Consider the following 72,089-nt stretch of genomic DNA (forward strand, 5'->3'; position numbering starts at 1 on the left):
TGGAGGACTCCCCCACCTCCACCCCTACCCAGCCAGGGTTCACCCTCCCTGGGCTCAGCCCCAACCCCAGCCCCCTGGACCTCCAGGAAGAGGATTCTAATCTGAGCCGGTTTCGTATCACCGCCCCCTTCCCCGAGCCCAGGGTCCCACAGCGCAGCTCGGTTACTCTGCCAGACAGACTGAGCCCCAGGGTGGAGCTCGTCCTGGGGCCTCCCGTGGCCGGATACATGAGAGAAGGCGGGGGAGGAGGTGGCGGGAGCTCCAAACGACGAGACCGCACGGCAGACTGGGTGGAGATGGTGGAGAGGACTGGGTTAGGAGGGATGGGAGGAGGAGGCGTTCCCTCCAACTCGTACCAGAAAAACCCAAACTGTAGACGGACATCCAGCTTTCACGTCACCAAGCCCCCACCTCCCCCAGCAGCCCCATGTCGCCCCCACAGGGAGAGGAGTCAGACCCAGGTAATAACCAATAATACCCGGGGAGGTAATAACCAATAACAACCGGGGAGGTTATAACCAATAACAACCGGGGAGGTTATAACCAATAACAACCGGGGAGGTTATAACCAATAACAACCGGGGAGGTTATAACCAATAACAACCGGGGAGGTTATAACCAATAACAACCGGGGAGGTTATAACCAATAACAACCGGGGAGGTTATAACCAATAACAACCGGGGAGGTTATAACCAATAACAACCGGGGAGGTTATAACCAATAACACCCGGGGAGGTTATAACCAATAACACCCGGGGAGGTTATAACCAATAACACCCGGGGAGGTAATAACCAATAACACCCGGGGAGGTAATAACCTGGACCACAATGGAAATAAGTCAGTAGGCTTTGTGTTTTTACTCCTTGATAATATTTAATGTATGTATTGTTGTACTCAAATGACAGTGTACATATGCACAATTAATGATTAATTCAGCCATTCATTAATTCAGGTGGGTCCCCGCACCAGGACCCTCCCCGAGGGCAGCTGTAGGATCCGAGGAACCTTGGAGACCAAGAACCCGGCCTACCCCCCCTATCCCATCCCAGAGCAGAGCACCCCTGACTGGGCCAGGCCCAAACCGCGACCCCTTTGGCCTGGGGACGACAGGAGAAGACCCTGGGTGGAGACTGGATGTCCTCCGTGTTTCAGTAACAAACCCAAACACGCTGAAAACAACACCACCTACTTGATCTCTGACCCTGAACACACAGAGACCAACACTACAACGGCGGCCATGTTAGGATCTGAGCTGCTTAGCAACCCTGAACTCACCCTGGAGAGGGAGAGGCGGAGGATTGGTGATAGAAGAGAAGGAGGTGAAGATAGAGGAGAGAGAGGTGGGACTTCAGGTATAGGTGGACCAGGATTAGGACCAGGGGTGGGGTCTCGTGGCTGCACTGCTTACCTCACCCCGGACCGGGCGGAGCGGGCAGAACATAACTGGAACCGTCGAGGCCCTTCCCCGATTCAGAGAAATATCCTGGCCAGGAAGCTGAGAGAAGCTCAGTCCTGCAACACCGCCTCCGACCAGCAGGGGCGCCATAACCCACAGCAGCAGAGGCAGCGCAGCTCCACATTTAGCGTGTCTGCCAGTGAACAAAGGAAGGGGAGGTGCAGGTCTCTTCCTCTGTCTGGAGACTCCCCCTATGGACTGACTGAGGCAGAGCAATGCATGCTGGATCTAGATATGACCTCGCTATACCTGGGAGAGGATGAGTTCTGACCTGTACACACCTAGAGGAGAGGAGAGGATGAGTTCTGACCTGTACACACCTAGAGGAGAGGATGAGTTCTGACCTGTACACACCTAGAGGAGAGGAGAGGATGAGTTCTGACCTGTACACACCTAGAGGAGAGGAGAGGATGAGTTCTGACCTTTACACACCTAGAGGAGAGGATGAGTTCTGACCTTTACACACCTAGAGGAGAGGATGAGTTCTGACCTGTACACACCTAGAGGAGAGGATGAGTTCTGACCTTTACACACCTAGAGGAGAGGATGAGTTCTGACCTGTACACACCTAGAGGAGAGGAGAGGATGAGTTCTGACCTTTACACACCTAGAGGAGAGGATGAGTTCTGACCTTTACACACCTAGAGAGGAGAGGATGAGTTCTGAACTTTACACACCTAGAGAAGAGGATGAGTTCTGACCTTTACACACCTAGAGGAGAGGATGAGTTCTGACCTTTACACACCTAGAGGAGAGGATGAGTTCTGACCTGTACACACCTAGAGGAGAGGATGAGTTCTGACCTGTACACACCTAGAGGAGAGGATGAGTTCTGACCTGTACACACCTAGAGGAGAGGATGAGTTCTGACCTGTACACACCTAGAGAGGAGAGGATGAGTTCTGACCTTTACACACCTGGAGAGGATGAGTTCTGACCTTTACACACCTAGAGGGGAGGAAGAAGTCTTGTTGCCTAGAAGGTGCCCAGAGGAGAGGAGAACCTGTCTTGTTGCCTGGAAGGTGCCCAGTGGAGGAGGAGGAGAAGAGGAAGAGAGGAGAGGAGGACCTGTCTTGTTGCCTGGAAGGTGCCCAGTGGAGGAGGAGGAGGAAGAGAGGAAGAGGAGAAAGTTGTAAAGACATGACTGAAAACCCTTTGGGTAAAGCTTGACACCAGCATCATAACGTTATGACACAGTTATAACCATGTCACAATATGTCATAACAGCTGACATAAGTTATAACCTATCATAATATGGTCATAAGTGGCATCAAATCAAATTGTATTAGTCACATGACCTTACCGTGAGATGCTTACTTACAAGCCCTTAGCCAACAATGCAGTTAGAAGAAAAGAGTTAAGGAAATATTTACTAAATAAAGTAAAAGAATAATACTTTTGTAAAAAGTAACAATCAAATAACAATGTGGAGGCTATATACAGGGTGTTACGGTACCGAGTCAATGTGGAGGCTATATACAGGGGGTACCAGTACAGAGTCAATGTGGAGGCTATATACAGGGGGTACCGAGAGTCAATGTGGAGGCTATATACAGGGGGTACCGGTATCGAGTTAATGTGGAGGCTATATACAGGGGGTACCGGTATCGAGTTAATGTGGAGGCTATATACAGGGTGTTACGGTACCGAGTCAATGTGGAGGCTATATACAGGGGGTACCAGTACAGAGTCAATGTGGAGGCTATATACAGGGGGTACCGGTACAGAGTCAATGTGGAGGCTATATACAAGGGGTACAGAGTCAATGTGGAGGCTATATACAGGGGGTACCGGTACAGCGTCAATGTGGAGGCTATATACAGGGGGTACCGGTATCGAGTTAATGTGGAGGCTATATACAGGGTGTACCGGTACAGAGTTAATGTGGAGGCTATATACAGGGGGTACCGGTACAGAGTCAGTGTGGAGGCTATATACAGGGGGTACCGGTACAGAGTCAATGTGGAGGCTATATACAGGGGGTACCGGTATCGAGTTAATGTGGAGGCTATATACAGGGGGTACCGGTACAGAGTCAATGTGGAGGCTATATACAGGGGGTACCGGTATCGAGTTAATGTGGAGGCTATATACAGGGGGTACCGGTATCGAGTTAATGTGGAGGCTATATACAGGGGGTACCGGTATCGAGTTAATGTGGAGGCTATATACAGGGGGTACCGGTATCGAGTTAATGTGGAGGCTATATACAGGGGGTACCGGTATCGAGTTAATGTGGAGGCTATATACAGGGGGTACCGGTATCGAGTTAATGTGGAGGCTATATACAGGGGGTACCGGTACAGAGTCAATGTGGAGGATATATACAGGGGGTACCGGTACAGAGTCAATGTGGAGGCTATATACAGGGGGTACCGGTACAGAGTCAATGTGGAGGCTATATACAGGGGGTACCGGTATCGAGTTAATGTGGAGGCTATATACAGGGGGTACCGGTACAGCGTCAATGTGGAGGCTATATACAGGGGGTACCGGTATCGAGTTAATGTGGAGGCTATATACAGGGTGTACCGGTACAGAGTCAATGTGGAGGCTATATACAGGGGGTACCGGTACAGAGTCAGTGTGGAGGCTATATACAGGGGGTACCGGTACAGAGTCAATGTGGAGGCTATATACAGGGGGTACCGGTACAGCGTCAATGTGGAGGCTATATACAGGGGGTACCGGTATCGAGTTAATGTGGAGGCTATATACAGGGTGTACCGGTACAGAGTCAATGTGGAGGCTATATACAGGGGGTACCGGTACAGAGTCAGTGTGGAGGCTATATACAGGGGGTACCGGTACAGAGTCAATGTGGAGGCTATATACAGGGGGTACCGGTACAGAGTCAATGTGGAGGCTATATACAGGGGGTACCGGTATCGAGTTAATGTGCGGGGGTACAGGTTAGTCGAGGTACTTTAAAGTACTACTTAAGTAGTTTTTTGGGGTATCTGTACTTTTACTTTTGAAATTTTTGACAAGTATTACTTTGACTTCACTACATTCCTAAAAAATAAATAGTACTTTTTATATCCAAAAAGTACTCGTTACATTTTGAATGCTTAGCAGGACAGGAAAATGGTCCAATTCACGCACTTATCAAGAGAACACGTGGTCATCCCTACATCCCTACTGGTGGACTCACTAAACACAAATACATCTTTCGTAAATGATGTCAGAGTGTCAGAGTGTCAGAGTGTCAGAGTGTCTGAGTGTCTGAGTGTCTGAGTGTCTGAGTGTCTGAGTGTCGTGGTGTCTGAGTGTGCCCCTGGCTATCTGTGAATTTAAAAAAAGACAAAATGGTGCCATCTGCTTTCCTTAATATAAGGAATTTTAAAATATTTTTACTTTTGCATACTTAAGTAAAATTGAGCAATTACATTTACTTTTGATACTTACTGCAAGTATATTTACAACCAAATACTTTTAGACTTTTACTCAAGTAGTATTTTACTGGGTGACTTTCAATTTTACTTGAGTAACTTTCTATTAAGGTATGTATGACAATTGGTTACTTTTTCCACCAATGTGTACATGTAGGTAAAGTGACTATGCATAGATAATAAACAGCGAGTAGCAGCAGTGTAAAAAAAGAGGGGTTAATGCAAATAGTCTGGGTAGCCATTTTGATTAGATGTTCAGGAGTCTAATGGCTTGGGGGTAGAAGCTGTTTAGAAGCCTTTTGGTCCTAGACTTGGTGCTCCGGTACCACTTGCCGTGCGGTAGCAGAGAGAACAGTCTATGACTAAGGTGGCTGGAGTCTTTGGCAATTTTTAGGGCCTTCCTCTGACACCGCCTGGTATAGAGGTCTTGCAAGGCTGGAAGCTTGGCCCCAGTGATGTACTGGGCCGTACGCACTACCCTCTGTAGTGCCTTGCGATCAGAGGTTGAGCAGTTGTCGTGAATGTTTCATGTGTTTCTATTTGTCCCCAAATTAATATAGTTGGTTCAGAGTTTGTGTTGATATTTCAACTTGAGTGTCCTGATCGCGTCTGGTGCGGATGGACAAAATCAACATGCATGTGATGGCGCACACGGTGATGCAACCAGTCAGGATGCTCTCGATGGTGCAGCTGTGGAACCTCTTGAGAATCTGAGGACCCATGACAAATCTTTTCAGTCTCCTGAGGAGGAATAGTTTTTGAAATGCCCTCTTAAAGACTGTCTTGATGTGTTTGGACCATGCTAGTTTGTTGGTGATGTGGACGCCAAGGAACTTGAAGCTCTCAACCTGCTCCACTACAGCCCCGTCGATGAGAATGGGGGCGTTCTCAGACCTCCTTTTCCTGTAGTCCACGATCATCTCCTTTTGTCTTGATCATGTTGAGGGAGAGGTTTTTGTCCTGGTACCACACTGGCCAGGTCTCTGACCTCCTCCCTATAGGCTGTCTCATCGTTGTCGGTGATCAGGCCTACCACCGTTGTGTCGTCAGCAAACTTAATGATGGTGTTGGAGTCGTGCTTGGCCACACAGTCGTGGGGGAACAGGGAGTACAGGAGGGGACTAAGCACGCACCCCTGAGGGGCCTCCATGTTGAGGATCAGCGAGGCAGATGTGTTGTTACCCACCCTTACCACCTGGGGGCGGCCCGTCAGGAAGTCCAGGATCCAGTTGCAGATGGAGGGGTTTAACCCCAGGGTCCTTAGCTTAGTGATGAGCTTTTAGGGTACTATGATGTTGAACGCTGAGCTGTAGTCAATGAATAGCATTCTCATGTAGGTGTTCCTTTTGTACATGTGGGAAAGGGCAGTGTAGAGCGCAATAGAGATTGTGTCATCTGTGGATCTGTTTGGGCGGTATGCAAATTGGAGTGGGTCTAGGGTTGCTGGGATGATGGGATGATGGTGTTGATGTGAGCCATGACCAGCCTTTCAAAGCACTTCATGGCTTCAGGACTGAGTGCTACGGGTTGGTAGACATTTAGGCAGGTTACCTTGGTGTTCTTGGGCACAGGGACTATGGTGGTCTGCTTTAAACATGTAGGTATTACAGACTCAGTTGGTCAGCACATGCTCTGAGTACACGTCCTGGTAATGTTGACCTGTTTAAAGGTCTTAAATCACATCGGCTACGGAGAGCGTGATCACACAGTTGCCTGGAACAGCTGATGCTCTCATGCATGCTTCAGTGTCGCTTGCCTTGAAGCGCGCACAAGTCATTTAGCTCATCGGGTAGCCTCGTGTCACTGGGCAGCTCGCGGCTGGGCTTCCATTTGTAGTCCGTAATAGTTTGCAAGCGTTGCCACATCCAACGAGTGTCAGAGCCGGTGTAGAAGGATTCAGTCTTAGTCCTGTATTGATTTTTCCCTGTTTGATGGTTTGTCGTAGGGCAAAGCAGGATTTCTTATAAGCGCCCAGTCCCGCTCCTTGAAAGCAGCAGCTCTACCCTTTATCTTAGTGTGGGTGTTGCCTGTAATCCATGGCTTCTGGTTGGGGTATGTACGTACGGTCACTATGGGTTGGTAGGATAGTCTCGAACGGAGCTCATCCAGTTTATTCTTCAATGATTCCACGTTGGTTGGTTACCCACTCGCCAACAAATTCTCACAAGGCTCCCGGATCTGCGTCCCCTGTATCGGCGAAGGACGGGGATTTGGGCCTGGTCCGGTATCGGCAGTAAATCCTTTCGTCACACCTGTTATTTTATGGCTGGTTATAACACCTCCTACATAAGTGTCAAAACCTACATTTATTCAAATTAGTTTTGTTTGAAAGTTTGTTTCTTAAAATCCTTTGTTGTTGCAATGAATAATTGTTTTATCATATTTTAAATAACTTGCAGAAAATACAATTTATGACGAACCAATCCTGTTTTCACTTTGCTAAGAAAATACACTTTCTACAACGGGTTGGTCAAAACAAGCATTTTTATTGGTTGAGACGCGTTCTAAGCCATACCTGTTTAGCCAATGACGCAAAAATGGGCATCTTGTTTTCTGTTCCATCTGACAAATCCCTGTGCATCCATCAGCCCAGCCAGCCAATTCATGAAATTGTTTTCCTCTGTAAAAAGCTTCTAGACTATATCTCCCCTTGCTTCTAGCCTACATTTGGTTTATAACAACGGGGGTTTGTAAAAACGTTGCTGTCTGTCTCTAGACAATAAAATAAAAAAGATCTATATTGAAATTCGATCTCCACTGTCCGTGACCACAGCCATGCTAACAGTGTCTCCGTCTCGTACCCATGACCACAACCATGCTAACAGTGTCTCCGTCTCGTACCCATGACCACAACCATGCTAACAGTGTCTCCGTCTCGTACCCATGACCGCAGCACAGCGTCTCCGTCTCGTACCTATGACCACAGCACAGCGACTCCGTCTCATACCCATGACCACAGCACAGCGTCTCCGTCTCGTACCCATGACCACAGCCATGCTAACAGTGTCTCCGTCTCGTACCCATGACCACAGCACAGCGTCTCCGTCTCGTACCCATGACCACAGCCATGCTAACAGTGTCTCCGTCTCGTACCCATGACCACAGCCATGCTAACAGCGTCTCCGTCTCGTACCTATGACCGCAGCACAGCGTCTCCGTCTCGTACCTATGACCGCAGCACAGCGTCTCCGTCTCGTACCCATGACGGCAGCACAGCGGCTCCGTCTCGTACCTATGACCGCAGCGTCTCCGTCTCGTACCCATGACCGCAGCACAGTGGCTCCGTCTCGTACCCATGACGGCAGCACAGCGGCTCCGTCTCGTACCCATGACGGCAGCACAGCGGCTCCGTCTCGTACCCATGACCGCAGCACAGCGTCTCCGTCTCGTACCCATGACGGCAGCACAGCGGCTCCGTCTCGTACCCATGACGGCAGCACAGCGGCTCCGTCTCGTACCCATGACGGCAGCACAGCGTCTCCGTCTCGTACCTATGACCACAGCGTCTCCGTCTCGTACCTATGACCGCAGCACAGCCATGCTAAAAAAACGACTTACAACACCGTACAATTGCTTTGTTATGACCATCATAATCATATAAGCCAGAGAGGCCTATCACGTACTTGTCCTTATATCAGTCATCAGTCACATAGAGGGTGTCTGGTCCTGCTCCTGCTCTCTGCTCCTACATTCATCCCAGTCATCAGTTACATAGAGGGTGTCTGGTCCTGCTCCTACATTCATCCCAGTCATCAGTCACATAGAGGGTGTCTGGTCCTGCTCCTACATTCATCCCTGTCATCAGTCACATAGAGGGTGTCTAGTCCTGCTCCTACATTCATCCCAGTCATCAGTCACATAGAGGGTGTCTGGTCCTGCTCCTACATTCATCCCAGTCATCAGTCACATAGAGGGTGTCTGGTCCTGCTCCTACATTCATCCCAGTCATCAGTCACATAGAGGGTGTCTGGTCCTGCTCCTACATTCATCCCAGTCATCAGTCACATAGAGGGTGTCTGGTCCTGCTCCTACATTCATCCCAGTCATCAGCAACAGAGCACTGGGGCAGGTGCATGTCTGACATCAATGTGTGAGCAAATATACAATGATCATTTTAATATGGTTAATTTCAGAAAATGTTATATAACATCAACATACTGTTGACACACAGGCCATGGTGTAATGGAATGTTTTGCCTCGTGTGGTAGGTTTTGTGGCCTTTGACACTTTCGTAGGTGTTATAACCAGCCATGAAACAACTACTGTTGTGGCCTTTGACACTTATGTAGGTGTTATAACCAGCCATGAAATAATGCAATGTGTGTCACAACAGGTCTAAAATGTGTGTCGTGACAAGTTATGAGAGCGGTAGGTTGGGCCAGTAACCGAAAGGTTGCTAGATGGAATCCCCCGAGCTGACAAGGTGAAAATCTGTCGTTCTGCTTCTGAGAACAAGGCAGTTAACCCACTGTTCCCCCAATAAGCCGTCATTGTAAATAATAATTTGTTCTTAACTGACTTGCCTGGGTAAATAAATGTAATATTTTATGACATACGTATTATGATGCTGGGAGTCAAATGGCACCATTTGGATATTAGAGCGATGATGTTAGTCACACCAGATTGTCTTTGTAACACGGAGCTTCTCAAAGACATTCATTCCTACAGGACTGCTACAATTTTGTACAAATAATGTTACCGTTCCTGCCAAAAAGGAACTGTCTGTCCATCCTTCTGTGTGTGAGCTTCTCAGATAGATGCAATTTTTGGTTTTAAATGACAAGAACTGTTACCACATGACATGATGGACACATGTTAGAATGTTACTAAAACACTGTTACATGTTCTGCCAAAGGTCAATCAAAGCTGTTCTCTTTTCAGCCCCTACTGTCTGTTTCAAGGGATGCCAACGTATATCACTACTGTCCTACACTGTGTCCTGTCTACTGAGGCCATATGTCACTATTAGATGTGTTTATTGCTCATTAGCGTTATGATTGATGTGAATGTGTTGTTCATTAGTGTTATGAGAGATGTGTGTTTGTATTGCTCATTAGTGTTATGAGAGATGTGTGTTTGTATTGCTCATTAGTGTTATGAGAGATGTGTGTTTGTATTGCTCATTAGTGTTATGAGAGATGTGTTTGTGTTGCTCATTAGTGTTATGAGAGATGTGTGTTTGTATTGCTCATTAGTGTTATGAGAGATGTGTGTATTCTAAGCTTTTACCCAAAGAACTTTCACTTCACACCTTTTTACAAGCTGGAGGCTTGCATTTTCATATTTTATATGCACTGCTTCATTGCTTTTGTATACAACACAGACTGTACTACTATGTATAATACTGTTTCTACTACAGTATTAGTGATTTATTACAATTTCAGGATCATCTATGAACATCAGGGAGCTGTGTTTAGTTTATAATACTGGTTTATTATTGTAAAATACATTTGAGTTGGTGTGATAAACGTCTGAACTACCATTCCTCTGCTGTGAGCTTCATGTGTCAACTACACCATCAAACTGGAAAGAGTTTAACTTTCAATATATTTACAAAGAACTGGACAAAAGATGGGAAAACAACCAGTAGATTGTAACTTTACGTAAAGTCAAGTTGAGGGGCTCTTAAATGTTGCTCTTGTGGTCGTGGAAGAAGGGTTCTGATTTTAGATTTGAATGGCAGAAGAAGGAAAAGTTGTGGAAGAGTTTCATACTCTTCAGTGTTTGTCTAATTGGGAAAGTGGTCAAAATGGCCGTTTCAAAAAAGTCTGGAAGAAAAAGCAGTTGGTTCGGTAACTCAAAACGGGTGTCATTCTTGATCGGTAAAAGTTATTCTTGTTCTGATTTAGAGATTTTCAGTAGCAGAGAAGGAGAGGAGGATTTCATACCCTCTAACACGTTGGGAAAGTGGACCAAGCTGATGTGTCAAAAGCCACAATAGCCTGAAAAGTCGACACTCAACCTGACACTTGGACTGACAGTTGACACAGCCTGACACTCGTTTTAAATAAAAGGTGAAATACATACATTTTGTAACAGTTGACGATAGCCACAGAAAGAGTGGAGTCCCTCTCAATATTAGGCTGCATTACATTGAATGGAATACCAAAATAAACTAATATTTGTATATAACATAAAGCTTATTTAAACAAAAGAGATGGATATAGCAGCCTACCTTAATTTCGCCCGTGTTTCGTCCGTTGTGAGTCGAGGAAGGTCTGTGGTCTGGGTGCAGTGTATGTCCGATATCATGCCTGTTTTATCAGTGTGATCCAGTCAACCCGGCTCAGCATCGTTCCCTGAAATCCCAAATCCCAGATCAGTTTGTGTTTTCTCCCCCCCTGGTGGTCAAGTTAAGGAATTGGTATGGATAAGCTGATCCTGGATCTGTGCCTCTGATCCATCAGTTTGTCTTGTTCCCCCCCTGGTGGTCAAGGTAGGGAATTAGTATGGATAAGCTGATCCTGGATCTGTACCTATGATCCAACCCCAGTGGATAGATGTGTGACCGTTGTCCCAAATGGCAGCCTATTCCCAATGCAGTGCACTACATTTGACCAAGGCCCATAGTGCACTACACAGGGAACAGGGTGCCATTTGGAACCCTTCTGTGTTTGATGCTCCATTCTTTGCCTACCCCGCTCTTCTTGCTGGTCCTGGGGGGAAAACATCTGCAACATTGTACATCGTCTGATTCCTACATCTGAAATAGCATGTATTCTTTTTAGATAACGGTCATCGGGTACGTTTTAGGATTCACTTAAAGTCTAATTTGTTCCTCATGAAGAGCTGGTGGCAGTGCAATTAATTCCCGTTGATTCCAGATGTTTCTCAGAAGCTTTACCTTTTGCAACAGGACATTTTTGTGAAAGATTGGTGCACAAAATTATTGGCATATTCATTGTATTAAAGTGAATATAAGTTTGTACATGAAGTGGAATAAAACAAGGTCATTGATTGACTGACCAGCAGACAGTGCAGTGAGGGGCATAGCCACTAGAATACATGTCTGATAATACAGGACTATTAAATGGCCCAGTGCGCTACTTTTCAGAGTGTACCTCAGCACGCCAACTTGTTATGGCAAAGGGGGGACTACAGCAGGAGAGAGGAGCATTGCAGACTGAACTCGGTTCACTCAAAAGCGCTGTAGAATTAAATGTTTAATCCACGTTTCTCCAAACGTCAAATTTTGAAGTAAATAGTTAGGGTTACAGTTTTTTGCGATCGCTTACACTTCTTGTTGTGGAATTTGGCTCGTGTCAACGTAACACACAAGACAACACTCGGGGATAAATATCTCACTTCTGTCAAAATGAAACTCTGCAATCAAAACTTAACAATCCTTTTCCAAAAATGTCCCATTTGAATTCCTCTTTCAAAGCAGTAACACACGGACGTACTTTATACAGAATACTGACGTCTTTAGTACATTGTATACCTTTTTAATTGTGTTATACAAGCTTCTGTGAAAGATTTCTCCCGTACATCTACTCACACCGGGGCGGCAGGTTTCCTAGTGGTTAGAGCGTTGGACTAGTAACCGGAAGATCGAATCCCCCAGCTGACAAGGTAAACATCTGTCGTTCTGCCCCTGAACAAGGCAGTTAACCCACTGTTCCCCAGTAGGCTGTCATTGAAAATAAGAATTTGTTCTTAACTGATTTGCCTAGTTAAAATAAGATCAAATTAATAAACACAAAAGTAGAAAGGCTTCAGAAAAAAAATATACAGCTTAAGTTTTTACAACAAAAACAAAGTAATTACAGTACTCAATACGTTACTGTAAACTCACAGAAACAAAAGTAATTACAGTGCAATGGTAAACAAAACAAAAATATTGTAAGGGAAGGGGTGGATGGTTTATGGATCCCGCCTTCTGTTAGGGTCTGGCCACATCACAAGCCATGTCATCCCTGGCTAGGCAACGGGGAAAATGTCGCCTTGCCACAAGCCATGTCATCCCTGGCTAGGCAACGGTGAAAATTTCGCCTTGCGTGCCGTATCCAACCCTGGACTGATCCCCACCTCAACGTCTCCGCATGCCTCTTCCATTGTTTGCAGAAGAGGCAGGCGGGCATGTGATTGGCGGTCATATACACTTTCCAATGGCAAGCTGAAAAATAATTCCTCAATCGGATTGGGGAGTAACGGGGGGCAAGTATACAACTGTGACGTTATTGTGGTTGGTGAACCGGTCCCTGACCAGAGCAGCCCGGTGGGAACTAACATTATCCCAGATGACAACAAACCTGGGCTGCTCTGGTCCGTCCTGTAGAACTACATTATGTAGTGCATCCAGAAATATAACTATGTGTTGCAGTATTGTATGGACCCAGGGTGGCGTGGTGATGGAGAACTCCTTGCAGACTAATGGCGGCATATAAGGGGATATTCCCCCCGCCGGCGCTACCCAGGGACATTCACAACGGCTCTTTGTCCTATAACATTTTCTTCCCTCTACGCCTGGTTTTTAGATTGAATCCAGATTCATCAATGAAAATGAACTCATGAGGCTGTGCAGTTGCATCAAAGTCCAGGACTGTCTGTAACAGAACATACATGCACACTGTACCATGAATACGGTGTAACTCCAAAACACAGGACTACAATGTCTACATTTACACACAAGGGCTGGGGGCTGGGTTGGGTCAGACACATTCAGTCAAAACTACAAGCTACAGGCAAGGCAGGTGCCCCCACAGTTGTGTAGCGACTCAGGTTGGACTGGACTCTCTGCCTCCCTCATCACCAGGCCATGATTTATGACACGGTCCACCAAAGTGGCCCTAATGGCATCAGAAATATGTCCCCTTTTTTTGTTCTTGTAGTTCTCCTCCTCTCTTCCTCTCACCGCCTCCATGTTTGCAAAGTTCTCACCAAAGAGGTGATCTTACCTGAGGTCTATTTGTAGTGCTGAGGCTCTGACTAATTGGTGTTCAATTACTGTATAAGTGTTTTCATGTGTGTGTGTGGGTGTTGCCAATTTCAGGTATGTTTTGCTTTTTGAATAGAAGTGATTGCAAGAGATTTCATTCTTGAACGAAGTGTCTGATGTAAGAAACAGTGTGTCGTGTTTTACAGAATTGCAAACAAAGTGCAAAGCAGAAAATGTGTTTGTACTGTTGGTGCCTTTGTTTAAAGGCCCGGTTACAAAAGTTAAGGTTTTGATGATTTTGTCTAAGTATTCACTTAAGCAATCGGCAAAAACTGTAAAACATTAAGTTTAGGCATTCAGTCCGAATGGTTAAGGTAAGGGTTTGGGTTAAAACATACAAAATGTGTGTCCAGCACTGGGATTGAACAAGTGACCTTCTGATCCAGAGTAATGGGATTACACCCATCCGCCACACCATTGCAAAACGCAAGCTTTCTTGACGATAATAGCGCCGATTTTTGCCCTAGTGTCTGGTTTTTGAAGGCATTTCTCGACGTCCTCAGAATATGGTTAGACGTCCAATTTCGAAGTCACTCTTGAGCGATCTGCCTGTCAGGAAGTTGAAAACCGCTACGTTTGCAGAGTGGTGCAGGAATAGGAGGGATGGAAGGAAAAAATACCTCCGTGAACCTTTGAACCGTCTTCTCGAACTAGTCACAAGACTCTCTTCGTCTTATTGAACTAGTCACAAGACTCGTATACTTCCTAATCGGAATTGACTATCACACATACCGATGCAGACGACCCGGTTCACTATGGGATCGCGATAAAGTGATTCGTTTTGATTAAGAAAATAAAACGAACGGAAAACAAGGGAAGGGGAGAGAGGAGCACCACAGCACTCTTCTATGCTGCTAAAAGAGAGTCGTTTAGGTTTGTATCATTGTAGCCACAACTTTCCAGATCATGTGTGGTTAACCTTTAATCCATTCTTCCGAAAATACAGCAACAAGTCAATATGCTCAAGTGCAGACTTTGTTTTTGGAATGTTTGTTTCGGTCGGGCGACACGTTCTGCAGAGCTCGTGTTTATTGTGTGCAGTGCTTTCCGCCGGACCGTGTGCGGGTGTCGGTTACAGTGGATGGTTTCCCAGAAGCATCGTAATACGGCTCTGTTCATCCACGGAACCTTCGCAGGAGGTCGTCGTTTAAATCTCCCGAGCTGTTTCCCCAAAAAACGTCTTAACGAGCGTTGTCAAGTACAACTTCAGTAATTTTACCGACTGCTTCAGACCACACGGAGAACGGTGCGTCGTAGGATACGTTTGTTTCCCCTTATACCGCGTCAAATTATACACAGAAGATCTAGGCTAAACATAGAATCAATATGTTTATCTGTCTTTCTGTGACCGCTGATAACTTAGTTGTGAAGTTGACTACAAATAGTTACTACGTCTTTACAATTGTTACAAACAAGCGAACGATTAAAAAAAATGTTTCAAATGAAAACCGAGAGGACTGCATTACAAGATAAATAGCCGATACTGTGTAATTCAAAAATATATGTCAATTTCATGTTAATTAAATTGAGCTTTATTTTGTTAATTATAGGCCACAGTCAACATGTGCGCAATGATGTGACTAGACTTGATTTAGTACATTTATTATAGGGTAAGAATTAAGCCGTATATCAATATTTGCATCCATAGGTGGTAATCTCTTGCTAGAAGTTGATCCGTTGTCAGTATTGTGGAATAATTGTAATGTTAAAAGTAAGAGTTGAATGGAGAAAGCTGAACCAGAGAGCAGCTCTACCTTTTTCCGATCCTATCAGTATCGACACATGCCTCAGCGACGGTTCACTCACCGTGGTGTTTCGGGAAACGCATGTTACACCTTCGGCGGTTGTAGGAAAGATGTTAAAACACCCGTAAACCTATGTTACATCGGGAAAGCAGTGCCTGTGCTCTTGTGTAGTATTATTCCTTGTCCAAACATTGTAACCAGCAGTTATGGGCTAAATGTCACACTATTCCCTACATAGTGCACTACGTTTGACCAGAGCTCTATGGGCACTTTTCGAAAGTTGTGTCCTGTGTAGGGAATAGGGTGCCATTTGATACTCAAAAGTGTTTGACAGAAACATGTCACCAAAGCCATCTGGGAAAACTTAAATCTCTGTGTTTTCAGGGGCGGACTGGTCTTCTGACATTTTGGGCAAATGACTGATGGGCTGGTCCATTTTTAGCCCAGTGGGCCTGTCTAACTAGTTGTTTTTGTTGCTACAAATTATCATTACTTAGGTAATAATGGAGGCCTCAAGAAAAAAGTGGGCCGGTGTGTTAGAAATGTCTAGGCCGAATTCTGTTCCCAGTCCCCTGCATGTGTTGATATACTTTCTCTATAACAGGAACAGGAAAGAGAAAATAAGAGGCCAATTGTAGAACCATCATGTCATCTGTTCATTTCAATCCAGGGTCGGATTCCAAAGAAGTTAATGGGTAAGTTAACAGACTCACACTCACACACACACACACACACTCACACTCACACACACACACACACACACACACACACACTGACTGTCAACCTTTACTGTCTTTTAATGAGTCATCTACAGAAGTAGCTACTGTTAGGAGACATTATTTTACAATGACATGCTGAGCAGTGAAGGACTGTGTCCCAAATGTTACTATGGGCCCTGGTCAAAAGTAGTGCACTATATAGGGAATAGGGTTCCATAGGGCTCTGGTCTAAAGTAGTGCACTATATATAGGGAATAGGGTTCCATAGGGCTCTGGTCTAAAGTAGTGCACTATATATAGGGAATAGGGTGCCTTAGGGCTCTGGTCTAAAGTAGTGCACTATATATAGGGAATAGGGTGCCTTAGGGCTCTGGTCTAAAGTAGTGCACTATATAGGGAATAGGGTGCCATAGGGCTCTGGTCTAAAGTAGTGCACTATATAGGGAATGGGGTTCCACGGCCCTGGTCAAAATGGGATAGGGTGCCATTTGGGACAAACTCTAGGAATGGTCAGTTAAGACTACTGTAGTGTTGTAAGTCACTCTGACATTCTGCTGATGTCATCGGCTATTTCCTGGTTTGAAAAAAACTGGTCATCCGCTATTTGTCCTTAAGCTCGTCTCCTACGGCACGGAGACAGAGGATCGACAGGACAATATGAATTACTCTCACCTCTACTTCAAATCACATTTTATTGGTCACATAACACATATTTAGCGGGTGTTGTGAAATGCTTGTGTTTGTAACTCCAACAGTGCAGTAATACATAACTAAATGCTTGTGTTTCTAGCTCCAACAGTACAGTAATACATAATGCTTGTGTTTCTAGCTCCAACAGTACAGTAATACATAATGCTTGTGTTTCTAGCTCCAACAGTACAGTAATACATAATGCTTGTGTTTCTAGCTCCAACAGTACAGTAATACATAATGCTTGTGTTTCTAGCTCCAACAGTAATACATAATGCTTGTGTTTCTAGCTCCAACAGTACAGTAATACATAATGCTTGTGGTCCTAGCTCCAACAGTACAGTAATACATAATGCTTGTGTTTCTAGCTCCAACAGTACAGTAATACATAATGCTTGTGTTTCTAGCTCCAACAGTAATACATAATGCTTGTGTTTCTAGCTCCAACAGTGCAGTAATACATAATGCTTGTGTTTCTAGCTCCAACAGTAATACCTAATGCTTATGTTCCTAGCTCCAACAGTACAGTAATACATAATGCTTGTGTTTCTAGCTCCAACAGTACAGTAATACATAATGCTTGTGTTTCTAGCTCCAACAGTACAGTGATACATAATGCTTGTGTTTCTAGCTCCAACAGTACAGTAATACATAATGCTTGTGTTCCTAGCTCCAACAGTACAGTAATATATAATGCTTGTGTTTCTAGCTCCAACAGTGCAGTAATACATAATGCTTGTGTTTCTAGCTCCAACAGTACAGTAATACATAATGCTTGTGTTTCTAGCTCCAACAGTACAGTAATACATAATGCTTGTGTTTCTAGCTCCAACAGTACAGTAATACATAATGCTTGTGTTCCTAGCTCCAACAGTACAGTAATATATAATGCTTGTGTTTCTAGCTCCAACAGTGCAGTAATACATAATGCTTGTGTTTCTAGCTCCAACAGTACAGTAATACATAATGCTTGTGTTTCTAGCTCCAACAGTACAGTAATACATAATGCTTGTGTTTCTAGCTCCAACAGTGCAGTAATACCTAATGCTTGTGTTCCTAGCTCCAACAGTAATACATAATGCTTGTGTTCCTAGCTCCAACAGTACAGTAATACCTAATGCTTGTGTTTCTAGCTCCAACAGTACAGTAATACATAATGCTTGTGTTTCTAGCTCCAACAGTACAGTAATACATAATGCTTGTGTTTCTAGCTCCAACAGTACAGTAATACATAATGCTTGTGTTTCTAGCTCCAACAGTACAGTAATACCTAATGCTTGTGTTTCTAGCTCCAACAGTACAGTAATACCTAATGCTTGTGTTTCTAGCTCCAACAGTACAGTAATACATAATGCTTGTGTTTCTAGCTCCAACAGTACAGTAATACATAATGCTTGTGTTTCTAGCTCCAACAGTACAGTAATACATAATGCTTGTGTTTCTAGCTCCAACAGTACAGTAATACCTAATGCTTGTGTTTCTAGCTCCAACAGTACAGTAATACATAATGCTTGTGTTCCTAGCTCCAACAGTACAGTAATACATAATGCTTGTGTTTCTAGCTCCAACAGTACAGTAATACATAATGCTTGTGTTTCTAGCTCCAACAGTACAGTAATACATAATGCTTGTGTTTCTAGCTCCAACAGTACAGTAATACATAATGCTTGTGATTCTAGCTCCAACAGTACAGTAATACATAATGCTTGTGATTCTAGCTCCAACAGTACAGTAATACATAATGCTTGTGTTTCTAGCTCCAACAGTACAGTAATATATAATGCTTGTGTTTCTAGCTCCAACAGTACAGTAATACATAATGCTTGTGTTTCTAGCTCCAACAGTACAGTAATACATAATGCTTGTGTTTCTAGCTCCAACAGTACAGTAATACATAATGCTTGTGTTTCTAGCTCCAACAGTACAGTAATACATAATGCTTGTGTTTCTAGCTCCAACAGTGCAGTAATATATAATGCTTGTGTTTCTAGCTCCAACAGTAATACATAATGCTTGTGTTTCTAGCTCCAACAGTGCAGTAATATATAATGCTTGTGTTTCTAGCTCCAACAGTACAGTAATACATAATGCTTGTGTTTCTAGCTCCAACAGTACAGTAATACATAATGCTTGTGTTTCTAGCTCCAACAGTACAGTAATATCTAATGCTTGTGTTTCTAGCTCCAACAGTACAGTAATACATAATGCTTGTGGTTCTAGCTCCAACAGTACAGTAATACATAATGCTTGTGTTTCTAGCTCCAACAGTAATACATAATGCTTGTGTTTCTAGCTCCAACAGTAATACATAATGCTTGTGTTTCTTGCTCCAACAGTACAGTAATATATAATGCTTGTGTTTCTAGCTCCAACAGTACAGTAATACATAATGCTTGTGTTTCTAGCTCCAACAGTAATACATAATGCTTGTGTTTCTAGCTCCAACAGTACAGTAATACATAATGCTTGTGTTTCTAGCTCCAACAGTGCAGTAATACCTAATGCTTGTGTTCCTAGCTCCAACAGTACAGTAATACATAATGCTTGTGTTCCTAGCTCCAACAGTAATACATAATGCTTGTGTTCCTAGCTCCAACAGTACAGTAATACATAATGCTTGTGTTTCTAGCTCCAACAGTACAGTAATACATAATGCTTGTGTTTCTAGCTCCAACAGTACAGTAATACATAATGCTTGTGATTCTAGCTCCAACAGTACAGTAATACATAATGCTTGTGTTTCTAGCTCCAACAGTACAGTAATATATAATGCTTGTGTTTCTAGCTCCAACAGTACAGTAATACATAATGCTTGTGTTTCTAGCTCCAACAGTACAGTAATACATAATGCTTGTGTTTCTAGCTCCAACAGTACAGTAATACATAATGCTTGTGTTTCTAGCTCCAACAGTACAGTAATACATAATGCTTGTGTTTCTAGCTCCAACAGTGCAGTAATATATAATGCTTGTGTTTCTAGCTCCAACAGTAATACATAATGCTTGTGTTTCTAGCTCCAACAGTGCAGTAATATATAATGCTTGTGTTTCTAGCTCCAACAGTACAGTAATACATAATGCTTGTGTTTCTAGCTCCAACAGTACAGTAATACATAATGCTTGTGTTTCTAGCTCCAACAGTACAGTAATATCTAATGCTTGTGTTTCTAGCTCCAACAGTACAGTAATACATAATGCTTGTGGTTCTAGCTCCAACAGTACAGTAATACATAATGCTTGTGTTTCTAGCTCCAACAGTAATACATAATGCTTGTGTTTCTAGCTCCAACAGTAATACATAATGCTTGTGTTTCTTGCTCCAACAGTACAGTAATATATAATGCTTGTGTTTCTAGCTCCAACAGTACAGTAATACATAATGCTTGTGTTTCTAGCTCCAACAGTAATACATAATGCTTGTGTTTCTAGCTCCAACAGTACAGTAATACATAATGCTTGTGTTTCTAGCTCCAACAGTGCAGTAATACCTAATGCTTGTGTTCCTAGCTCCAACAGTACAGTAATACATAATGCTTGTGTTCCTAGCTCCAACAGTAATACATAATGCTTGTGTTCCTAGCTCCAACAGTACAGTAATACATAATGCTTGTGTTTCTAGCTCCAACAGTACAGTAATACATAATGCTTGTGTTTCTAGCTCCAACAGTACAGTAATACATAATGCTTGTGTTTCTAGCTCCAACAGTACAGTAATACATAATGCTTGTGTTCCTAGCTCCAACAGTGCAGTAATACATAATGCTTGTGTTTCTAGCTCCAACAGTACAGTAATACATAATGCTTGTGTTTCTAGCTCCAACAGTACAGTAATATATAATGCTTGTGTTTCTAGCTCCAACAGTACAGTAATACATAATGCTTGTGTTCCTAGCTCCAACAGTAATACATAATGCTTGTGTTTCTAGCTCCAACAGTACAGTAATACATAATGCTTGTGTTCCTATCTCCAACAGTACAGTAATACATAATGCTTGTGTTTCTAGCTCCAACAGTTCAGTAATACATAATGCTTGTGTTTCTAGCTCCAACAGTACAGTAATACATAATGCTTGTGTTTCTAGCTCCAACAGTACAGTAATACATAATGCTTGTGTTTCTAGCTCCAACAGTGCAGTAATACATAATGCTTGTGTTTCTAGCTCCAACAGTACAGTAATACATAATGCTTGTGTTCCTAGCTCCAACAGTACAGTAATACATAATGCTTGTGTTTCTAGCTCCAACAGTGCAGTAATACATAATGCTTGTGTTTCTAGCTCCAACAGTACAGTAATACATAATGCTTGTGTTTCTAGCTCCAACAGTAATACATAATGCTTGTGTTTCTAGCTCCAACAGTACAGTAATACATAATGCTTGTGTTTCTAGCTCCAACAGTACAGTAATACATAATGCTTGTGTTTCTAGCTCCAACAGTACAGTAATATATAATGCTTGTGTTTCTAGCTCCAACAGTACAGTAATACATAATGCTTGTGTTTCTAGCTCCAACAGTACAGTAATACATAATGCTTGTGTTCCTAGCTCCAACAGTAATACATAATGCTTGTGTTTCTAGCTCCAACAGTAATACATAATGCTTGTGTTCCTAGCTCCAACAGTACAGTAATACATAATGCTTGTGTTCCTAGCTCCAACAGTAATACATAATGCTTGTGTTCCTAGCTCCAACAGTACAGTAATATATAATGCTTGTCTTTCTAGCTCCAACAGTACAGTAATATCTAATGCTTGTGTTTCTAGCTCCAACAGTACAGTAATACATAATGCTTGTTTCTAGCTCCAACAGTACAGTAATACATAATGCTTGTGATTCTAGCTCCAACAGTACAGTAATACATAATGCTTGTGATTCTAGCTCCAACAGTACAGTAATACATAATGCTTGTGTTTCTAGCTCCAACAGTACAGTAATATATAATGCTTGTGTTTCTAGCTCCAACAGTAATACATAATGCTTGTGTTCCTAGCTCCAACAGTACAGTAATACATAATGCTTGTGTTTCTAGCTCCAACAGTACAGTAATACATAATGCTTGTGTTTCTAGCTCCAACAGTGCAGTAATATATAATGCTTGTGTTTCTAGCTCCAACAGTAATACATAATGCTTGTGTTTCTAGCTCCAACAGTGCAGTAATATATAATGCTTGTGTTTCTAGCTCCAACAGTACAGTAATACATAATGCTTGTGTTTCTAGCTCCAACAGTACAGTAATACATAATGCTTGTGTTTCTAGCTCCAACAGTACAGTAATATCTAATGCTTGTGTTTCTAGCTCCAACAGTACAGTAATACATAATGCTTGTGGTTCTAGCTCCAACAGTACAGTAATACATAATGCTTGTGTTTCTAGCTCCAACAGTAATACATAATGCTTGTGTTTCTAGCTCCAACAGTAATACATAATGCTTGTGTTTCTTGCTCCAACAGTACAGTAATATATAATGCTTGTGTTTCTAGCTCCAACAGTACAGTAATACATAATGCTTGTGTTTCTAGCTCCAACAGTAATACATAATGCTTGTGTTTCTAGCTCCAACAGTACAGTAATACATAATGCTTGTGTTTCTAGCTCCAACAGTGCAGTAATACCTAATGCTTGTGTTCCTAGCTCCAACAGTACAGTAATACATAATGCTTGTGTTCCTAGCTCCAACAGTAATACATAATGCTTGTGTTCCTAGCTCCAACAGTACAGTAATACATAATGCTTGTGTTTCTAGCTCCAACAGTACAGTAATACATAATGCTTGTGTTTCTAGCTCCAACAGTACAGTAATACATAATGCTTGTGTTTCTAGCTCCAACAGTACAGTAATACATAATGCTTGTGTTCCTAGCTCCAACAGTGCAGTAATACATAATGCTTGTGTTTCTAGCTCCAACAGTACAGTAATACATAATGCTTGTGTTTCTAGCTCCAACAGTACAGTAATATATAATGCTTGTGTTTCTAGCTCCAACAGTACAGTAATACATAATGCTTGTGTTCCTAGCTCCAACAGTAATACATAATGCTTGTGTTTCTAGCTCCAACAGTACAGTAATACATAATGCTTGTGTTCCTATCTCCAACAGTACAGTAATACATAATGCTTGTGTTTCTAGCTCCAACAGTTCAGTAATACATAATGCTTGTGTTTCTAGCTCCAACAGTACAGTAATACATAATGCTTGTGTTTCTAGCTCCAACAGTACAGTAATACATAATGCTTGTGTTTCTAGCTCCAACAGTGCAGTAATACATAATGCTTGTGTTTCTAGCTCCAACAGTACAGTAATACATAATGCTTGTGTTTCTAGCTCCAACAGTAATACATAATGCTTGTGTTTCTAGCTCCAACAGTACAGTAATACATAATGCTTGTGTTTCTAGCTCCAACAGTACAGTAATACATAATGCTTGTGTTTCTAGCTCCAACAGTACAGTAATATATAATGCTTGTGTTTCTAGCTCCAACAGTACAGTAATACATAATGCTTGTGTTTCTAGCTCCAACAGTACAGTAATACATAATGCTTGTGTTCCTAGCTCCAACAGTAATACATAATGCCTGTGTTTCTAGCTCCAACAGTAATACATAATGCTTGTGTTCCTAGCTCCAACAGTACAGTAATACATAATGCTTGTGTTCCTAGCTCCAACAGTAATACATAATGCTTGTGTTCCTAGCTCCAACAGTACAGTAATATATAATGCTTGTCTTTCTAGCTCCAACAGTACAGTAATATCTAATGCTTGTGTTTCTAGCTCCAACAGTACAGTAATACATAATGCTTGTTTCTAGCTCCAACAGTACAGTAATACATAATGCTTGTGTTTCTAGCTCCAACAGTACAGTAATACATAATGCTTGTGTTTCTAGCTCCAACAGTACAGTAATACATAATGCTTGTGTTTCTAGCTCCAACAGTACAGTAATACATAATGCTTGTGTTTCTAGCTCCAACAGTACAGTAATACATAATGCTTGTTTCTAGCTCCAACAGTACAGTAATACCTAATGCTTGTGTTTCTAGCTCCAACAGTACAGTAATACATAATGCTTGTTTCTAGCTCCAACAGTACAGTAATACATAATGCTTGTGTTTCTAGCTCCAACAGTAATACATAATGCTTGTGTTTCTAGCTCCAACAGTACAGTAATACATAATGCTTGTGTTCCTAGCTCCAACAGTACAGTAATACATAATGCTTGTGTTCCTAGCTCCAACAGTACAGTAATACATAATGCTTGTGTTCCTAGCTCCAACAGTACAGTAATACATAATGCTTGTGTTTCTAGCTCCAACAGTACAGTAATATCTAATGCTTGTGTTTCTAGCTCCAACAGTACAGTAATACATAATGCTTGTGTTTCTAGCTCCAACAGTACAGTAATACATAATGCTTGTGTTTCTAGCTCCAACAGTTCAGTAATACCTAATGCTTGTGTTCCTAGCTCCAACAGTGCAGTAATACATAATGCTTGTGTTTCTAGCTCCAACAGTACAGTAATACATAATGCTTGTGTTCCTAGCTCCAACAGTACAGTAATACATAATGCTTGTGTTCCTAGCTCCAACAGTACAGTAATACATAATGCTTGTGTTCCTAGCTCCAACAGTGCAGTAATACATAATGCTTGTGTTTCTAGCTCCAACAGTACAGTAATACATAATGCTTGTGTTTCTAGCTCCAACAGTAATACATAATGCTTGTGTTTCTAGCTCCAACAGTACAGTAATACATAATGCTTGTGTTTCTAGCTCCAACAGTGCAGTAATACATAATGCTTGTGTTTCTAGCTCCAACAGTACAGTAATACATAATGCTTGTGTTTCTAGCTCCAACAGTGCAGTAATACATAATGCTTGTGTTTCTAGCTCCAACAGTACAGTAATACATAATGCTTGTGTTTCTAGCTCCAACAGTTCAGTAATACCTAATGCTTGTGTTCCTAGCTCCAACAGTGCAGTAATACATAATGCTTGTGTTCCTAGCTCCAACAGTACAGTAATACATAATGCTTGTGTTTCTAGCTCCAACAGTACAGTAATACATAATGCTTGTGTTTCTAGCTCCAACAGTAATACATAATGCTTGTGTTTCTAGCTCCAACAGTTCAGTAATACATAATGCTTGTGTTCCTAGCTCCAACAGTGCAGTAATACATAATGCTTGTGTTTCTAGCTCCAACAGTAATACATAATGCTTGTGTTTCTAGCTCCAACAGTGCAGTAATACATAATGCTTGTGTTTCTAGCTCCAACAGTACAGTAATACATAATGCTTGTGTTTCTAGCTCCAACAGTGCAGTAATACATAATGCTTGTGTTTCTAGCTCCAACAGTACAGTAATACATAATGCTTGTGTTTCTAGCTCCAACAGTTCAGTAATACCTAATGCTTGTGTTCCTAGCTCCAACAGTGCAGTAATACATAATGCTTGTGTTCCTAGCTCCAACAGTACAGTAATACATAATGCTTGTGTTTCTATCTCCAACAGTACAGTAATACATAATGCTTGTGTTTCTAGCTCCAACAGTAATACATAATGCTTGTGTTTCTATCTCCAACAGTACAGTAATACATAATGCTTGTGTTTCTAGCTCCAACAGTAATACATAATGCTTGTGTTTCTAGCTCCAACAGTACAGTAATACATAATGCTTGTGTTTCTAGCTCCAACAGTAATACATAATGCTTGTGTTTCTAGCTCCAACAGTAATACATAATGCTTGTGTTTCTAGCTCCAACAGTACAGTAATACATAATGCTTGTGTTTCTAGCTCCAACAGTACAGTAATACATAATGCTTGTGTTCCTAGCTCCAACAGTACAGTAATACATAATGCTTGTGTTTCTAGCTCCAACAGTACAGTAATACCTAATGCTTGTGTTCCTAGCTTCAACAGTACAGTAATACATAATGCTTGTGTTTCTAGCTCCAACAGTACAGTAATACCTAATGCTTGTGTTCCTAGCTCCAACAGTACAGTAATACATAATGCTTGTGTTTCTAGCTCCAACAGTAATACATAATGCTTGTGTTTCTAGCTCCAACAGTACAGTAATACATAATGCTTTTGTTTCTAGCTCCAACAGTACAGTAATACCTAATGCTTGTGTTTCTAGCTCCAACAGTACAGTAATACATAATGCTTATGTTTCTAGCTCCAACAGTAATACATAATGCTTGTGTTTCTAGCTCCAACAGTACAGTAATACATAATGCTTATGTTTCTAGCTCCAACAGTAATACATAATGCTTGTGTTTCTAGCTCCAACAGTACAGTAATATATAATGCTTGTGTTTCTAGCTCCAACAGTACAGTAATACATAATGCTTGTGTTTCTAGCTCCAACAGTACAGTAATACCTAATGCTTGTGTTCCTAGCTCCAACAGTACAGTAATACATAATGCTTGTGTTTCTAGCTCCAACAGTACAGTAATACCTAATGCTTGTGTTTCTAGCTCCAACAGTACAGTAATACATAATGCTTGTGTTTCTAGCTCCAACAGTACAGTAATACATAATGCTTGTGTTTCTAGCTCCAACAGTACAGTAATACATAATGCTTGTGTTTCTAGCTCCAACAGTGCAGTAATACATCATGCTTGTGTTTCTAGCTCCAACAGTGCAGTAATACATCATGCTTGTGTTACTAGCTCCAACAGTGCAGTAATACATAATGCTTGTGTTTATAGCTCCAACAGTACAGTAATACATAATGCTTGTGTTTCTAGCTCCAACAGTGCAGTAATACATAATGCTTGTGTTTCTAGCTCCAACAGTACAGTAATACATAATGCTTGTGTTTCTAGCTCCAACAGTAATACATAATGCTTGTGTTTTTAGCTCCAACAGTGCAGTAATACATAATGCTTGTGTTTCTAGCTCCAACAGTACAGTAATACATAATGCTTGTGTTTCTAGCTCCAACAGTAATACATAATGCTTATGTTCCTAGCTCCAACAGTACAGTAATACATAATGCTTGTGTTTCTAGCTCCAACAGTGCAGTAATACATAATGCTTGTGTTTATAGCTCCAACAGTGATACATAATGCTTATGTTCCTAGCTCCAACAGTACAGTAATACATAATGCTTGTGTTTCTAGCTCCAACAGTACAGTAATACATAATGCTTGTGTTTATAGCTCCAACAGTACAGTAATACATAATGCTTGTGTTTCTAGCTCCAACAGTAATACCTAATGCTTGTGTTTCTAGCTCCAACAGTACAGTAATACCTAATGCTTGTGTTTCTAGCTCCAACAGTACAGTAATACCTAATGCTTGTGTTTCTAGCTCCAACAGTACAGTAATACATAATGCTTGTGTTTCTAGCTCCAACAGTAATACATAATGCTTGTGTTTCTAGCTCCAACAGTAATACATAATGCTTGTGTTTCTAGCTCCAACAGTAATACATAATGCTTGTGTTTCTAGCTCCAACAGTAATACATAATGCTTGTGTTTCTAGCTCCAACAGTAATACATAATGCTTGTGTTTCTAGCTCCAACAGTAATACATAATGCTTGTGTTTCTAGCTCCAACAGTAATACATAATGCTTGTGTTTCTAGCTCCAACAGTAATACATAATGCTTGTGTTTCTAGCTCCAACAGTAATACATAATGCTTGTGTTTCTAGCTCCAACAGTAATACATAATGCTTGTGTTTCTAGCTCCAACAGTAATACATAATGCTTGTGTTTCTAGCTCCAACAGTAATACATAATGCTTGTGTTTCTAGCTCCAACAGTAATACATAATGCTTGTGTTTCTAGCTCCAACAGTAATACATAATGCTTGTGTTTCTAGCTCCAACAGTAATACATAATGCTTGTGTTTCTAGCTCCAACAGTAATACATAATGCTTGTGTTTCTAGCTCCAACAGTAATACATAATGCTTGTGTTTCTAGCTCCAACAGTAATACATAATGCTTGTGTTTCTAGCTCCAACAGTAATACATAATGCTTGTGTTTCTAGCTCCAACAGTAATACATAATGCTTGTGTTTCTAGCTCCAACAGTAATACATAATGCTTGTGTTTCTAGCTCCAACAGTAATACATAATGCTTGTGTTTCTAGCTCCAACAGTAATACATAATGCTTGTGTTTCTAGCTCCAACAGTAATACATAATGCTTGTGTTTCTAGCTCCAACAGTAATACATAATGCTTGTGTTCCTAGCTCCAACAGTGCAGTAGCTCCAACAGTGCAGTAGCATGTTAAGTGTCTAAACATACTGTACATGGAAACGTAGCTTTAATTGGTGTTGATCTCTTTCCTCTTCTCTCTCTCCTCAATCCTCTATTCTCTCTCTCTCTCGCTCTTCTCTTTCTCACTCCCACCCACCTCTGTCTCCCCTCCCTCTGTCTCCCCTCCCTCTGTCCCCTCCTCTTTCGCTCTCCTCCATCCTCTATTCTCTCTCTCTCGCGCTTCTCTTTCTCACTCCCACCCCCCTCTGTCTCCTCTCCCTCCCTCTCTCCCTCCCTCCTCTGTCTCAGTAGTGTAGAGAAGCTGGAGGAGGCTAAGGTGGAGATAGACGATGGGAAGGATAAGAGTGCTGAACCGGATACCATGTATCAGTAAGTACACACACACACACACTGTGCTGAACCTGGTGTACCAGAATCATTCCACCTCAAAAAGCACAACAGAGGAAATTGTTTCTGTCGTTAGAAACGGACACAATTAGAATTCCAGAAACATTATTTTGTTGAAATATAATTTGATCTCTGAGAAATATAACTAATTAATTGAACCCAAATTGGCCCTTTTTTTAATTTATAGGATTCATATAATCTTCAATAAATATAGTACCTAACATCTAATTTGGATTATAATTGCTTTTAACTGTTTTCATTGGCTTCCTCATGTCTTACTCATTGTTAGGAAGAATTATGGTCCAAATCGGATGTTATTTATTGAAGACTATATGAATTAAAATGGCCAATTTGCCACACGACGCCACACGACGTCACGTGACACGACGCCACACGACGTCACGTGACACGACGCCACACGACGTCACGTGACACGACGCCACACGACGTCACGTGACACGACGCCACACGACGTCACGTGACACGACGCCACACGACGTCACACGACGCCACACGTACCTCCAAATCTATAGAAATGCTGTTTCTGATTAAATAAATCAATTGTCAAAATTCGTTTTTCTTTCTTCCTCGTTCTACAGACATATTCGGATGACGATTACGCCTTTTGTCATGTCCTTCGGATTCCGGTAGGCCCCATTACTTGGTGGGAATGATGGTGGTGATGATGATGGTGGTGATGATGATGATGATGATGATGATGATTCTCTCTCTCTGTGTCTCTGTATTCCAGTATGTTTGGTGTGGTACTGATCTGTGTCTCTGTATTCCAGTATGTTTGGTGTGGTACTGATCTCTGTGTCTCTGTATTCCAGTATGTTTGGTGTGGTACTGATCTGTGTCTCTGTATTCCAGTATGTTTGGTGTGGTACTGATCTCTGTGTCTCTGTATTCCAGTATGTTTGGTGTGGTACTGATCTGTGTCTCTGTATTCCAGTATGTTTGGTGTGGTACTGATCTCTGTGTCTCTATTCCAGTATGTTTGGTGTGGTACTGGTCTCTGTGTCTCTGTATTCCAGTATGTTTGGTGTGGTACTGGTCTCTGTGTCTCTGTATTCCAGTATGTTTGGTGTGGTACTGATCTCTGTGTATCTCTATTCCAGTATGTTTGGTGTGATACTGATCATAGTGGATATAGTGTTGGTGATAGTAGACCTGTCTCTGATGAAGCGGAGCAGAGATGTGGGGAACGCTCTAGAGACGGTCTCTCTCATCATCTCTCTGTTCTTCCTCACCGACGTACTGCTACGGGTCTATGTAGAGGGGTAAGCGAGAGTGTACAGTATGTATGTGTGTGTGTGTTCTCAGAGTACATGAAGTAAAAGTGAGACTAGGACAGAGAGAGCGCAGGATGGAGACCCCCCTGAGTGAGGGAGAGCTGTGAACCTCTGCTGTCTATGATGAGCTGTTTCAACAGGAAGTAATGTGCAGGAAATAGTTCCAGGAAGTGGTTTGCCATTTTACTGGGCAGTAGGCCTTCTTGGAACACAGTTCTATGATGATTCATCAATGTTAAACTCTTTGAAACAGCTGTGTACAGTGGTGGCCAAAGGTTTTGAGAATGACACGAATATAAATCTTCACAAAGTCTGCTGCCTCAGTTTGTATGATGGCAATTTGCATATACTCCAGAATGTTATGAAGAGTGATCAGATAAATTGCAAAGTCCCTCTTTACCATGCAAATTAACTGAATCCCCCCAAAAACATTTCTACTGCATTTCGGCCCTGTCACAAAAGGACCAGCTGACATCATGTCAGTGATTTTTCTCGTTAACACAGGTGTGAGTGTTGACGAGGACAAGGCTGGAGATCACTCTGTCATGCTTATTGAGTTTGAATAACAGACTGGAAGCTTCAAAAGAAGGGTGGTGTTTGGAATCATTGATCTTCCTCTGTCAACCATGGTTACCTGCAGGGAAACACGTGTCGTCATCATTGCTTTGCACAAAAAGGGCTTCACAGGCAAGGATATTGCCGCCAGTAAGATTGCACCTAAATCAACCATTTATCGGATCATCAAGAACTTCAAGGAGAGCGGTTCAATTGTTGTGAAGAAGGCTTCAGGGCGCCCAAGAAAGTCCAGCAAGCGCCAGGACCGTCTCCTAAAGTTGATTCAGCTGCGGGATCGGGGCACCACCAGTACAGAGCTTGCTCAGGAATGGCAGCAGGCAGGTGTGAGTGCATCTGCACGCACAGTGAGGCGAAGACTTGAAGGATGGCCTGGTGTCAAGAAGGGCAGCAAAAAAGCCACTTCTCTCCAGGAAAATCAGGGACAGACTGATATTCTGCAAAAGGTACAGGGATTGGACTGCTGAGGACTGGGGTAAAGTCCTTTTCTCTGATGAATCCCATTTCTGATTGTTTGGGGCATCCGGAAAAAAGCTTGTCCGGAGAAGACAAGGTGAGCGCTACCATCAGTCCTGTGTCATGCAAACAGTAAAGCATCCTGAGACCATTCATGTGTGGGGTTGCTTCTCAGCCAAGGGAGTGGGCTCACTCACAATTTTGCCTAAGAACACAGCCATGAATAAAGAATGGTACCAACACATCCTCCGAGAGCAACTTCTTCCAACCATCCAGGAACAGTTTGGTGACGAACAATGCCTTTTCCAGCATGATGGAGCACCTTGCCATAAGGCAAAAGTGATAACTAAGTGGCTCGGGGAACCAAACATCGACATTTTGGGTCCATGGCCAGGAAACTCCCCAGACCTTAATCCCATTGAGAACTTGTGGTCAATCCTCGAGGCGTGTGGACAAACAAAACCCCACAAATTCTGACAAACTCCAAGCATTGATTATGCAAGAATGGGCTGCCATCAGTCAGGATGTGGCCCAGAAGTTCATTGACAGCATGCCAGGGCGGATTGCAGAGGTCTTGAAAAAGAAGGGTCAACACTGCAAATATTGACTCTTTGCATCAACTTCATGTAATTGTCAATAAAAGCCTTTGACACTTATGAAATGGAAAAAACTGAAAAAAACAAAAAACTTTAGCTGAGATGGACTAGTTGATCTGGACATTACTGACAAATTATAAATAGCTCTCTACGGTCTGTAATGACTGACAAGAGGAATACTGATGATGCACGATCTAATATAGATATTGCACCTTGTCCATTCTCCTGTTGACAACTTTCAAGAGTAAAAGCCCCCCCCCGGCCAACCCCTTACGCCCCCCACAGTTGGGGAAGCACTGGTCGATCTGTCCGTGTGTGACTGAATGACTGACTGACTGTCCTGTGTGTTTCAGGTTCAAGGTGTACTTCAGTTCCAGACTGAATATCATAGATGCCTGTATCGTTGTCATCACCCTGGTTGTCACTATGATCTACACCTTCTCTGACCTGACAGGGACCAGCCTCATACCCAGGTACGTACAGGGACCGGCCTCATACCCAGGTACGTACAGGGGGCCGGCCTCATACCCAGGTACGTACAGGGGCCCGGCCTCATACCCAGGTACGTACAGGGGCCCGGCCTCATACCCAGGTACGTACAGGGACCGGCCTCATACCCAGGTACGTACAGGGGGCCGGCCTCATACCCAGGTACGTACAGGGACCGGCCTCATACCCAGGTACGTACAGGGACCGGCCTCATACCCAGGTACGTACAGGGGCCCGGCCTCATACCCAGGTACGTACAGGGGCCCGGCCTCATACCCAGGTACGTACAGGGGCCCGGCCTCATACCCAGGTACGTACAGGGACCGGCCTCATACCCAGGTACGTACAGGGGGCCGGCCTCATACCCAGGTACGTACAGGGACCGGCCTCATACCCAGGTACGTACAGGGACCGGCCTCATACCCAGGTACGTACAGGGGCCCGGCCTCATACCCAGGTACGTACAGGGGCCCGGCCTCATACCCAGGTACGTACAGGGACCGGCCTCATACCCAGGTACGTACAGGGGCCCGGCCTCATACCCAGGTAGGTACAGGGACCCGGCCTCATACCAAGGTACGTACAGGGACCCGGCCTCATACCCAGGTACGTACAGGGGCCGACTCATACCCAGGTACGTACAGGGGCCGTCTCATACCCAGGTAGGTACAGGGGCCCGGCCTCATACCCAGGTAGGTACAGGGGCCCGGCCTCATACCCAGGTAGGTACAGGGGCCGTCTCATACCCAGGTACGTACAGGGGCCGTCTCATACCCAGGTAGGTACAGTGGCCCGGCCTCATACCCAGGTAGGTACAGGGGCCCGGCCTCATACCCAGGTAGGTACAGGGGGCCGGCCTCATACCCAGGTAGGTACAGGGGCCCGGCCTCATACCCAGGTAGGTACAGGGGCCCGGCCTCATACCCAGGTAGGTACAGGGGCCCGGCCTCATACCCAGGTAGGTACAGGGGCCCGGCCTCATACCCAGGTAGGTACAGGGGCCCGGCCTCATATCCAGGTAGGTACAGGGGCCCGGCCTCATACCCAGGTACGTACAGGTGTGGGTGTAACTACAGGGGCCAGACTCACCCCAGGTTAACACACCAGACTGTATCTCTGCCTGACCCATGACCCTTTCACACTCTTCAGTCCCGTCCCACCATCCAGTTTCCTCTTCCATGATTGTTTTGATACACTACCAGTCAAAGGTTTGGACACACCTACTCATTCAAGGGTTTTTCTTTATTTTTACTATTTTCTACATTGTAGAATAATAGTGAAGACATCAACACTATGAAATAACACATATGAAATCATGTAGTAACCAAGAAATTGTTAAACAAATCAAAATATATTTTTTATTTGAGGTTCTTCCAAGTAGCCACTCTATTCCTTGATGACAGCTTTGCTCACTCTTGGCATTCTCTCAACCAGCTTCATGAGGTGGTCAACTGGAATGCATTTCAATAAACAGGTGTGCCTTCTTAAAAGTAAATTTGTGGAATTTCTTTCCTCAATGCATTTGAGTTAATCAGTTGTGTTGTGACAAGGTAGGGTTGGTATAAAGAAGATAGCCCTATTTGGTAAAAGACCAAGTCCATATTATGGCAAGAACAGCTCAAATAAGCAAAGAGAAACGACAGTCCATCATTACTTTAAGACATGAACGTCAGTCCAATAAGGAATATTTCAAGAACTTTGAAAGTGCAGTCGCAAAAACCATCAAGCGCTATGATGAAACTGGCTCATGAGGTCCACCACAGGACAGGAAGACCCAGAGTTACCTCTGCTGCAGAGGATACGTTCATTAGAGTTAACTGCACCTCAGATTGCAGCCCAAATAAATGCTTCTCAGAGTTCAAGTAACAGACACATCTCAACATCAACTGTTCAGAGGAGAATGCGTGAATCAGGCCTTCATGGTCAAATTGCTGCAAAGAAACCACTACTAAAGGACAGCAATAAGAAGAGACTTGCTTGGGCCAAGAAACACGAGCAATGGACAGTAGACCTGTGGAAATCTGTCCTTTGGTCTGATGAGTCCAAATTTGAGATTTTTGGTTCCAACCGGCTTGTCTTTGTGAGACGCAGAGTAGGTGAACGGATGATCTCTGCATGTGTGGTTCCCACCTTGAAGCATGGAGGTGAAGGTGTGGGGGTGCTTTGCTTGTGACACTGTCACTGATTTATTTAGAATTCAAGGCACACTTAACCAGCATGGATACCACAGCATTCTGCAGCGATACGCCATCCCATCTGGTTTGCGTTTTGCGCTGTTTTTCAACAGGACAATGACCTAACACACCTCCAGGCTGTGTAAGGTATATTTGACCTAGGAGAGAGGATGTGTACAAACGGAAGGAGAGTGATGCAGTGCTGCATCAGATGACCTGGCCTCCACAATCCCCCGATCTCAACCCAATTGAGAAGGTTAGGGATGAGTTGGACCACAGAGTGAAAAGAAAAGCAGCCAACAAGTGCTCAGCGTATGTGGGAACTCCTTCAAGACTGTTGGAAAAGCATTCCAGGTGACGCTGGTTGAGAGAATGCAAAGAGTGCGCAAAGCTTTCATCAAGGCAAAGGGTTGCTACTTTGAAGAATCTAAAATATATTTTGATTTGTGTAACCCTTTTTTTTTTTTGTATACAACATGATTCCATATGTGTTATTTTAGAGTTTTGATGTCTTCACTATTATTCTACAATGTAAAAAATAAAGGATGACCTTGAATGTGTAGGTGTGTCCAAACTTTTGACTGGTACTGCAGGTGTAGAAGCCACCGTGCTTCTACACCTGCATTGCTTGCTGTTTGGGGTTTTAGGCTGGGTTTCTGTACAGCACTTTGAGATATCAGCTGATGTACGAAGGACTTTATAAATACATTTGATTTGATTTATATATATAGATAGAAAGATGTATACTGTACTCTTACTCTTTTCAGGGTGGTGACGTTCCTGCGTTTTCTGAGGATTATAATCCTGGTCAGGGTCTTCAGATTAGCCTCCCAGAAGAAAGAACTGGAGAAGGTCACCAGAAGGATGGTGAGTTCATCTCCATGGCAACACAATGTTTTTGAGGTCATTTTTAATAAAAATCGTTTGGGGGGGGGGTTTAAGTGCCTTGCTCAACGGCACAACAGCTATAGGCTGTACCTGAGAGGGGTCTGGTCACTCCTTCCACTGGCATCTCCTGGCGGTTTCAATCCCCTTTCCGTTGAAGCTTGCATCAACGCTTAAAAATATATACAAGCTGAGTACCGATCAGAGAAAGGATGTGTACAAACGGATATGGACTCGTGCTCCGACCCTCCTGTGCTCGGAGCACGGTATTATGCATTTTGAGAAACACCCAAAGTATCCATGATCCTCATATAACCTCTACCCTCTGACCTCTCTCCTGTCAGGTGTCTGAGAACAAGCGTCGCTACCAGAAAGACGGCTTTGACCTGGATCTCACCTACGTCACAGGTTATCTCTCTCTCTCTCTCACACACACACACACACACACACACACACACACACACACACACACCTGACCCTGACCTACGTCACAGGTTATATCTCTCTCACACACACACACCTGACCCTGACCTACGTCACAGATGAGCTGTTTTAAATTAAAGACTAATGTTAGGAATGTATCATGAATGTTTATAGTATATTCCATATGAGTGGCACTTTATAGCTCCTCTCATCTCTCCCTCTTCTTCTCTCGTCCTCCATCTCTACTCCTCTCTCCAGATCGTGTCATTGCCATGTCGTTCCCTTCCTCTGGGAAACAAGCCCTCTACAGAAACCCCATCAGGGTAAGCCTTGTACAGAAACCCCCGTCAGGGTAAGCCCTGTACAGAAACCCCCGTCAGGGTAAGCCTTGTACAGAAACCCCCGTCAGGGTAAGCCCTGTACAGAAACCCCCGTCAGGGTAAGCCCTGTACAGAAACCCCCGTCAGGGTAAGCCTTGTACAGAAACCCCCGTCAGGGTAAGCCTTGTACAGAAACCCCCGTCAGGGTAAGCCCTGTACAGAAACCCCCGTCAGGGTAAGCCCTGTACAGAAACCCCCGTCAGGGTAAGCCTTGTACAGAAACCCCCGTCAGGGTAAGCCTTGTACAGAAACCCCCGTCAGGGTAAGCCTTGTACAGAAACCCCCGTCAGGGTAAGCCCTGTACAGAAACCCCCGTCAGGGTAAGCCCTGTACAGAAACCCCCGTCAGGGTAAGCCCTGTACAGAAACCCCCGTCAGGGTAAGCCCTGTACAGAAACCCCCGTCAGGGTAAGCCCTGTACAGAAACCCCCGTCAGGGTAAGCCCTGTACAGAAACCCCCGTCAGGGTAACTGTTATGAGAATTTCATTATCAATGTTCATAAACTTTAATTAATCTACTCAGTCTGCAACCCAGAGTTTGTAAGGTTCTGGTTTAAATGAAACAGTCCCAGTTTACAATAGTCAAAATGTTTATTCACGAGAGCTCTAAAATCAAAAGTGCAAACACAGTCTTTATAACACACACAAACAAGTTCAAATCTTAAACTACGCCTTGCTCAGACAGTCTGTGTTTTTCCACTACACAGATACATTGTTTAATCTACAACATGTTTCATAATTCTCTGCAAGTCTAACACGGAACCCAAACCGACTGCGCGCGTGCGCCATCGTGCGCTATCGTGCATAAATGTATTTTGCCCCCCCCCCACACCAAACGCGATCACGACACGCAGGTTAAAATATCAAAACAAACTCTGAACCAATGACATTAATTTGGGGACAGGTCGAAAAGCATTAAACATGTTTAGCAATTTAGCTAGTTAGCTTGCTCTTGCTAGCTAACGTTAATTTGTCCTATTTAGCTAGCTTGCTGTTGCTAACTAATTTGTCCTGGGATATAAACATTGAGTTGTTATTTTACCTGAAATGCACAAGGATCTCTACTCCGACAATTAATCCACACATAAAACGGCCAACCGAATCGTTTCTAGTCATCTCTCCTCCTTCAAGGCTTTTTCATCGTTTAAATTATATGGTGATCGCATCTAAACTTTCATTGTATTACCACGACTACCGGCAAAACAGTTCGTCTTTCAATCACCCACGTGGGTATAACCAATGAGGAGATGGCACGTGGGTACCTGCTTCTATAAACCAATGAGGAGATGGGAGAGGCAGGACTTGCAGCGTGATCTGCATCAGAAATAGGAATGACTTCTATTTTAGCCCTTGGCGTCGCAGACGCTCGTTGGCGCGCGAGCAGTTTGGGTGCAATAATTGAATAACATAGATTTCTAAATTTATTTTGCAACGCAAGTGGTGTAGTCAGCCTGTAACAGTTTCTCCCCTCCACGGATGGAGACAGAATGTCCTGTAAGGAACACAGTAGTCCAGCTTGTCTGTCGATAGCTCCTCTTATCATTTGTTTCACACTTGCACCCTGTTTACATACTAACAAGGAACAAAAAGATCCTTGTTCTAATTGACTAAAACTACACACATCATCAGATTATAATTTTATGATTCTAATACATTTCATACAATTATATGGTTTCAGGGTGGAATATTTTTTTTTGTCATCTTAACATATATAAATCATTTAGTCATTATCTTAACATTACCTTAAACATATAAATCATGTGAATTTCTATTATCAGTAACACACACTATAGTGGAGGTTCTGATATTGTCAATAGGGAACTTGACTCCTAAAGGTCAGTAATATCGCCTCTCTCCCTGATCCTCTCATGAGGTGGCTAGGTTCCTAGACACACATACACACACACACCATGACTCCTAAAGGTGGCCAGAGAGGATAAAGGGCCAGATATCAGTTAGTTGTTTAGAGAATAACCAAATTATATAATATCTCTTCTCTCTCCTCTCTGTCAGGAAGTGGCCAGGTTCCTAGATGCCAAACATGAAGACCACTACAGAGTATACAACCTATGCAGTAAGTACACACTACTTCCAGTGTACTACAGAGTATACAACCTCTGCAGTAAGTACACACTACTTCCAGTCTACTACAGAGTATACAACCTCTGCAGTAAGTACTCATTACTTCCAGTCTACTACAGAGTATACAACCGCTGCAGTAAGTACTCATTACTTCCAGTGTACTACAGAGTATACAGTCCATGTAGTCTGTGTGAGGAGAGGGTGGGGAACCATTTCTGACATGTTGCTGTTTGTTCTTCAGGTGAGAAAGGTTACGACCCCAAGTTCTTCCACTACAGAGTAGAGAGGGTGTTTATCGACGACCACAACGTGCCTTCGCTGGAGTGAGTACACCCTGCCGTGTGTAGAGTACACCCTGCCGTGTGTAGAGTACACCCTGCCGTGTGTGTAGAGTACACCCTGCCGTGTGTAGAGTACACCCTGCCGTGTGTAGAGTACACCCTGCCGTGTGTAGAGTACACCCTGCCGTGTGTGTAGAGTACACCCTGCCGTGTGTAGAGTACACCCTGCCGTGTGTGTAGAGTACACCCTGCCGTGTGTGTAGAGTACACCCTGCCGTGTGTGTAGAGTACACCCTGCCGTGTGTAGAGTACACCCTACCGTGTGTGTAGAGTACACCCTGCCGTGTGTAGAGTACACCCTACCGTGTGTGTAGAGTACACCCTGCCGTGTGTAGAGTACACCCTACCGTGTGTAGAGTACACCCTACCGTGTGTGTAGAGTACACCCTGCCGTGTGTAGAGTACACCCTACCGTGTGTGTAGAGTACACCCTGCCGTGTGTAGAGTACACCCTACCGTGTGTGTAGAGTACACCCTGCCGTGTGTAGAGTACACCCTGCCGTGTGTAGAGTACACCCTGCCGTGTGTAGAGTACACCCTGCCGTGTGTAGAGTACACCCTACCGTGTGTGTAGAGTACACCCTGCCGTGTGTGTAGAGTACACCCTGCCGTGTGTAGAGTACACCCTGCCGTGTGTAGAGTACACCCTGCCGTGTGTAGAGTACACCCTACCGTGTGTGTAGAGTACACCCTGCCGTGTGTAGAGTACACCCTGCCGTGTGTAGAGTACACCCTACCGTGTGTGTAGAGTACACCCTGCCGTGTGTAGAGTACACCCTGCCGTGTGTAGAGTACACCCTGCCGTGTGTAGAGTACACCCTGCCGTGTGTAGAGTACACCCTACCGTGTGTGTAGAGTACACCCTGCCGTGTGTGTAGAGTACACCCTGCCGTGTGTAGAGTACACCCTGCCGTGTGTAGAGTACACCCTGCCGTGTGTAGAGTACACCCTGCCGTGTGTAGAGTACACCCTACCGTGTGTGTAGAGTACACCCTGCCGTGTGTAGAGTACACCCTACCGTGTGTAGAGTACACCCTACCGTGTGTGTAGAGTACACCCTGCCGTGTGTAGAGTACACCCTACCGTGTGTAGAGTACACCCTACCGTGTGTGTAGAGTACACCCTGCCGTGTGTAGAGTACACCCTGCCGTGTGTAGAGTACACCCTGCCGTGTGTAGAGTACACCCTGCCGTGTGTAGAGTACACCCTACCGTGTGTGTAGAGTACACCCTGCCGTGTGTGTAGAGTACACCCTGCCGTGTGTAGAGTACACCCTGCCGTGTGTAGAGTACACCCTGCCGTGTGTAGAGTACACCCTGCCGTGTGTGTAGAGTACACCCTGCCGTGTGTGTAGAGTACACCCTACCGTGTGTGTAGAGTACACCCTACCGTGTGTGTAGAGTACACCCTGCCGTGTGTGTAGAGTACACCCTACCGTGTGTGTAGAGTACACCCTGCCGTGTGTGTAGAGTACACCCTACCGTGTGTGTAGAGTACACCCTGCCGTGTGTGTAGAGTACACCCTACCGTGTGTGTAGAGTACACCCTGCCGTGTGTGTAGAGTACACCCTACCGTGTGTGTAGAGTACACCCTGCCGTGTGTGTAGAGTACACCCTACCGTGTGTGTAGAGTACACCCTGCCGTGTGTGTAGAGTACACCCTACCGTGTGTGTAGAGTACACCCTGCCGTGTGTGTAGAGTACACCCTACCGTGTGTAGAGTACACCCTACCGTGTGTGTAGAGTACACCCTGCCGTGTGTGTAGAGTACACCCTGCCGTGTGTAGAGTACACCCTGCCGTGTGTGTGTGTAGAGTACACCCTACCGTGTGTAGAGTACACCCTACCGTGTGTGTAGAGTACACCCTGCCGTGTGTGTAGAGTACACCCTGCCGTGTGTGTAGAGTACACCCTGCCGTGTGTGTAGAGTACACCCTGCCGTGTGTGTAGAGTACACCCTGCCGTGTGTGTAGAGTACACCCTACCGTGTGTAGAGTACACCCTGCCGTGTGTGTAGAGTACACCCTGCCGTGTGTGTAGAGTACACCCTGCCGTGTGTGTAGAGTACACCCTACCGTGTGTAGAGTACACCCTGCCGTGTGTGTAGAGTACACCCTGCCGTGTGTGTAGAGTACACCCTGCCGTGTGTGTAGAGTACACCCTACCGTGTGTGTAGAGTACACCCTACCGTGTGTAGAGTACACCCTACCGTGTGTGTAGAGTACACCCTGCCGTGTGTGTAGAGTACACCCTGCCGTGTGTGTAGAGTACACCCTGCCGTGTGTGTAGAGTACACCCTGCCGTGTGTGTAGAGTACACCCTACCGTGTGTAGAGTACACCCTGCCGTGTGTGTAGAGTACACCCTGCCGTGTGTGTAGAGTACACCCTGCCGTGTGTGTAGAGTACACCCTGCCGTGTGTAGAGTACACCCTGCCGTGTGTAGAGTACACCCTGCCGTGTGTAGAGTACACCCTACCGTGTGTAGAGTACACCCTGCCGTGTGTAGAGTACACCCTGCCGTGTGTGTAGAGTACACCCTGCCGTGTGTAGAGTACACCCTGCCGTGTGTGTAGAGTACACCCTACCGTGTGTGTAGAGTACACCCTGCCGTGTGTAGAGTACACCCTGCCGTGTGTGTAGAGTACACCCTGCCGTGTGTGTAGAGTACACCCTACCGTGTGTAGAGTACACCCTGCCGTGTGTAGAGTACACCCTACCGTGTGTGTAGAGTACACCCTACCGTGTGTGTAGAGTACACCCTACCGTGTGTAGAGTACACCCTGCCGTGTGTGTAGAGTACACCCTGCCGTGTGTGTAGAGTACACCCTGCCGTGTGTGTAGAGTACACCCTACCGTGTGTAGAGTACACCCTGCCGTGTGTGTAGAGTACACCCTACCGTGTGTGTAGAGTACACCCTACCGTGTGTGTAGAGTACACCCTACCGTGTGTGTAGAGTACACCCTACCGTGTGTGTAGAGTACACCCTGCCGTGTGTGTAGAGTACACCCTGCCGTGTGTGTAGAGTACACCCTGCCGTGTGTGTAGAGTACACCCTGCCGTGTGTGTAGAGTACACCCTGCCGTGTGTGTAGAGTACACCCTGCCGTGTGTGTAGAGTACACCCTGCCGTGTGTGTAGAGTACACCCTGCCGTGTGTGTAGAGTACACCCTACCGTGTGTGTAGAGTACACCCTGCCGTGTGTGTAGAGTACACCCTGCCGTGTGTGTAGAGTACACCCTGCCGTGTGTGTAGAGTACACCCTGCCGTGTGTGTAGAGTACACCCTGCCGTGTGTGTAGAGTACACCCTACCGTGTGTGTAGAGTACACCCTGCCGTGTGTGTAGAGTACACCCTGCCGTGTGTGTAGAGTACACCCTGCCGTGTGTGTAGAGTACACCCTGCCGTGTGTGTAGAGTACACCCTGCCGTGTGTGTAGAGTACACCCTGCCGTGTGTGTAGAGTACACCCTGCCGTGTGTGTAGAGTACACCCTGCCGTGTGTGTAGAGTACACCCTGCCGTGTGTGTAGAGTACACCCTGCCGTGTGTGTAGAGTACACCCTGCCGTGTGTGTAGAGTACACCCTGCCGTGTGTGTAGAGTACACCCTGCCGTGTGTGTAGAGTACACCCTGCCGTGTGTGTAGAGTACACCCTGCCGTGTGTGTAGAGTACACCCTGCCGTGTGTGTAGAGTACACCCTGCCGTGTGTGTAGAGTACACCCTGCCGTGTGTGTAGAGTACACCCTGCCGTGTGTGTAGAGTACACCCTGCCGTGTGTGTAGAGTACACCCTGCCGTGTGTGTAGAGTACACCCTGCCGTGTGTGTAGAGTACACCCTGCCGTGTGTGTAGAGTACACCCTGCCGTGTGTGTAGAGTACACCCTGCCGTGTGTGTAGAGTACACCCTGCCGTGTGTGTAGAGTACACCCTGCCGTGTGTGTAGAGTACACCCTGCCGTGTGTGTAGAGTACACCCTGCCGTGTGTGTAGAGTACACCCTGCCGTGTGTGTAGAGTACACCCTGCCGTGTGTGTAGAGTACACCCTGCCGTGTGTGTAGAGTACACCCTGCCGTGTGTGTAGAGTACACCCTGCCGTGTGTGTAGAGTACACCCTGCCGTGTGTGTAGAGTACACCCTGCCGTGTGTGTAGAGTACACCCTGCCGTGTGTGTAGAGTACACCCTGCCGTGTGTGTAGAGTACACCCTGCCGTGTGTGTAGAGTACACCCTGCCGTGTGTGTAGAGTACACCCTGCCGTGTGTGTAGAGTACACCCTGCCGTGTGTGTAGAGTACACCCTGCCGTGTGTGTAGAGTACACCCTGCCGTGTGTGTAGAGTACACCCTGCCGTGTGTGTAGAGTACACCCTGCCGTGTGTGTAGAGTACACCCTGCCGTGTGTGTAGAGTACACCCTACCGTGTGTGTGTGTAGAGTACACCCTACCGTGTGTGTGTGTAGAGTACACCCTACCGTGTGTGTGTGTAGAGTACACCCTACCGTGTGTGTGTGTAGAGTACACCCTACCGTGTGTGTGTGTAGAGTACACCCTGCCGTGTGTGTAGAGTACACCCTGCCGTGTGTGTAGAGTACACCCTGCCGTGTGTGTAGAGTACACCCTACCGTGTGTGTAGAGTACACCCTACCGTGTGTGTAGAGTACACCCTACCGTGTGTGTAGAGTACACCCTACCGTGTGTGTGTGTAGAGTACACCCTACCGTGTGTGTGTGTAGAGTACACCCTGCCGTGTGTGTAGAGTACACCCTACCGTGTGTGTAGAGTACACCCTACCGTGTGTGTAGAGTACACCCTACCGTGTGTGTAGAGTACACCCTGCCGTGTGTGTAGAGTACACCCTGCCGTGTGTGTAGAGTACACCCTACCGTGTGTGTAGAGTACACCCTACCGTGTGTGTAGAGTACACCCTGCCGTGTGTGTAGAGTACACCCTGCCGTGTGTGTAGAGTACACCCTGCCGTGTGTGTAGAGTACACCCTGCCGTGTGTAGAGTACACCCTGCCGTGTGTGTAGAGTACACCCTGCCGTGTGTGTAGAGTACACCCTGCCGTGTGTGTAGAGTACACCCTGCCGTGTGTGTAGAGTACACCCTGCCGTGTGTGTAGAGTACACCCTACCGTGTGTGTAGAGTACACCCTGCCGTGTGTGTAGAGTACACCCTACCGTGTGTGTAGAGTACACCCTGCCGTGTGTAGAGTACACCCTACCGTGTGTGTAGAGTACACCCTGCCGTGTGTGTAGAGTACACCCTGCCGTGTGTGTAGAGTACACCCTGCCGTGTGTGTAGAGTACACCCTGCCGTGTGTGTAGAGTACACCCTGCCGTGTGTGTAGAGTACACCCTGCCGTGTGTGTAGAGTACACCCTGCCGTGTGTGTAGAGTACACCCTGCCGTGTGTGTAGAGTACACCCTGCCGTGTGTGTAGAGTACACCCTGCCGTGTGTGTAGAGTACACCCTGCCGTGTGTGTAGAGTACACCCTGCCGTGTGTGTAGAGTACACCCTACCGTGTGTGTAGAGTACACCCTGCCGTGTGTAGAGTACACCCTGCCGTGTGTGTAGAGTACACCCTGCCGTGTGTGTAGAGTACACCCTGCCGTGTGTAGAGTACACCCTGCCGTGTGTGTAGAGTACACCCTGCCGTGTGTGTAGAGTACACCCTGCCGTGTGTGTAGAGTACACCCTGCCGTGTGTGTAGAGTACACCCTGCCGTGTGTGTAGAGTACACCCTACCGTGTGTGTAGAGTACACCCTGCCGTGTGTGTAGAGTACACCCTACCGTGTGTGTAGAGTACACCCTGCCGTGTGTAGAGTACACCCTGCCGTGTGTGTAGAGTACACCCTGCCGTGTGTGTAGAGTACACCCTGCCGTGTGTGTAGAGTACACCCTGCCGTGTGTGTAGAGTACACCCTGCCGTGTGTGTAGAGTACACCCTGCCGTGTGTGTAGAGTACACCCTGCCGTGTGTGTAGAGTACACCCTGCCGTGTGTGTAGAGTACACCCTGCCGTGTGTGTAGAGTACACCCTGCCGTGTGTGTAGAGTACACCCTGCCGTGTGTGTAGAGTACACCCTGCCGTGTGTGTAGAGTACACCCTGCCGTGTGTGTAGAGTACACCCTACCGTGTGTGTAGAGTACACCCTGCCGTGTGTAGAGTACACCCTGCCGTGTGTGTAGAGTACACCCTGCCGTGTGTGTAGAGTACACCCTGCCGTGTGTGTAGAGTACACCCTGCCGTGTGTGTAGAGTACACCCTGCCGTGTGTGTAGAGTACACCCTGCCGTGTGTGTAGAGTACACCCTGCCGTGTGTGTAGAGTACACCCTGCCGTGTGTGTAGAGTACACCCTGCCGTGTGTGTAGAGTACACCCTGCCGTGTGTGTAGAGTACACCCTGCCGTGTGTGTAGAGTACACCCTGCCGTGTGTGTAGAGTACACCCTGCCGTGTGTGTAGAGTACACCCTGCCGTGTGTGTAGAGTACACCCTGCCGTGTGTGTAGAGTACACCCTGCCGTGTGTGTAGAGTACACCCTGCCGTGTGTGTAGAGTACACCCTGCCGTGTGTGTAGAGTACACCCTGCCGTGTGTGTAGAGTACACCCTGCCGTGTGTGTAGAGTACACCCTGCCGTGTGTGTAGAGTACACCCTGCCGTGTGTGTAGAGTACACCCTGCCGTGTGTGTAGAGTACACCCTGCCGTGTGTGTAGAGTACACCCTGCCGTGTGTGTAGAGTACACCCTGCCGTGTGTGTAGAGTACACCCTGCCGTGTGTGTAGAGTACACCCTGCCGTGTGTGTAGAGTACACCCTGCCGTGTGTGTAGAGTACACCCTGCCGTGTGTGTAGAGTACACCCTGCCGTGTGTGTAGAGTACACCCTGCCGTGTGTGTAGAGTACACCCTGCCGTGTGTGTAGAGTACACCCTGCCGTGTGTGTAGAGTACACCCTGCCGTGTGTGTAGAGTACACCCTGCCGTGTGTGTAGAGTACACCCTGCCGTGTGTGTAGAGTACACCCTGCCGTGTGTGTGTGTAGAGTACACCCTGCCGTGTGTGTGTGTAGAGTACACCCTACCGTGTGTGTGTGTAGAGTACACCCTACCGTGTGTGTGTGTAGAGTACACCCTGCCGTGTGTGTGTGTAGAGTACACCCTGCCGTGTGTGTGTGTAGAGTACACCCTGCCGTGTGTGTAGAGTACACCCTGCCGTGTGTGTAGAGTACACCCTGCCGTGTGTGTAGAGTACACCCTGCCGTGTGTAGAGTACACCCTACCGTGTGTAGAGTACACCCTACCGTGTGTAGAGTACACCCTACCGTGTGTAGAGTACACCCTACCGTGTGTGTAGAGTACACCCTACCGTGTGTGTAGAGTACACCCTACCGTGTGTAGAGTACACCCTACCGTGTGTAGAGTACACCCTACCGTGTGTAGAGTACACCCTACCGTGTGTAGAGTACACCCTACCGTGTGTGTAGAGTACACCCTACCGTGTGTGTAGAGTACACCCTACCGTGTGTGTAGAGTACACCCTACCGTGTGTGTAGAGTACACCCTACCGTGTGTGTAGAGTACACCCTACCGTGTGTGTAGAGTACACCCTACCGTGTGTGTAGAGTACACCCTACCGTGTGTGTAGAGTACACCCTACCGTGTGTGTAGAGTACACCCTACCGTGTGTGTAGAGTACACCCTACCGTGTGTGTAGAGTACACCCTACCGTGTGTGTAGAGTACACCCTACCGTGTGTGTAGAGTACACCCTACCGTGTGTGTAGAGTACACCCTACCGTGTGTGTAGAGTACACCCTACCGTGTGTAGAGTACACCCTACCGTGTGTAGAGTACACCCTACCGTGTGTAGAGTACACCCTACCGTGTGTGTAGAGTACACCCTACCGTGTGTGTAGAGTACACCCTGCCGTGTGTGTAGAGTACACCCTGCCGTGTGTGTAGAGTACACCCTGCCGTGTGTGTAGAGTACACCCTGCCGTGTGTGTAGAGTACACCCTGCCGTGTGTGTAGAGTACACCCTGCCGTGTGTGTAGAGTACACCCTGCCGTGTGTGTAGAGTACACCCTGCCGTGTGTGTAGAGTACACCCTGCCGTGTGTGTAGAGTACACCCTGCCGTGTGTGTAGAGTACACCCTGCCGTGTGTGTAGAGTACACCCTGCCGTGTGTGTAGAGTACACCCTACCGTGTGTGTAGAGTACACCCTACCGTGTGTGTAGAGTACACCCTACCGTGTGTGTAGAGTACACCCTACCGTGTGTGTAGAGTACACCCTACCGTGTGTGTAGAGTACACCCTACCGTGTGTGTAGAGTACACCCTACCGTGTGTGTAGAGTACACCCTGCCGTGTGTGTAGAGTACACCCTGCCGTGTGTGTAGAGTACACCCTGCCGTGTGTGTAGAGTACACCCTGCCGTGTGTGTAGAGTACACCCTGCCGTGTGTGTAGAGTACACCCTGCCGTGTGTGTAGAGTACACCCTGCCGTGTGTGTAGAGTACACCCTGCCGTGTGTGTAGAGTACACCCTGCCGTGTGTGTGTAGAGTACACCCTGCCGTGTGTGTGTAGAGTACACCCTGCCGTGTGTGTGTAGAGTACACCCTGCCGTGTGTGTGTAGAGTACACCCTGCCGTGTGTGTGTAGAGTACACCCTGCCGTGTGTGTAGAGTACACCCTGCCGTGTGTGTAGAGTACACCCTGCCGTGTGTGTAGAGTACACCCTGCCGTGTGTGTAGAGTACACCCTGCCGTGTGTGTAGAGTACACCCTGCCGTGTGTGTGTGTAGAGTACACCCTGCCGTGTGTGTGTGTAGAGTACACCCTGCCGTGTGTGTGTGTAGAGTACACCCTGCCGTGTGTGTGTGTAGAGTACACCCTGCCGTGTGTGTGTGTAGAGTACACCCTGCCGTGTGTGTGTGTAGAGTACACCCTGCCGTGTGTGTGTGTAGAGTACACCCTGCCGTGTGTGTGTGTAGAGTACACCCTGCCGTGTGTGTGTGTAGAGTACACCCTGCCGTGTGTGTGTGTAGAGTACACCCTGCCGTGTGTGTGTGTAGAGTACACCCTGCCGTGTGTGTGTGTAGAGTACACCCTGCCGTGTGTGTAGAGTACACCCTGCCGTGTGTGTAGAGTACACCCTGCCGTGTGTGTAGAGTACACCCTGCCGTGTGTGTAGAGTACACCCTGCCGTGTGTGTAGAGTACACCCTGCCGTGTGTGTAGAGTACACCCTGCCGTGTGTGTAGAGTACACCCTACCGTGTGTGTAGAGTACACCCTACCGTGTGTGTGTGTGTAGAGTACACCCTGTGGTAGTCGTGACAATTGTGTCGGCCGGGAACTCTCTCGGAAGGTTAAAAAAAGGGTGACGTTTTGATGACGAAGTAGTCCTAGGTCGGGGGAGCAGAAGCAAGTTCCTGTATGTTTCCCCTATCGCACCGTGTGTTAGTCATAAAGCAGAGACCACCGCTTTTACCAGAGAGAGCCCGCTTCCTATCTGCTTGAGAAACCTGTACAACACGCTTGGTTGTATATTATCCGTTTGGATGTCGGAGGAGACGGACAGACATCTCCCCATCTTTACAACCATTGAATTAATACGTTTTTAACATTCAAGTTTTACAATCTAAGGCGTCACCAAGTAATTTAGTACCAACATTTTTTCCACCTCTCCCACACTGACTTTACAAAATTCAAACTTGCAATGCAATGTTTTTTTTTATGCATGAATACGATGTATCTCTGTTTGTTGTTGGCATTTCTGTCCTAAGTTTGCCCACTTTGCCAATGAAGTCATTATTAAAACAATTGGCAACATCAAAAAGTTTTGATAAATAAGCCATCGGATTCGATAAAAGATTAAGTTTATTTTTTCTTTCTGCCCATAATTTCATTTAAAGTCATTTTTGTTCCCATTTGTTCTTTATATCACTGATCTTGGTAATAATTTATTCTTCTTTTTGTTGAGTTTAGTCACACCATTTCTCAGTTTTCCAGGAAGTCAGCCAGCCAGTTATTCAACACTCCTTTTGCCCATCTCTTTCTCTCTTTCAACCACACAGGTTTTCAATTCCTCATCAATCCATGGAGCCTTAACAGTTCTAACAGTCCGTTTCTTAATAGGTCCATTTTCTATTACATTTTTTATCAATAACTGGAAAAAAACTATTTCATAAATGTATCAAGTGCTGCGTCTGGATGCTCCTCATTCACATCAGACCAACACATATTTGTTTATCTTCAACATCGGAATCAGTACAAACAGTTTTGCATGATCTCTTATACACTATATTAGGCCCCGCCTTTGGAACTTTGGTTTTCCTAGATATGGCTACTATATATGGTCACTACATCCTGTTGGTATGAATACAGGAACTGTCAGTTTTGGGAGGGAGAGTGGTCAATGAGGAGGACCTTCCTTCAGAGCAGGAGGGACTTGTTCTTTTCTATCAAACAGTTTGACGTGTGTGTGTTCATCTCAGGGACATGCTGAAGTACACTGCCGGTGTGAGAGAGTGGATGGCAGCTGATCCCAACAACATCATTGCCATACACTGTAAAGGAGGAAAAGGTAACTACTACGCCATCTACTGGTAATCTACTGTAGTAGCAGCCAGCTGTAATAATGTTGTTTAGCAACTAAACTGACATGTTGCGCAATTATGGATTAACACTGGGTTGGCTTAGATTCTTTTACAAACAATATAGCTGTGATAACGTGATAGTAGTATGTAGCTGTGATAACGTGATAGTAGTATGTAGCTGTGATAACGTGATAGTAGTATGTAGCTGTGATAACGTGATAGTAGTATGTAGCTGTGATAACGTGATAGTAGTATGTAGCTGTGATAACGTGATAGTAGTATGTAGCTGTGATAACGTGATAGTAGTATGTAGCTGTGATAACGTGATAGTAGTATGTAGCTGTGATGATAACGTGATAGTAGTATGTAGCTGTGATGATAACGTGATAGTAGTATGTAGCTGTGATAACGTGATAGTAGGATGTAGCTGTGATAACGTGATAGTAGGATGTAGCTGTGATGATAACGTGATAGTAGGATGTAGCTGTGATGATAACGTGATAGTAGTATGTAGCTGTGATGATAACAGGATGTAGCTGTGATAACGTGATGGTAGCATGTAGCTGTGTTAACAGGATGTAGCTGTGATGTTAACAGGATGTAGCTGTGATGATAACAGGATGTAGCTGTGATAACATGATAGTAGTATGTAGCTGTGATGTTAACAGGATGTAGCTGTGATGATAACAGGATGTAGCTGTGACGTTAACAGGATGTAGCTGTGATGTTAACAGGATGTAGCTGTGATGATAACAGGATGTAGCTGTGATAACATGATAGTAGTATGTAGCTGTGATGTTAACAGGATGTAGCTGTGATGATAACAGGATGTAGCTGTGACGTTAACAGGATGTAGCTGTGATGATAACAGGATGTAGCTGTGATGATAACAGGATGTAGCTGTGATGATAACAGGATGTAGCTGTGTCAGAGCATGACATTTCTCTTTCACGCTGAGTGGTTATGGAAAGGGAGAGAGCTGGAAAGATTTTATGTACATTGAGGAACTATTGTCATTTTCAATGGATGTAAAAACAGACTTTGTTTAATTGAGGTGAAGAAAACATTACTTTGAGAAGCTCCACAGGTCATTAGTGGTGGTGCGTTAAGCCAATCAGAAATACTATCAGATGCCCAAATGGGCACATTTTATATGCCGACATTTATGCGCAGGCCAGGTAGCCTATAGGACTACTTCTATGTGTAATCAGGCCAGGTAGCCTATAGGCCTACGTAGATGTGTAATCAGGCCAGGTAGCCTATAGGACTACGTAGATGTGTAATCAGGCCAGGTAGCCTATAGGCCTACGTAGATGTGTAATCAGGCCAGGTAGCCTATAGGCCTACGTAGATGTGTAATCAGGCCAGGTAGCCTATAGGCCTACGTAGATGTGTAATCAGGCCAGGTAGCCTATAGGCCTGCGTAGATGTGTAATCAGGCCAGGTAGCCTATAGGCCTGCGTAGATGTGTAATCAGGCCAGGTAGCCTATAGGACTACGTAGATGTGTAATCAGGCCAGGTAGCCTATAGGCCTACGTAGATGTGTAATCAGGTGTGTGTCCTTTCTCAACACTGACAGGAGCGATCCAAATAAAAGACTGACTAAATTACCAAAACTCGTAAATTGAATAAAATAAACCAAAACTTGTTTCTTACAAGTGTAGCATAGGTTGCATGCTCTGTAAACAACGTGTCCACTCTGACAATCACCATGGTAACAGACTGGAGTAATAATATATTGAATGGATTAACAGACATGACCGTAACAGACATGACCGTAACAGACATGACATGACCGTAACAGACATGACCGTAACAGACATGACCGTAACAGACATGACCGTAACAGACATGACCGTAACAGACATTTGTAGATTAGAAATGAACGGTAAGATACACTATCTATACAATATATGTGGATAAAAACCTATTTCAGCCACACGTTGCTGACAGGTGTATAAAATCTAGCACAGAGAAATGTAATCTCCATAGACAAACATTGGCAGGAGAATGGGCTGTACTGAAGAGCTCAGTGACTTCAACGTGGCACCGTCATAGGATGCCACCTTTCCAACGAGTCGGTACGTCACATGACCGCTCTAGCAGGGCAGACCTTGGCAACTGTAAACACTGTTATTGTGAAGTGGAAACGTCTAGGACCAAAACGTCTCGGCCGCGAAGTGGTCGGCCACACAAGCTCACAGAACGGGGCCGCTGAAGTGGGTAGCGTGTTAAAACCCGTCTGTCCTCGGTTGCAACTCTCACTACCGAGTTCCAAACTGCCTCTGGAAGCAACGTCAGCACAAGAACTGTTCATTCAGAAGGTTCATGAAATGGGTTTCCGTGGCCGAGCAGCCGCACACAAGCCTAAGGTCACCATGCGCAATGCCAAGCGTCGGCTGGAGTGGTGTAAAGCTCGCCGCCATTGGAATCTGGAGCAGTGTAAACGCGTTGTCTGGAGTGATGAATCACGCTTCACCATCCGACAGACGAATCTGGGTTTGGCAGATGCCAGGCGAACGCTACCTGCCCTAATACATTGTGCAAACTGTAAAGTTTGGTGGAAGAGGAATAATGATCTGGGGCTGTTTTTCATGGTTCGAGCCCCTTAGTTCCAGTGAAGGGAATTCTTAACACTACAGAATACAATGACATTCTAGACGATTCTGTGCTTCCAACTTTGTGGCAAAAGTTTAGGGAAGGTCCTTTCCTGTTTCAGCTTGACAATGCCACCTTGCACAAAGCGAGGTCCATACAGAAATGGTTTGTCGAGATGTGGAAGAACTTGACTGGCCTGCACAGAGCCCTGACCTCAACCCCATCGAACACCTTTGGGATGAATTGGAACACCGACTGTGAGCCCAACATCAGTGCCCGACCTCACTAATGCTCTTGTGGCAGAATGGAAGTAAGTCCCCACAGCAATGTTCCAACATCTAGTGGAAAGCCTTCCCAGAAGAGTGGAGGCTGTTATAGCAGCAATGTTCCAACATCTAGAGGAAAGCCTTCCCAGAAGAGTGGAGGCTGTTATAGCAGCAATGTTCCAACATCTAGTGGAAAGCCTTCCCAGAAGAGTGGAGGCTGTTATAGCAGCAATGTTCCAACATCTAGTGGAAAGCCTTCCCAGAAGAGTGGAGACTGTTATAGGAGCAATGTTCCAACATCTAGTGGAAAGCCTTCCCAGAAGAGTGGAGGCTGTTATAGCAGCAATGTTCCAACATCTAGTGGAAAGCCTTCCCAGAAGAGTGGAGGCTGTTATAGCAGCAAATGGGGGACCAACTCCATATTAATGACTTCCCAGAAGAGTGGAGGCTGTTATAGCAGAAAATGGGGGACCAACTCCATATTAATGACTTCCCAGAAGAGTGGAGGCTGATATAGCAGCAGGAGGGGGACCAACTCCATATTAATGACTTCCCAGAAGAGTGGAGGCTGTTATAGCAGCAGAAGGGGGACCAACTCCATATTAATGACTTCCCAGAAGAGTGGAGTCTGTTATAGCAGCAAATGGGGGACCAACTCCATATTAATGACTTCCCAGAAGAGTGGAGGCTGGTATAGCAGCAGAAGGGGGACCAACTCCATATTAATGACTTCCCAGAAGAGTGGAGTCTGTTATAGCAGCAAATGGGGGACCAACTCCATATTAATGACTTCCCAGAAGAGTGGAGTCTGTTATAGCAGAAAATGGGGGACCAACTCCATATTAATGACTTCCCAGAAGAGTGGAGTCTGTTATAGCAGCAAATGGGGGACCAACTCCATATTAATGACTTCCCAGAAGAGTGGAGGCTGTTATAGCAGCAAAGAGGGGACCAACTCCATATTAATGACTTCCCAGAAGAGTGGAGGCTGTTATAGCAGCAAATGGGGGACCAACTCCATATTAATGACTTCCCAGAAGAGTGGAGTCTGTTATAGCAGAAAATGGGGGACCAACTCCATATTAATGACTTCCCAGAAGAGTGGAGGCTGTTATAGCAGCAGAAGGGGGACCAACTCCATATTAATGACTTCCCAGAAGAGTGGAGGCTGTTATAGGAGCAGAAGGGGGACCAACTCCATATTAACGCTTAGCAGGGGTCCACATACGACTTCAAAAAATCTTGGTCGACCAACAGTCTAAAAAATCGACCAGTCCACTAATTGGGGTCAGCCCTATTGTTTACGTTTGTTTACCAACATTGGAGTGAAACAAGCTTATATTTTGGGTTCTGATGAGGTACGACAGTTAAGATCATGAGGCATTTAAAAGTAATATTCTTCAAGAATCAATGTTTTACATTTCAATCATTTGAATAAGTCCAAAACATGGCTGAAGCAACTGAAGATAGCCCCTTTTTTAACAGTGGCGTGTGTGTGTTCCTACAGGACGTACAGGAACTCTGGTGTGTACCTGGCTGATTGACAGTGACCAGTTTGAGAGCGCTCAGGTAGGGCAATAGCTGAAATTGTTCAGGTATTTCAGCATAACACTTAAACAGTTTAACACAAAAAAAGCACCACTCCCAGAGCACCAGGGGATAACATGGTTTATATACCTACAGGACAGCTTGGACTACTTCGGGGAGAGGAGAACCGATAAGAGCCGCAGCTCCAAGTTCCAGGGAGTGGAGACCCCGTCTCAGGTACACGGATATATGACTTAACTCACGCTTAGTGTCTGGTACATTGGGGCTGCGTTTACACAGGCAGCCCAATTCTGATCTTTGTGAGGGAAAATAAAAGATGACAAATTAGTGATAACAAGAACAGAATTGGGCTGCCTGTGTAAAACACAGTTATAGACATAAAGGTGGTGCATAGTGTTACTCAACAAGGCCACAGGTAACATTTGGGTCCAAAACCTGGGCCATGCAATGTTTGATAAGGCAGTTTCATGGCGCCGATCTACTTTGGCACCTTACCTGCTAGCCCGGCCTGAAGAGCGGTGGCCTCGGGCTAGCCCGGCCTGAAGAGCGGTGGCCTCGGGCTAGCCCGGCCTGAAGAGCGGTGGCCTCGGGCTAGCCCGGCCTGAAGAGCGGTGGCCTCGGGCTAGCCCGGCCTGAAGAGCGGTGGCCTCGGGCTAGCCCGGCCTGAAGAGCGGTGGCCTCGGGCTAGCCCGGCCTGAAGAGCGGTGGGCGGCCTGAAGAGAGGTGGCCTCGGGCTAGCCCGGCCTGAAGAGCGGTGGCCTCGGGCTAGCCCGGCCTGAAGAGCGGTGGCCTCGGGCTAGCCCGGCCTGAAGAGCGGTGGCCTCGGGCTAGCCCGGCCTGAAGAGCGGTGGCCTCGGGCTAGCCCGGCCTGAAGAGCGGTGGCCTCGGGCTAGCCCGGCCTGAAGAGCGGTGGCCTCGGGCTAGCCCGGCCTGAAGAGCGGTGGGCGGCCTGAAGAGAGGTGGCCTCGGGCTAGCCCGGCCTGAAGAGCGGTGGCCTCGGGCTAGCCCGGCCTGAAGAGCGGTGGCCTCGGGCTAGCCCGGCATGTCTCTGTATGTGTGTGTTTTTGTTTTGCGTGTGTGTTACAGAGCATGTAGATGGGTTACTATGAGGTGACGATGGTGTGTGTGTGTGTGTGTGTGTGTTACAGGGTTACTATGAGGTGACGATGGTGTGTGTGTGTGTGTGTTACAGAGCAGGTACGTGGGTTACTATGAAGTGATGAAGACTAAGTTCAACCGACAACTTCCTCCAGAACAGAGCCTGAAGATCAAGAGCATCCGCATCAACTCCATAGCAGGTTTGATTGAATATCTGTCCACTATAATAACATCCACTCCATAGCAGGTTTGATTGAATATCTGTCCACTATAATAACATCAACTCCATAGCAGGTTTGATTGAATATCTGTCCACTATAATAACATCCACTCCATAGCAGGTTTGATTGAATATCTGTCCACTATAATAACATCAACTCCATAGCAGGTTTGATTGAATATCTGTCCACTATAATAACATCCACTCCATAGCAGGTTTGATTGAATATCTGTCCACTATAATAACATCCACTCCATAGCAGGTTTGATTGAATATCTGTCCACTATAATAACATCAACTCCATAGCAGGTTTGATTGAATATCTGTCCACTATAATAACATCCACTCCATAGCAGGTTTGATTGAATATCTGTCCACTATAATAACATCAACTCCATAACAGGTTTGATTGAATATCTGTCCACTATAATAACATCAACTCCATAGCAGGTTTGATTGAATATCTGTCCACTATAATAACATCCACTCCATAGCAGGTTTGATTGAATATCTGTCCACTATAATAACATCAACTCCATAGCAGGTTTGATTGAATATCTGTCCACTATAATAACATCCACTCCATAGCAGGTTTGATTGAATATCTGTCCACTATAATAACATCCACTCCATAGCAGGTTTGATTGAATATCTGTCCACTATAATAACATCAACTCCATAACAGGTTTGATTGAATATCTGTCCACTATAATAACATCAACTCCATAGCAGGTTTGATTATTCGATAAAAACGGCTTCACCATAAAACATTATTGAGGATAAAACACAATTTAGCCCATTGTTGTCCTCTGAAAAGAGATAATACACTGTTTTGATTGGGAAATGCATATTAACATACATTTTTGTCCCTGCGTCATTTCTCCGTCAATACTCCATATTTTGGAGTGAAATTTGTCACACCATCTGAGAACGTAATTCCCTAAAGGACCAGCAGATGGCGCTGCTGTCCACTTGTTAGTATACATTTTTAAAGGAGGGGAATAATATTTTGCATGTTCCATAGGGACATTATGAAGTAACGGTGGCGTTTCTTGGGAGATTATCTACAGTGACACTAGAATCACAGAGAAAATTATAAAAAATACTTCCCATTGGAATATTTGAGGAAGGTGTTGTTGATTTTGAATTAAACCTCATCTTTTCCCTGCTATCTTTTACATACAAAAAATTAAGGAAAGTGTTTTATTTTTCATTCCATTTGTACAAATCATGGAATTTGTCTTCCACTTTGACATTAGAGTATATTGTTAAATAGTACATTTAATAATCCCACTTTGTAACATAATGTGTAAAAAGTCAAGCGGTGTGAATACCTTCTGAAGGCTTTGTAGTTGCTAACTAGGTTAACATGTGTCATAGATGACTTGCTCGGACGAGACGTGAACCCACTAGCCTGGCTAGCTAGCTAATCAAACCGGCAATGCTCTAAAATTACAATAGCATATGCCACTACAGTGTCATTAAACAGAACTTTATAGCTACCGGTATGTCTATTCTTACCTTGATCATCATTTTGCTACTCTTTGGCCATATCTCCAATGTATTATTTGGAGTCTCATTTAAAATCAGGCGTATCAGTGTCCAGGCAATGTTGTTCTGCCTCAGGACTACCTGGCCTGATGACTCCTTGCTGTCCCCAGTCCACCTGGTCGTGCTGCTGCTCCAGTTTCAACTGTTCTGCCTGCAGCTATGGATCCCTGACCTGTTCACCGGACATGCTACCTGTCCCAGACCTGCTGTTTTCAACTCTCTAGAGACAGCAGGAGCGGTAGAGATACTCTGAATGATCGGCTATGAAAAGCCAACTGACATTTACTCCTGAGGCGCTGACCTGTTGCACCCTCGACGACCACTGTGATTATTATTATTTGACCATGCTGGTCATTTATGAACATTTGAACATCATGGCCATGTTCTGTTATAATCTCCACCTGGCACAGCCAGAAGAGGACTGGCCACCCCTCATAGCCTGGTTCCTCTCTAGGTTTCTTCCTAGGTTCTGGCCTTTCTAGGGAGTTTTTCCTAGCCACCGTGCTTCTACACCTGCATTGCTTGCTGTTTGGGGTTTTAGGCTGGGTTTCTGTACAGCACTTTGAGATATCAGCTGATGTAAGAAGGGCTATATAAATACATTTGATTGATTCTGTACTAGTGTGGCTGTTGACTTATGTTGCAGCATCTTAACCTGGTTTTTGTCCTCGCATTCTGGCAATGGTGTAATTGATAAACAACTTATTGAACTGCAAACGGCAGGTGATGAGACCACACTTTAGTCTGCCATTGACAGCCATGTTCTTTTTATGCCATTTTCCAAATAGTTATAATTTCACTGACTTTCAAAAGGCCACTCTAATGTTTGGTGGCAGGACGTGTGCTATTTTCATCCCTGCTGCAACACAAGACAAGCTATTAACCCTTTTAGAATGACAGATTGTTGAATGAGAATCCTTTCCTCCCCTCTGTGTTCTAGGTGTGGGTAAAGGGAACCGTAGTGAGAATCATTTCCCCCCTCTGTGTTCTAGGTGTGGGTAAAGGGAACGGTAGTGAGAATCATTTCCCCCCTCTGTGTTCTAGGTGTGGGTAAAGGGAACGGTAGTGAGAATCCTCCCCCCCCCCCCCCCCCTCTGTGTTCTAGGTGTGGGTAAAGGGAACGGTAGTGAGAATCCTCCCCCCCCCCCCCTCTGTGTTCTAGGTGTGGGTAAAGGGAACGGTAGTGAGAATCCTCTCCCCCCTCTGTGTTCTAGGTGTGGGTAAAGGGAACGGTAGTGAGAATCCTCTCCCCCCTCTGTGTTCTAGGTGTGGGTAAAGGGAACGGTAGTGAGAATCATTTCCCCCCTCTGTGTTCTAGGTGTGGGTAAAGGGAACGGTAGTGAGAATCATTTCCCCCCTCTGTGTTCTAGGTGTGGGTAAAGGGAACGGTAGTGACTTGAAGGTGAAGATCATTGTAAAGAAGAAGCTGGTGTTCCTGTGTGTCTGTGCCAAACAAGAGAACTGCACGGTGAGGCACACACACTGATTGATATATTGATCTGTCCCAGGTGTTTTCCTCATGTATTAAATTATATATTGATCTGTTCCAGGTGTTTTCCTCGTGTATTAAATGATATATTGATCTGTTCCAGGTGTTGTCCTCGTGTATTAAATGATATATTGATCTGTTCCAGGTGTTGTCCTCGTGTATTAAATGATATATTGATCTGTCCCAGGTGTTTTCCTCGTGTATTAAATGATATATTGATCTGTTCCAGGTGTTTTCCTCGTGTATTAAATGATATATTGATCTGTTCCAGGTGTTGTCCTCGTGTATTAAATGATATATTGATCTGTCCCAGGTGTTTTCCTCGTGTATTAATCTGTTCCAGGTGTTGTCCTCGTGTATTAAATGATATATTGATCTGTTCCAGGTGTTGTCCTCGTGTATTAAATGATGTATTGATCTGTTCCAGGTGTTGTCCTCGTGTATTAAATGATGTATTGATCTGTCCCAGGTGTTTCCTGATGCTGGTAACAACTCGGTGGTGATCAGCCTGCAGGAGGGGCCTGTTGTCAACGGTGACGTTAAGGTCATGTTTGAGTCCTCTGCTGTGAGTACCTGTGGATGGGGGGGAAGAATTTATACGTGACACGAGTACCTGCTTTCAGGGGAATACTTTAGACGTAACACAACTAACTGGAGCTTGTATTTGGGGGAAGAATTTAAACGTAACACAACTGATGAAAGCTGCTATTAAGGAGAACATTTTAAAAGTCATTGGAAGCTGGTGTTAAGGAACATATTTAAAATGTAACAGATACAATTCACTCTCTCATAGCCCTTTTGGTGTGTGTGTTTTATCTTCAGTATATTGGCTTCTAATACTGCTTCCTTTATCTTCCTCTCCAGGGTCTCCCTAAAGGATATGAAGACTGTCCTTTCTACTTCTGGTTCAACACCTCCTTTATAGAGAACAACAGGTAGGCTGTCTGTAGGAATGCGCCCTGATACGGCAACGACACAAGGCCGTTTCTAATGCTGCTGTACTTCAGTCTTTTAAAACCCTGTGTGTTTAATGCCTTGTTCTCTGTCCTGTATTCTCCCCCCCCCCCCCCCTCCCAGACTGGTCCTGTCTAGAGAAGAACTGGACAACCCCCACAAAGCCAAGACCTGGGATCTCTACAAGGAGGACTTTGGAGTCACCCTGTCTTTCTCTGAACCATGACCTTTGACCCCTGTCCAACTCTGAGCCCTTATCCCTGATAACAAACCTGTCTGTGTACCAAATAGCACTTTATATAGTGCACTGTCAGACCAGAGCCCCCATGGGGCCTGTATAAAGCTAAAGTACTGTATAGAGAATAGGGTACCATTTTGAGATTCATGCCTTCTCTGACCCCTTGATAGTCCTGTCAGACCAAAGGGTCTGCACCTCCTGAACTAGCCAAAAAGACACTCCACTACCAGAAATGACTGGCTATGTCCCAATCATCTATCCTTTCTCCTAGAGTGTGCACTCGTTCACTTCCTTTCTTATCATTTGATAAGTACTGGTAGAATACATATGGTAGAAACTCCCACCAATCCAACTCGGGGAAGCAGCGAAGGTGTCTACACCTTTATAGGAGAAAGGTGATTTATTATTGGGACAGAGTCCCTGGTGTCTGTTTGCACTGAGCCATTAGACCTGTATTAGGTTACCATTAGACCTGTATTAGTTTACCATTTAGTCCACTGAGCCATTAGACCTGTATTAGTTTATCATTAGACCTGTATTAGTTTATCATTAGACCTGTATTAGTTTACCATTAGTCCTCTGTGGTTATTAGACCTGTATTAGTTTATCATTAGACCTGTATTAGTTTATCATTAGTCCTCTGTGGTTATTAGACCTGTATTAGTTTATCATTAGACCTGTATTAGTTTATCATTAGACCTGTATTAGTTTATCATTAGTCCTCTGTGGTCAAATCTGTGGATTTCCTTTTTTACATTTTATACGTTTCTGTTTAAAAAAAAGGGATCATTTGGATGTGAGGGGTGTTCATTACTAAAACCTTAAAGATGATTGTTGTGGAGACCTTGGAAGATTTATGGGCCAGTTTCCCGGACATAGATTAAGCCTAGTCCTGGACTAAACAGCTATTTAAATTGAAAGTGTTTTTTTAGTCCAGGACTAGGATAATCTGAAACCAGGCTTATAAATGTAATTTTGAATTTTCTATGCTAATTTTCTCCTGTCAATCCAAAGGGGTATACTACAGAGCAAGATCTATAAATTAGCAAACTAAACTTAAATATTTTTGAAATAACTTTGTATTTTTTGTATAATTTTTTTTGTAAGGATAAACTTGAAATAGGCATGGTCGAATTGACTCAACAACCAAAAACACATTTCTGAGTTTAACTTTCTTAATGAATCAGAAAATCAATAGATATTTCTTGTTGTTTATCAGTTAGCTGGCTAACTTGTTGATCCTGCATTGTAGCAGAGCCCTCTAGATAGTTACTGTGCTGTAGGTGAGGAGGACTGGGGTTCTATTTCACTAAAATATCAGTGTATTCCAACTTAAAATAAACATTTCCATTTGTCATGTTGTGTTTTTTCTTCATATTTTACTCAAATTATACTGGTACATATTGTAGATGACAAAGGATTTAAGGGCCGGATTCAATCCGTTTGACGTTTTGTCGGCACGTTTTAAAGGCAATTTTCCCGCGTTCACAGAGACCACATTCACGGTAAACGCAGCATATGTCGGCTCAATGGGAAACGTCAATCTCGCTATTTTTAAGTTTACTGTCAATGTCCAGTCTCAACAGGCATGGTAATGAATTGTACATGTTGTCATTTCTGTAATATAAAGACTTGATGATCAGTAATGACTATACAACTAGAATTATACCCGTATCACAACTTTACAAAACTCAGATTCTTCGGTTGAAGGGTTCTGTTTGTAAATGCATTCCCATGACAACTTATCAGACAGGAAGGAAGTAGTGTGTCCCGTGACAAGGGCGACGAATGATGACGTCATAGGGCCCTGGTCAAATGGCCTCCTATTCCCTTCATAGTGTCACAGGGCCCTGGTCAAATGGCTTCCTATTCCCTTCATAGTGTCACAGGGCCCTGGTCAAATGGCTTCCTATTCCCTTCATAGTGTCACAGGGCCCTGGTCAAATGGCTTCCTATTCCCTTCATAGTGTCACAGGGCACAGGGCCCTGGTCAAATGGCTTCCTATTCCCTTCATAGTGCCACAGGGCCCTGGTCAAATGGCTTCCTATTGCCTTCATAGTGTCACAGGGCCCTGGTCAAATGGCTTCCTATTCCCTTCATAGTGTCACAGGGCCCTGGTCAAATGGCTTCCTATTCCCTTCATAGTGCCACAGGGCCCTGGTCAAATGGCTTCCTATTGCCTTCATAGTGTCACAGGGCCCTGGTCAAATGGCTTCCTATCCTGGACCTCTTTAAAGTCACATAGATCACATCATTACACTCTTTTTGTTTACAAAGCCCTGCTCCACAAGCTTCCGACGTACCAGACGTCACTGTTAACAACCCCATAGTGGCGTATGCATGTACAGTTGAAGTCGGAAGTTTACATACACCTTAGCCAAATACATTTAAACTGACAGATTGGCTGATATATTGGTCTGATGGTGACTGATAGATTTTTGAAAAAGCTCATGAGTGAGCTTTGCTTTGCCATAATTTGTGACGAGCTAGCGCTAGATAGCATTAGCAAAGATTTGCAGAAGGTCAAAACAATTTGCCCACAGTTAGCTAGCTGCTAGGTACGGATTTGGGGGGGGTTGGTACCATATCAAATCTTATTAGTCACATGCGCCGAATACAACAGGTGTAGTAGACCTTACAGTGAAATGTTTACTTACGAGCCCCACAGTTAGCTAGCTGGTAGGTACGGATATGGGGGAGGTGGGGGGGGTTGGTACCATATCAAATCTTATTAGTCACATGCGCCGAATACAACAGGTGTAGTAGACCTTACAGTGAAATGCTGAGTACAACAGGTGTAGTAGACCTCACAGTGAAATGCTGAATACAACAGGTGTAGTAGACCTTACAGTGAAATGCTGAATACAACAGGTGTAGTAGACCTCACAGTGAAATGCTGAGTACAACAGGTGTAGTAGACCTCACAGTGAAATGCTGAATACAACAGGTGTAGTAGACCTTACAGTGAAATGCTGAATACAACAGGTGTAGTAGACCTTACAGTGAAATGCTGAATACAACAGGTGTAGTAGACCTCACAGTGAAATGCTGAATACAACAGGTGTAGTAGACCTCACAGTGAAATGCTGAATACAACAGGTGTAGTAGACCTTACAGTGAAATGCTGAATACAACAGGTGTAGTAGACCTTACAGTGAAATGCTGAATACAACAGGTGTAGTAGACTTTACAGTGAAATGCTGAATACAACAGGTGTAGTAGACCTCACAGTGAAATGCTGAATACAACAGGTGTAGTAGACCTCACAGTGAAATGCTGAATACAACAGGTGTAGTAGACCTTACAGTGAAATGCTGAATACAACAGGTGTAGTAGACCTCACAGTGAAATGCTGAATACAACAGGTGTAGTAGACCTCACAGTGAAATGCTGAATACAACAGGTGTAGTAGACCTCACAGTGAAATGCTGAATACAACAGGTGTAGTAGACCTTACAGTGAAATGCTGAATACAACAGGTGTAGTAGACTTTACAGTGAAATGCTGAATACAACAGGTGTAGTAGACCTCACAGTGAAATGCTGAATACAACAGGTGTAGTAGACCTCACAGTGAAATGCTGAATACAACAGGTGTAGTAGACCTTACAGTGAAATGCTGAATACAACAGGTGTAGTAGACCTTACAGTGAAATGCTGAATACAACAGGTGTAGTAGACCTCACAGTGAAATGCTGAATACAACAGGTGTAGTAGACCTTACAGTGAAATGCTGAATACAACAGGTGTAGTAGACCTTACAGTGAAATGCTGAATACAACAGGTGTAGTAGACCTCACAGTGAAATGCTGAATACAACAGGTGTAGTAGACCTCACAGTGAAATGCTGAATACAACAGGTGTAGTAGACCTCACAGTGAAATGCTGAATACAACAGGTGTAGTAGACCTTACAGTGAAATGCTGAATACAACAGGTGTAGTAGACTTTACAGTGAAATGCTGAATACAACAGGTGTAGTAGACCTCACAGTGAAATGCTGAATACAACAGGTGTAGTAGACCTCACAGTGAAATGCTGAATACAACAGGTGTAGTAGACCTTACAGTGAAATGCTGAATACAACAGGTGTAGTAGACCTTACAGTGAAATGCTGAATACAACAGGTGTAGTAGACCTCACAGTGAAATGCTGAATACAACAGGTGTAGTAGACCTTACAGTGAAATGCTGAATACAACAGGTGTAGTAGACCTCACAGTGAAATGCTGAATACAACAGGTGTAGTAGACCTCACAGTGAAATGCTGAATACAACAGGTGTAGACCTTACAGTGAAATGCTGAATACAACAGGTGTAGACCTTACAGTGAAATGCTGAATACAACAGGTGTAGACCTTACAGTGAAATGCTTACTTACGAGCCCCTAACCAACAATGCAGTTTCAAAAAATACAGACAAGAATGAGATGAAAGTAACAAGTAATGAAAGAGCAGCAGTAAAATAACAATAGCAAGACTGTACACAGGGGGGTACCGATACAGAGTCAATGAGCGGGGGCACCGGTTAGTTGAGGTAATATGTACATGTGGGTAGAGTTAAGTGACTATGTATAGATGACAGAGAGTAGCAGCGGTGTGGCAATGCAAATAGTCTGGGTAGCCATTTTATATGTTCAGGAGTCTTATGGCTTTGGGGGTGGAAGCCTCTTGGACCTAGACTTGGCGCTCCGGTACCACTTGCCGTGCGGTAGCAGAGAGAACAATCTATGACTAGGGTGGCTGGAATCTTTGACAATTTTTAGGGCCTTCCTGACACCGCCTGGTATAGAGATCCTGGATGGCAGGAAGCTTGGCCCCAGTGATGTACTGAGCCGTACGCACTACCCTCTGTAGTGCCTTGCGGTCGGAGGCCGAGCAATTGCCGTACCAGGCAGTGATGCAACCGGTCAGGATGCTCTCGATGGTGCAGCTGTAGAACCTTTTGAGGATCTGAGGACCCATGCCAGCTTTAGCTTTAAAACTTGCTCTCCGCCTCTTGGCAAAATGTGTAGAATAGCAGGAAATGAGCTGAGATTCTTTAATGTCGGAACAATCAAAATTATATGACAAAATATTTGTTTGGGGAGCTCTATGCCTGGAAATGCCCTTGTCCAGAGCAAAGGATCCCAATTTCAAACTCTCAAAAAGTGTTAAAAATGGGGGGGGGGGGAACAGGTGATAATGGATATTAACTGAAACATTCTCATGTAGTTTCTTGCAATAGCCCCGGGACTTCAAAACTGTGTCCGTAGATTTGGTGAACTCTATCAGATTAATCTAAAATTAAAATCAGGAATGAACAGGGACAGCTATACCACAAGGACCCCTTATTCATGGTCTGGAATCAGGAATGAACAGGGACAGCTATACCACAAGGACCCCTTATTCATGGTCTGGAATCAGGAATGAACAGGGACAGCTATACCACAAGGACCCCTTATTCATGGTCTGGAATCAGGAATGAACAGGGACAGCTATACCACAAGGACCCCTTATTCATGGTCTGGAATCAGGAATGAACAGGGACAGCTATACCACAAGGACCCCTTATTCATGGTCTGGAATCAGGAATGAACAGGGACAGCTATACCACAAGGACCCCTTATTCATGGTCTGGAATCAGGAATGAACAGGGACAGCTATACCACAAGGACCCCTTATTCATGGTCTGGAATCAGGAATGAACAGGGACAGCTATACCACAAGGACCCCTTATTCATGGTCTGGAATCAGGAATGAACAGGGACAGCTATACCACAAGGACCCCTTATTCATGGTCTGGAATCAGGAATGAACAGGGACAGCTATACCACAAGGACCCCTTATTCATGGTCTGGAATCAGGAATGAACAGGGACAGCTATACCACAAGGACCCCTTATTCATGGTCTGGAATCAGGAATGAACAGGGACAGCTATACCACAAGGACCCCTTATTCATGGTCTGGAATCAGGAATGAACAGGGACAGCTATACCACAAGGACCCCTTATTCATGGTCTGGAATCAGGAATGAACAGGGACAGCTATACCACAAGGACCCCTTATTCATGGTCTGGAATCAGGAATGAACAGGGACAGCTATACCACAAGGACCCCTTATTCATGGTCTGGAATCAGGAATGAACAGGGACAGCTATACCACAAGGACCCCTTATTCATGGTCTGGAATCAGGAATGAACAGGGACAGCTATACCACAAGGACCCCTTATTCATGGTCTGGAATCAGGAATGAACAGGGACAGCTATACCACAAGGACCCCTTATTCATGGTCTGGAATCAGGAATGAACAGGGACAGCTATACCACAAGGACCCCTTATTCATGGTCTGGAATCAGGAATGAACAGGGACAGCTATACCACAAGGACCCCTTATTCATGGTCTGGAATCAGGAATGAACAGGGACAGCTATACCACAAGGACCCCTTATTCATGGTCTGGAAAGTTCTACATTTTTCACAGTGGCGTCCAAGAGCCTTTTTGCATCTTTGTTCATTTAATATCCTTCAATTCCCGAGAGGCTAAATGTTCTTTCTCACCGGAGAACGCATCAGCACCCCTCTGGGTATCTGAAGTGGTCCCCCATAGCGTTGAATGCAAGGGAAGCCAGAGAGCATCTGGCCTCGCGTGTTAAAATAAAGAGTTAAGCTGAGTGAGCTCAGCTGTGGATAGGAAGCCAGTTTGGATTTGGCTTCAGACCAATCACATCACCTCAGAAGCCAAAAGACAATTGAGTTCTCCTCCAGTGGCTAGCTAGCTAAAAAAATAATCATCCCTTTCCTAAATTAGCCATGGATGGAGATAGGGATTTTGACTTGTGGTTTTACTTAATTCTCCAATGATTCTGATCCAACCATTAATTCATACATTGTTGTGCCTCTGGCCTGAGAGAATGGAAGTTCAATATGTAGCTAAATGTTAACTAGCTGGCCTGGCACATTGTTGCCCATTAAAGTTAGGCTAGCGAGCAAGCATTTTAGCCAGGTAGCCTAGGACAAACAAATGTAAAAAAGCTTGTACTGTGTGATAAAGCTTATGTTGATTGGACTGAATCGTTTGGTATCTTTTAGATGTCAGTTAGATGTTGAAATGCTGTAAGCAGCTCCCGTTTTCTTTGCGACTTGCTCTTTTCTGGTCGTCTGAAACATGACCGTGCTGTAGGTCATGTGACCGTTTGTTACATGCTTTGTGAACTCCACATGACAGAGGTTTCTCTCCGGTCCCGGCCTTTAGGCATATATCTCTCAGCGTCAAGGCATATGAACTAGCCACTATTTGACTCACAAGTTCTGATTAAGGCTGAAACGTCAACCATAATAGTTGTATCAATAAAACAACGGTGAGCTAGCTTTGCACCTTTTCAATTATATATATATTTTTAAATGCACCTCGATTCACATCGGTTGAGTGCCCTCCACTCACTGGGTCAGAAAGATAAGGGCAACGAATTAAGTAAATCTCAAAATGCATCTTTATTCCCAAAAATGTTCATCTTTTTAATAATTACAGACATGTTACACACAAGACAATCCACACCAGAAATTAAAGTGCTGAATGAGAGTGGAAGGTATCAGTGTAGACAGTAATTTCACAACATGTGCAAACAACTCACTGAAGACAAATACAGAGCTGAAACGGTTCGATACGAAATCAAAGATCTGGACACCAAGGTGCGTTAACGGTTCTTTAAAACAGCTTTCACAAAGCCAGAAGATTAAAGACCCAGGATTCTGATCACAATGGCAGCTATGCACCTTTTTAAGAAACGGCAATGTTCCCGTGTTCACATTGACCATAAACGCTGCATTTCTCGGCTCAAATCGAGAAAATGACCTTTAAAAATGGCACATAGCCAACAATGGATTGAATCCTGGCCTCCATCTAAGTAATCAGTTAATCAATGTAAACTGGTTGCCACTAGCTAAGCAACTAGGTTTATGTGGATGTGACAGGCAACAACTGAAGTCAATCTCATTCTGGGGAAAACTTCACACCAAAATACTGACTGTTGATTTCAACACCAGCCGCCGCTCTCCCCCGTCGTTCTGAAAACGCCCCGGAGTCGCCCAGTCGTTCTGAAAACGCCCCGGAGTCGCCCAGTCGTTCTGAAAACGCCCCGGAGTCGCCCAGTCGTTCTGAAAACGCCCCGGAGTCGCCCAGTCGTTCTGAAAACGCCCCGGAGTCGCCCAGTCGTTCTGAAAACGCCCCGGAGTCGCCCAGTCGTTCTGAAAACGCCCCGGAGTCGCCCAGTCGTTCTGAAAACGCCCCGGAGTCGCCCAGTCGTTCTGAAAACGCCCCAGAGTCGCCCAGTCATTCTGAAAACGCCCCAGAGTCGCCCAGTCGTTCTGAAAACGCCCCGGAGTCGCCCAGTCGTTCTGAAAACGCCCCGGAGTCGCCCAGTCGTTCTGAAAACGCCCCGGACTCAAACAGCATAGACACCCTCAACTCTGTCGCCAACGTGATGAAATCCATTAGGCTAAATGAATGCAGTAACACCATCAATGCAACCCTTTGGGAGACTTTACTATGAACACTTCAGGACTCAACTCAGTGAAGAGACTCAACATGACACAATGTTCTGCATTGTGTCTTTGTAAAAAACAAACATCGTTTTTTTTTTTTGTCCATTATTTTGACATCTTAATGTCCTCTGACAACGCAGATACTGATTAGACAGGTTGAGGTCCAGAACAAAAGAACCAGGCCATCAACCAGTGTTCCATTACGTTTCACTTAGCCAGAATCACATTCAATGTCTTAAACAGTTGGTGACAACATGGCCGACATTCAAACTAAATTACCCCCCCCCCCCACAGAGCCCCCACCCTAACCCAGTTCAACACAGTGTCTTCCTAACAGCTGTAACCATATCCCCCCCGAACGCAAACAGATCACACTGCTTCAGCTCATCATATCTGCCTGAACGTAGGAAACAGACAACGGTCGCCTTACAGGCATCTATACAGGGTTCTGACACGTGGCCTTTATGTCTGAGGTACCAGAACCGCTGAAACACGCGGTCGTCCTGGAGGAAGGTCCTGATCAGCCCGTCCCAGTCCGACGGGAACAGGGAGGAGACGCCGTAGGCTTCAGAAGCGCGGTAGAGGAGGGTCCATTTGGGGTTTGGATCAGGGTGGAAGATGGGGTGTTGTGAGGTGGTGGGGAGCAGGGTGGAGACGCCCCCTTCAGGTTGTCGGTTAGCCTCTGTAAGGTTTAAGATATACGTCTCGTGGTCCAGAACAAACCGAGAACTGTCCTTGTAGTTACCGTCGACCAGGTAGACCCGGTAACCTGGCAACCGGAAACAACAATAAGAGAAGCTCTATGATTTGTTTTCTGTCTCTAGTACATGACTATACAACAGTTTGAGATCTTGTCCTCTGACAGTAGAAGAGACCATCCATTCTGATTGGGAGGCAACAAATTCAAGTGTGAGGGCGGGGGTGAAGTGTGGGGCGGGGGTCTGGGATTGGCAAATCGGTGGGTATAGAGTGTCTGACCTGGGTTGAGGTTGACGTAGGTGGTGATGGAGGGAGCGATGAAGGCCACGCCCACAGCCCTAGTCATCGTCGCCTCGTCATAAAACATCTGAAACTCATCCATGTGCGTGTGGCCGAAGAACTGACCCGTGATTGTACCCTCATACCTGGACACAGAAAGATACACACATTAAAACCACCCACAACAGATCTGATCCTGAACTACAGTCAGGAAGAACTAGTTCATAAACCTCTCCCTCAGGAAAAGACTTCACTATTTTGTTGAAGCCCTGAACTAGCTCCACCGGGTTAATCTAGTCAAGGGCTTGCTGGTTAGTTGAATCAGGTGTTAGCTCTGGAAAACATGGAAGAGGTGTGAGAACCAGTGAGAGAACTGAATGTAGTCTGGAATCCACATGACTGTATAAAAGAAAATGAACTGACAAATTGGTACCAGTCTGGGATTATATATAAATAATATATAAATATAAACGACAGTAGATTATAACCCCAGGCTGGAACATACACACTGAACAAAAATATAAAAAATACAACACATAAAGTGTTGGTCCAATGATCATAGAAATGGTTAAAAAAAAAGCTTATTTCTCACATTTTGTGCACAAATGTGTTTACATCCCTGTTAGTGAGCATTTCTCTTTTACCAAGATAACCCATTCACCTGACAGGTGTGGCATATCAAGAAGCTGATTAAACAGCATGCTCATTACACAGATGCACCTTGTGCTGGGGGGCAATAAAAGGCCACTCTAAAATGTGCAGTTTTGTCACACAACACAATGCCACAGATGTCTCAAGTATTGAGGGAGCGTTCAGTTGGCATGGTGACTGCAGGAATGTCCACCAGAGCTGTTGCCAGAATTTCTCTACCTTAAGCCAAGTCAAGTCATTTTAGAGAATTTTGCAGTACGTTCAACCGGGCTCACAACTACGCCAGCCCAGGACCTCCACGTCCAGCTTCTTCACCTGTGGGATCGTCTGAGACCAGACACCCGGACAGCTGATAAAACTGTGGGGTATTTCTGTCTGTAATAAAAGTCCAATCCAATGTTATTTGTTGCCTAGTAGAGGTCGACCGATTAATTAGGGCCGATTTGAAGTTCTGTAAATCGGCATTTTTGGACGCCGATTACATCGCACTCCACGAGGAGACTGCGTGGCAGGCTGACCACCTTACGAGTGCAGCAAGGAGCCAAAGTAAGTTGCTGGATAGCATTAAACTTATCTTATAAAAAACAATCAATCTTAACAATAACTAGTTAACTACACATGGTTGATGTTATTACTAGTTTAACTATCTTGTCCTGCGTTACATAAAATCAATGCGGTGCCTGTTAATTTATCATCGAGTCACAGCCTACTTCACCAAACAGGTGATGATTTAACAAGCGCATTCGCGAAAAAACCCCATCAATGCCTTTTAAATACACAAGTATATATTTTACCTGCATATTTAGTGAAGAAATTCATGTTAGCAGGCAATATTAACTAGGGAAATTGTGTCACTTCTCGTTCTGTGCAAGCAGAGTCAGGGTATACGCAGCAGTTTGGGCCGCCTGGCTCGTTGAGAACTGTGTGAAGACCATTTCTTCCTAACAAAGACAGAATTTGCCAGAATTTTACATAATTATGACATTGAAGGTTGTACAATGTAACAGCAATATTTAGACTTAGGGATGCCACCCGTTAGATAAAATACAGAACGGTTCCGTATTTCACTGAATGAATTAACGTTTTGTTTTCTAAATGAGTTTACAGATTTGACCATATTAATGACCAAAGTCTCGTATTTATGTGTGTTTACGATTTTATAATCAAGTCTATGATAGAGCAGTCAGACCGAGCGGTGGTAGGCAGCAGTAGGCTCGTAAGCATTCATTCAAACAGCACTTTACTGCGTTTGCCAGCAGCTCTTAGCAAAGCTTGAAGCACAGCGCTGTTTATGACTTCAAGCCTATCAACTCCCGACATTAGGCTGACAATACTATAGTGCCTATAAGAACATCCAATAGTCAAAGGTCTATGAAATACAAATGGTATAAAGAGAAATGGTCCTATAATTCCTATTAACAAGCAACGCCTCGTTTTCACATAATTCTCTCATTCTGAAAATGTACCACATACTGTAGAGGGAAACCATTAGTTTGTTAGCTAGTTAACATTACAGATTTCCAGGGTCCGGAAAGCAACTAACGTTAACGCTTTATAACTTGAGGAACGGCAAGGAGTCATATAACGTTAACGTTATCAGTTAATACTATAGCGATTTGGTTACTAACATTAGCTCATCTGATGATGTAGCGTTAGCTGTCTGACTATTAGCCAGTTAATTGTCGCACCATAAACTAAATGATTTGATCAGCTAAGTTGGCTAATGTTTCTCAACATTTCTCTGGCTAAATTAGCTAATGGAGAAATCGATCCAGCTAGCAAGATACTTAATGCTAACAATTCCACCACATTTTCTCCCTCGCCTCAAACTTTACAAATGCCGGTTGTTTTTCGGTTACAGGTCATGAAGTACGCTTCACCTTCTCACCCCGGTCTCCGTAGTCAGGCGTCTCACCTACCGTTACCGTTCAGGGGAGGCGCTGCTGTAACCTTCTCATCCCGGTCTCCGTAGTCAGGCGTCTCACCTACCGTTACCGTTCAGGGGAGGCGCTGCTGTAACCTTCTCATCCCGGTCTCCGTAGTCAGGCGTCTCACCTACCGTTACCTCTCCGTTACCGTTCAGGGGAGGCGCTGCTGTAACCTTCTCTTCCCGGTCTCCGTAGTCAGGCGTCTCACCTACCGTTACCTCTCCGTTACCGTTCAGGGGAGGCGCTGCTGTAACCTTCTCACCCCGGTCTCCGTAGTCAGGCGTCTCACCTACCGTTACCGTTCAGGGGACGCGCTGCTGTAACCTTCTCACCCCGGTCTCCGTAGTCAGGCGTCTCACCTACCGTTACCGTTCAGGGGAGGCGCTGCTGTAACCTTCTCATCCCGGTCTCCGTAGTCAGGCGTCTCACCTACCGTTACCTCTCCGTTACCTCTCCGTTACCGTTCAGGGGAGGCGCTGCTGTAACCTTCTCATCCCGGTCTCCGTAGTCAGGCGTCTCACCTACCGTTACCGTTCAGGGGAGGCGCTGCTGTAACCTTCTCTTCCCGGTCTCCGTAGTCAGGCGTCTCACCTACCGTTACCTCTCCGTTACCGTTCAGGGGAGGCGCTGCTGTAACCTTCTCACCCCGGTCTCCGTAGTCAGGCGTCTCACCTACCGTTACCGTTCAGGGAGACGCACTGCTGTAACCTTCTCACCCCGGTCTCCGTAGTCAGGCGTCTCACCTACCGTTACCGTTCAGGGAGACGCGCTGCTGTAACCTTCTCACCCCGGTCTCCGTAGTCAGGCGTCTCACCTACCGTTACCGTTCAGGGAGACGCACTGCTGTAACCTTCTCACCCCGGTCTCCGTAGTCAGGCGTCTCACCTACCGTTACCGTTCAGGGAGACGCACTGCTGTAACCTTCTCACCCCGGTCTCCGTAGTCAGGCGTCTCACCTACCGTTACCGTTCAGGGGAGGCGCTGCTGTAACCTTCTCACCCCGGTCTCCGTAGTCAGGCGTCTCACCTACCGTTACCGTTCAGGGGACGCGCTGCTGTAACTGACAAGTCTCTTCCGTCTTCAGTCGGGCGCTGCGTTCTGTTGTCATGTGAACGACTGGCTGAGCCTTGGATACAGCCAGGATTGGTCCAAACGCACATCACTCATTCACTGACAGCCAGTAGTG

The 72,089-nt window shown here is 45.2% G+C and overlaps 3 protein-coding genes across 9 annotated transcripts in view; 2 read left to right on the plus strand and 1 right to left on the minus strand.

Annotated features, from left to right (window-relative positions):
• The window catches only part of LOC120021176 (thrombospondin type-1 domain-containing protein 1), a gene marked incomplete at its 5' end in the record, with an annotated part of 9,147 nt that extends 6,427 nt beyond the window's left edge, over positions 1–2,720 (plus strand). Inside the window, 2 exons of the mRNA XM_038964814.1 lie at positions 1–461; positions 955–2,720. The exon at positions 1–461 is cut by the window's left edge and continues 104 nt beyond it. Of these exons, the coding sequence (XP_038820742.1) occupies positions 1–461; positions 955–1,728 (1,235 nt within the window). The remainder of the gene's footprint in view (positions 462–954) is intronic.
• Positions 2,721–14,359: 11,639 nt separating this feature from the next.
• Positions 14,360–60,180, plus strand: tpte (transmembrane phosphatase with tensin homology). 7 transcript variants are annotated; one of them, XR_005472540.1, is made up of 20 exons: positions 14,362–14,661; positions 16,138–16,228; positions 28,468–28,548; positions 29,166–29,213; positions 29,688–29,849; positions 31,840–31,959; positions 34,917–35,016; positions 35,379–35,442; positions 35,716–35,780; positions 37,850–37,910; positions 38,160–38,241; positions 48,759–48,847; positions 53,233–53,294; positions 53,409–53,489; positions 54,466–54,571; positions 57,513–57,610; positions 58,101–58,196; positions 58,496–58,566; positions 58,709–59,282; positions 59,388–60,180. XR_005472540.1 is itself a non-coding variant. In XM_038965459.1 (19 exons), exons 2-19 carry the CDS (start codon positions 16,179–16,181, stop codon positions 58,809–58,811), a joined length of 1,539 nt encoding a protein of 512 aa, XP_038821387.1. In that variant the 5' UTR covers positions 14,362–14,661; positions 16,138–16,178; the 3' UTR covers positions 58,812–60,180. The 7 variants fall into 7 exon arrangements, 6 of the variants coding, with proteins under 6 accessions (XP_038821392.1, XP_038821387.1, XP_038821389.1 ...); XM_038965459.1 differs by having other exon boundaries at positions 58,709–60,180; XM_038965461.1 differs by having other exon boundaries at positions 28,471–28,548; positions 58,709–60,180.
• A 6,092-nt stretch (positions 60,181–66,272) lies between these two features.
• smpd1 (sphingomyelin phosphodiesterase 1) overlaps positions 66,273–72,089 on the minus strand; it is a 22,818-nt gene continuing 17,001 nt past the window's right edge. Inside the window, exons 8-9 of the mRNA XM_038965465.1 lie at positions 68,325–68,470; positions 66,273–68,115 (exon numbers count right to left, since the gene is read on the minus strand). Coding sequence (XP_038821393.1) covers positions 67,661–68,115; positions 68,325–68,470 — 601 coding nt within the window. The 3' untranslated portion in view covers positions 66,273–67,660. The remainder of the gene's footprint in view (positions 68,116–68,324; positions 68,471–72,089) is intronic.

The sequence above is a fragment of the Salvelinus namaycush genome, chromosome 26 (genome assembly GCF_016432855.1).
Source record: "Salvelinus namaycush isolate Seneca chromosome 26, SaNama_1.0, whole genome shotgun sequence".
NCBI classification, from domain to species: domain Eukaryota; kingdom Metazoa; phylum Chordata; class Actinopteri; order Salmoniformes; family Salmonidae; genus Salvelinus; species Salvelinus namaycush.

What these genes read in the sequence shown, in the direction of transcription:
- tpte (XM_038965459.1), top strand. Translation starts at nt 16,179, where the DNA reads ATGTCATCTGTTCATTTCAATCCAGGGTCGGATTCCAAAGAAGTTAAT. An exon ending in GTCATGTCCTTCGGATTCCG is followed by an intron (nt 29,214 to 29,687) that starts GTAGGCCCCATT and finishes TCTCTATTCCAG; the next exon opens with TATGTTTGGTGTGATACTGA. An exon ending in GGGACCAGCCTCATACCCAG is followed by an intron (nt 31,960 to 34,916) that starts GTACGTACAGGG and finishes TACTCTTTTCAG; the next exon opens with GGTGGTGACGTTCCTGCGTT.